Source organism: Camarhynchus parvulus, chromosome 4 (genome assembly GCF_901933205.1).
Source record: "Camarhynchus parvulus chromosome 4, STF_HiC, whole genome shotgun sequence".
Classification (NCBI taxonomy): domain Eukaryota; kingdom Metazoa; phylum Chordata; class Aves; order Passeriformes; family Thraupidae; genus Camarhynchus; species Camarhynchus parvulus.
The window spans coordinates 55,962,899-56,034,641 of NC_044574.1; the positions used below are offsets into that span (position 1 = coordinate 55,962,899).

A 71,743-nucleotide genomic window follows, 5' to 3' on the forward strand; every position below is an offset into this window, starting at 1 on the left:
GCTGTATCTGCAAGCAACCCCTCTGTATTATTGCCTATGCATCTCACAGTGCTCCATGCACTTCAGGGACATGCTGTGTCAGGTCCTAAATACAAGTACTACCTTCCATTAAGATGCTTATTTCTACCTATTTCCTTTCAGAATTATCTTGGATACACTGGTACCTCCATATTACAGGCCTGTCAGCAAAAGTATGACCTGGCTGTTGACATCACCTGTGTTTTCCTGTATGCACAGTATGCAAATCCATACACTGTAAATAATATATATTATAATAATTTATATATGCCCTTCAGACAATTATTCTGGGGGAAAGTGGAGAACACATCTAATGTTTAAGAAACCCAGGGTAAAAGCTGTACATTGGGGAGAAGAACTGACTTTTAGGCATTGTCTGACATAGAAGAGGATTTAGCTAAGATTTAAAAGGTTCTACATCTTGTTATAAAAGAATTTCTTGTTTCAATCTTACATGGGTCAATTTACAACAAGCACCAAATTAACAAATATTATTAAATTCATCCTTTATGCTAAACCAAAGTGTCCTTGTGCCTTAAGTGTTCTGTTCAGTCCGCTTCATTGTGGCTCATGTGCACGAGTCAGCAGTTCATGGCACAAGGGTCACCTTTGGACTTCCCTGCAGAGCTGATAACCCTCATCAGACAGCGTCCAAACTCCTCCAGGATCATGCGCTCTGCTGCAGCTTTGGACTTGCCCGTCTTCTCCGCCTGCTCTGCCTGTGCCAGGAGGCACTCACAGGTTGCATCGGCCACCTCCTTGGTGACAAACGTGAAGGGCAGCCTGAAACAAAGGAACGTCCACTTAGTGTCTGCAAAAACACACAAGGCACCTAACTGCAGGGCTGGCAACTTTTTGGTCCGAGGGCTGATGAGATGTCATCTGTCCCATTGCTTCCAAGAGCCCTGAGATAGTGAATAAGCCTCAGTTAACAGCCAAAGGAACTGGTGGGTCAGAATCCCTACTGTTACAGGAACAAAGTGTTCCATTCACCTGACTGCTCCCCCCTTACACAGACAAAACTCAGAGATGTCAGGGACATTCCTGTCACACACATCAAAAACAACTCAAAGAGGGTGCAGCATTAACTTACTTCCCACCACCACTGCTGAGTGCTGGTGTTGGCCTTGTCAGCAAGTCTGAGATCTGGGAAGATAACTTGGTCTTTGCAGCAGTCTGCTGCTGCACCCTGACCTCTGCAGCATCTGCTAAATGCATCAATGTCTTTCGCTCCGGGCTTTCTTCAAAATTTTTACAGCCAATGCATTTGCATATGGAAGAACACATGATTTTTGCCTGAAAGAAACAAACAAAACATAAGAAACTTGTTGCAAGTTTGACTCCCCTTATGAGAAACCACAACAAAAAGGAGATCTTATTTTAATCTCGTACCAGCTAACCACTAGAGGAAACTCCCAAGTAGTAGTCTTCTCTCTAAATTCTTACCTCAAGTTGCGATGTCCCAGATGTATACTTCAATCAAATCATAGAGCATAAAATGTAAATAAGTGGTTTCCCACTCAGCCCTTTCTTCATCAACCTCCAGTTTCAGGTGTAATTTAGACAGCTGAGTTTTGAGAAAGGGCAGTCTTTCTCTACACTGTCTCTACATCCATAGACTGATCAGTTAGCAGATGAAGTAACAACTCCTGCTTTTGAATTCCACAGACACATTCTATCCCACAGCATCTGTGGGATGCTGCTCCAACTCCTCCTAGGGACTTGGTACAGTAGATTTCTTTAGGATATGGTGCTATTCAGTAAAGAACAAATCCAAGCCCAAGTTCAAAGTTGCTAAATTGTTTAACATTAAAATTACAGAACAGTAGCAACCAATTTTTCCATGTACATGGCTTTCTATGTGCAAACTTATGGGAGAAGAGGTAACATTACAGGAATGGAAACAGAAGAGAAAATATTGTAGCAATACAAGGAAGAGACAAAGCAAAAGAGAGAAGTCACTACACTAAAGGGGAAAAGCTACTATTTTTCAAGTGAGATAATGCTTCATACCTCATAACATTCGCAGTAGTTTTTGAGACATCCCGAGCGCTTACAGTTACATCCTTTGCTGTGCCTCCGATCTGATTCTCCTTCCTTTCCTTTCCCTATTTTGGGCTTGAAGGCTTCAGGGTTTCTGTCCAGGCAGGCCTGTCAATGCAGACCCAAAGGGTCAGTCATTGCATGCAGGGAGCAGAATTTAGAGGTGCAATAAAAGAACTTAAGCCTTGCACATGTGGGAGGAGATCAGGGCATTATACACCCACTCTGCCCCACTCTGGAGCTTCAGAAAAAAGAAACTAAATGACTTTGATCCCAAGGGGCAGGGGAAGAGGCCCCTCACCTTTATTGCTTTTTGCCTATCATTTTCATGGTCCAGGTTGTTATAACAATTTGTACAGTTGCAGTTATTGCAGAATTCACCATTTGCAAAACAGTCACAATACCTGAAACAGAAGATGCAGAAGGCATTTGTAAATATTGATCATTACATTGGTGTGTGAGTATTGACTCCCACACTGCAGTACCAGAAGTTCCTGCTCTGGCACCAATATGGGTAAGGGTCACTCTATGCTCAACTCCACACACACAAGCAGTACCAACTCACTGCAGAGCCAAAATCCTCTAGTGCAAGTCTAGCTGCTGTCTAAAGACACAGGAGGAGCTCAAGGGTGTCCCCTGAGCTCATCACATAGTACAGGTCTCTCAAGCAGCCAGAGAAGCTAATGAGACTTTTCCTGAGAGTGACTTTTGGGTCACCCACATACTGAGGGCCAGTCTGCTGCAGCCACCTCACAGCCAGCTCCTGACCCAGTCAGTCCAAGCCAGGAGCCCCACAGAGCCAAAACAAAAGGCAAGCAATTGGAGTAGGAGTTAACAGGCAAAATAACCCAACAAGGAGCTTTTATTTTGTTAGTTTTGCCCTTGAGCTGGGATGGAAGAATAGAAAAGGGATAACAATTGGTACATCACAGACTTCAAAGCACAGGTAATCAGGGGAAGGATCTGAATGAAGATAAAGCAGACTTTAAAAAGGGACACATATATAGACAAAAAGCAGCAAAACACGGACAAGGAAAGCCAATCATGTTGCCATGCCTCTTATATATCTCTGGTGCCTCCCATCAAAAACAACATCTCACCGATCCACAGACTCACAGATCTAATACATGGCAATACCACATTCATTCCCAGCTCAAACATGGCTTTAGGCCACAACAAACTCCAACATGTTTCAAAGCTTCCAGGACCACCTCCAGCTAATAGCTAAAAACTGCTGGGGGTGTATGGTCATTTTTTGGAGCCTAAACCCATTGCTAAACTGGCTTTCTGTGCCTTGCTCAGCCTAGCACGACATAAACTAGATTAGGGCTGCCCTGGAGCCCACTGCAACCCTTCATCAGGTTGAACTGGATTTTGGAGATTTTTAGCATCTTGAATGGTCCCAGAGACAAACTAAATTCAAAAGCTTTTACAACCTGAAATAGTTCTCCTTTCTTTTTTAAAATTCAGTGGTAGAATAGTCCTGGTTTCCAAAAGAACCAGGGCCAGCATCAATCCAGAGCAAATAACTTCACTGAGTTGACTTCTTAGTAGAATAGGCTATGTGCCTACCTTACATGAGCATTTGGGAAAAAATAAGTTCCCCTCCAGACAAAAAAGGTTTTAATAGTGAGAAAGCACCTGTGCCAGAGAGAATTAACCATCTGCCCTGCACCAATGCCCAGAACAGATAACATCAGTGATTTACAAGAACAGTTTCTTCCTAAGAGTATTCTGAAGGTGCAAATTATTCCCACTGATGACATTCCTCTCCCAGCATTTCTAGGGCACATTCAGGCACCAAAACCTAACCCCTACACCTCTAACATACATTGGGGCAGTGTGAGGTCAGTCATGTATACAAAATATCTGGAAAACAGCTACACATCTTCCTGCTATGCAACAGAGAGGTCTGAGACTAGAAAACATAGGGCACACCTCCCCATACAGAGGTGGGTGCACTACACAAAAAGACACCCAAGCTTAAGAGTTTAAACAAACTTAACTTGGGTTCAGATGCCATTGCATCACTTCCCTTTCAAGTACCACACCCCTGATTTCCTCTTCATTGTCTAGGATTCAGGGAACCACAGATGAATTTCAGTATCTCCTCCCATTCCTGTCCCAGAAATATCAGTAAACTGACTCTGATCAAGGTGAAGAAACTCTCCTCAGCTCCAAATGCTTTTATGTCAAATTCTTACAAATACATGGAAAGGAACAGCACAATATCTCATGAATAAGCAAGAGGTAGACCTATCAGCGAAGAATCACTTGTCTATTCAATCCTTTAATAAAATATACACAGTCCAATTTTTCTGAAGTATTTGATCTAGCATGGTATTACTGATGCACTTCACCAAAGTACAGTAAATTCCCACAAATGATACCATGAGATACCATTTCACTCATGGTACCAACAAGGCAACCAGAGCTGCTGAGTGGAATTGGCTTCACCATGCAATAAGGTACATAATGCAAAATTAGACCATTTTATATGTTATGGTCCATATAGCTCACAGGAGCTGCAAAATGACACAGGCTCTGCAACATCTCCACCAATATCCACCTTAAATCAACATCTAGATATAAAATTTCTGACGTACTTAAAACCTTTATATTATGATACTTGGTGCACGTTTGTGATGTTAAAAATAAGGCTTAAAAGAAAGAAACTGTACCAAGCTATACTTACAATTTCAAACACAGAGACTTAGTACAATTGCAAGGCTTCCTGGGGCGGTTTGCAGACTCAGAAGAAATTATTCTGGGGGGAGAAAAGGGCATTTATATACACACAGTTTTATCAGTTTCTTCCTATTTAAAATTCATGTAAACAGCTCATAATAAAAACTTTAAAAAAGAATCTTTCTATCCCCGTTGCATTAGGTTTTTGGCTGACTGTGTTTAAGTAACTGTTATAAATAGTGCCTTTCCAGCCCAGAAAGAGATAGATTATTTGCTGCAAATTTGGATGCACGCCTGAAGTAGAAATTAGGCTTTAAAGCTAGAGGAAGCATAACTAAAAAACTGGAGTCAGGGAAAACTTCCCCAGAATCCCTTCAAGTGCAGTGGGATCAGATCCAACCAAAATTCACACAACATTATTGTGCCTTTTCTTCTGTTCTACTTGGAATTAAAACAATGCAAGAAAACAAAAAAAAAATACCCCCTCTGGAATAATGGGAAAGCAAGCCAAACCACAGTATTCAGTTTTCAGATAAATTCTGCAGTGGACACAGTCTTTAACTGCTCCTAAGACTTGGATTTTGTGACACTAATCATATCTGATGAGATTTGTTCTATCCCTATCCAGCAATTTCTGCACGTAATACCAGGGAGATTAAATCAAACCCGTTCATTTGAATAGCTGCATCTGGATTTGGGATTAGTTTGCATCAGTTGAGGTTGCAGCAACAAAAAGCAACTTCATGTTCACAATGTCCAGCAAACAGTAACACAAAAGGACTGTGCAGAACAGCTAAGCCTGCTGGATTGGCAAAGGGAAAATAATATATGGTAGCTGTTATTTTCATCCTTAAAGGAAAAATGGAAGACTGAAAAAGCCCAAAGCCTCCTATCAGGATCCATTTTGCTGTTTGGCTGAATTTCTGCATGTGTTAAGCATCTAGCTTATATGTTGTCCAGAACCTCTCTGCAGCAATGTTGAGAAATAGTTGAGGCCTGTAGCTCACAGGTGCTGTTGTAAATAAAAAGAGCAACAGGGAGCTTTCAGGTCAACTTCCTGCTACATGAACTCAAAAAACAGAAAGGAAAACACAGCTTTGATCAAGAGACTGGCTCAAATGTCAGAGAGATCCACACCCTTCAGTCAGAGGTAATAATCACACCACAGCAGACTTGAGAATTCCCCAAACCAAACTCCAAGACCTCATGCTTATTCAAGCAGCCTATTCTACAGGTTTTGGGATTTTTTTCCAGAACTCTTACCCATTAAATGGCAGCCGTGCCTGGGACTGGACACTGGATGTCCCTGTGAAACCAGTGTTGCTTGCTATGGATACATAGGATGACTGTTGGAGCTAACAAAACAAAAAGGTTAATGCCTGACATGAAAGAAATTATAAACAAGAGGATGTATTTAAATTAGCTTTCCAGATATTGCTACAAAAATAACTTGCTTCTAAGAACACTTTTAGACGCTTCTAGAACTTGGACCAGGTGGCAACTTCCTGCCTCCATACTTAGCATAAAAATACTATTTTATATTGTATTTTTTGTTGTCTGTCACAGTGTCTAGATCCATACAGATGACAGGGATAACACACAGAAATGTTCAGACCACAAACAGCTCCTGTTCCTAAAAACATGCTCATTTTCCCCCTAATGCAGCAGAATCACTTCCTGAACAAATTAGTAGCTTCCTCTATATACAAGCCACTTACTATGAAAGTAAGCAAAATGGTTTGCATTCCAACTCCTCTGCATACCTGAACCCACCACTTATTTTTCACATTAAAAAACCAAAATCTCATAAGAACCTGCCAAACAACACTGCTCGGGCTACCTTCTTTAGCATTACGTAGAAGCAGCTGTTTGCTCCTGCTGGGACAGGTTCTGGGGACATATTGGCACATGGCAAGATATAAAGCTACTGAGGCCAGGCAAACGGGGACAAGTTGTGACTGGAACATAAACCTCAGAGGAGAGGTCCAACAGATGCTAGTTTCAAGTATAATTTGCAGAACTAGATGAGAAGGACACAGTAACAATCTTCAGGGTCAAACTACAACTGTGACAAAACCAAAAGGCAACCAGAAACCAGTCTGGTACCAGTAATGCCAGGAGCTATCAGAGTCTTTGTTTCTACAAACTTCAGCTTTCAGCAGAACATTTCATTTATTCTCTTTTCATCCTGGTCAGATCCTGGCAAAGAGCAAAAAACTAATCCCTAGGCCTCAGCTGGGTGACTGGTACCAGCTGCTTCTGACAATGTGCTTAGCATTAACTAACACCATTTTATAATGAAGACAGCCATTCTCTGTGACCAAGCAGGTCACATATATGCACCCTTTCTCCTCATCATCAGGCCCTGAAGGTCCTGTGAACCAAGCAGACAAACCAATAGGATTTCTTCTTCCCCTCACTACAGGTCTCAGGATTCCTGGGCACCAGGCCATGGAAGTCTCAGGCACCCAGACAACCAGGTGGTGGTGACTGTCAGGGAGCAGGGAAGTGTAACAGCACACAGAGCAGTTATAAAATCAAGCTGTTCCAAGTCCTAAGTGACTTGTACTCTTTCATATGATTTTCAAGTCTAGGTTATGATTGCTAAAGTGATGAAGCAAACTGTGTATCAAGATCTGACCCAATATGCAGGGTCTAGGTGATTAGAAATTCCAAGTTGAGATCTAGGTGATTTGAGTAAGTTGGCATTGTAAATTCTGTACACTACTCAAAATTGCACTACACTGATTCTGCTTACAGAAATGCTGTGCTATTATGCTAATAAAAATTCATTTGAGAAAACAAAGCTTTAATTGCAACCAAGATTGAAATTAAAGTGCCATCATCATTCTGCCAAGGATCCCTAAAAGAAACTGTTGCCTCAGTGTCAGGTGGCAGTCACAGAGCAGAAACCTTTAAGAGAAAGGCAGAATATTCCACAAGGGCAACATTTGCATAACCATCTCTGGGAAAGGCCATACCTGTGTGACATACTGAGCTGGAAGGACTGCATAGCCAACATTTCCTGTGCCAGGGGCTGGTGCCAGCACAGTGCCTGGGGGGAGGTTGGTGAGGTTGGGCTGGATCTGTGGCAGTGGAGTGGCTGGCATGATAAGTCTTTGTTGGGGCTGACTGGTAGTGACTATTTGAGAAGTTGAGTTGATTGGTTTGGGCACCACCTGGAGAGAAAAGAGCTCTTTATGAAATCAGTGTTTCAGTCATTCAGTACACACTTTGATTAGTAGAACAGTTCTTTACAGAGCTGGAAGCAGACTTTTTTCTGTCCAGCCAAACCAGTCAGGACTATTACATGACTTAAACCCAACTCACCTGTTTCACAGTCTGTGCTGGCACTATGGGAACGGACATCCGCACGGGGGTCGCGTTCACCACCACGGGCTTCGCTGGGGTCAAGAAACAACACCACATGAATGTGTGTTAGTCACTCCAAATCCACAGTTCAGCCCTTCAGACTGTCACATGTGCATAACACAGAGGTACTTAGCACTGTAACTCACGTCTAGACCCAAGTGTTGCATGCCAACACCTTTGTAAACAGGTCTTTAGCACACATTTCACAGCAAAACACGTTAAAAAACCAGTCAGGGTGCAGACCTCCTCTGGACAATGAATTTCCCTTACATCTCTTTTCCCTTTGAAATCTTTTATTCCATCACCCCCTGGAAAGCATGGACAGAAACCAGCAAAAATACCGGACACTTCCAAAGCAATTTACATGGAAGGATCTTCATGTTACAGGAATCTTGGCAATATGCTTGTGGGCTGTCCTGCCTTCATGCTCTTCATATAGAGAAGATGTGAGAGGCCATAAACCACCCACAAATTTGGTCAACTAGGGAAAAGCAACCTAAAATGCTCCCAGGATTCAAGCCCAACTACAGAGCAATTTGACACAAAGGAGCATTTTCACATACAGACCAGAGGTAGCAGCAGAATATGGAATTCATGGAAGTCTTACCACAAAACCAAGTACATTTGTCAGTCTTCACAGACCTCTGTTATGTATTAATTTTAATCATTACAGAACAAACATGAAAGTAAAACCCAACAGAGGCTTCAGACAATGTCACCAGCAGCACTTACCCTGTTGCAGAGGCTGAGTATTCGTACTGGGATTTTGACTGGCAGATTGGGTTGAACTACTGGCTGTTGTGGCAGTAACGAGTCTGACATAATGGAACTTGCTTCCAGGTACCTGAATCTGCTGAACATTGGGTGCAGTTGCCAAGGGAATAATTGTCTTAAATTGAGATGTACCCACTCCTCCTACAGTAATGGTCTGCACTGCTGATTTCACAGCCTGTTAAGCCAACACAGACAGCACAAAGTTACTTGTACAAAGGCAGAGAGAACATCAATATGTTTATTTCACAATTTGTTAGTGAGCAACTCTAGCATACCATTTGTACCCTTGAGAGGGAAGACAGTTACCCTCTTTTTGCTTTCAAAAGTAGAACAGATGCAAAGAGATTAAATGCCTCTCAACACCTCAGAGCAAAGTCAGTTCCATTTTCAATGCTCTACACTAAACACCAGAGTAAACTAGTATTTATATGAGTAGGGTGACTCAGGCCACTTCACAAGATACAACATCTGCCAAAACTATTTCCAGTGACTACAGAGAATATGGCTCAGTTTGTCTTCCACAATCAAACAACCAAACATAGAAATATTCCTACTATTAAAAGCAGATGGTAAGAACTTGCAGAACAGTATGTCTGGACTGCATCATAATTTATCTGTGTGTGTACAGATATGTCCTGTTAAGACAGTTTGTAATTAATCCACAGAAATCACTGTGCAACCCTTGAGAGGAAAAGGGAACAGAATCCATAGCTGAAGGACATCAGAAAGAGTATAAGCTGAGAAATGAAAGAAGCAAGAACAATGAGGAGTAGCAAAACAAATTCATTAAGAAAAAAGGCAAAATGCTGAAAGAAAGGGAGCTCAGCAGACCTGTGCTACCTTACATCTGGAATTTGCAAAAGTTCATCTTTCCAACTTTTCTCATACTACAAACTAATAACAAGAAAGTTTTATTTCATTTATACACATTCATGAGTCTACTAGTTTGATAACAGCCTCTTTTCCCAGACTTGCTCAGCCTCAAACCTTGATTACTTCCATTTTCTCCTTCCATTTAACTTTTTTTGAGCTCAGCTTTTTATTCTCAGTATCTTTTACTATTGGTATAAAGCATATTGTCCTTGACATCAAGTTTAAATATTACACTTGGTTGTCAGTATGATATGAATTCTTATGAGAACATTTTCCCAGCTGCCCAGCTTTCAGCAACTATATGAATGAAACCTCAGTTTGCACACATTTTACTAGAAAAACAAGCCTGATCTTCTAAAAGGTGTTTTCTTGGGATTTTTTATTTTTCTTAGGACATTTTATACTTTAACAAGCCAGAGCATCAAAATAAGCACTATGTGCAAATATAGTCACAGACATTGTCAAAGGGAGACCAGTTCTCTCTAGCACACAAATGAGCAGCTGCTATCCAAGGACAGCTGGGAAAATCATAAAATTCAAGGGACAGTTCTTCTAAAGGCATGCTCTTGAGCCCAGTGAAGGCAGGTGAAGCCCTTGTGTTGTGTCAGATAGCTTTGCAACAGAACTCCCACAGACATCTCCATTTTCTCACTTAGGGTGCTTGCATTAGAGAAACTTAACCTTTTAAGAACTATTTCAGAAGGCAGTTTTGCCTGGAGAAAAAACCAGTTCAAATCTCTATGGTGTCCATATTCCCGTATCAGCATTCCAATTATTTCTTGTATCAGTAAGATAAGACTGGGAAAATCTGTCTGAGTCTCTGGTCTCATGCTGTACATGTGCGTCCACTCTCTGCTATATCCATACTCTGGATATATTTACACCCATTCACATCCCTTCATGTTTACCACGACAAGAGTACAGATATTGTGATAGAAAAAAATTTACCTAAGATCACAAAAGATGAAAACAGCAAAAACTGTCACTTGTAAGAAAGGTCTGTTTTGTCTTGTGATTCATTAATGCAAAACCATTTATAAAAGCTATTATGGAAAAGCCCATTTTTCTAGAAATGAGACACAGGAAATAAATAATTTCTGGTTCTGTAGGTTTCAGCATAGACCTCTACAGCAGGAATGTGAACTCCACTGCTGCAAACCTCAGAAATACCTGGAAAGCAGCCCTAGGCAGTGGCATAGAAACATTGGCAGAAGAGAGAGAACCATCCGAAGAACTCCTCCTCGTGTCACAGAGTTCTTCATGTGACTTGGGAGATTCAGTACACAGAAACAAGAATTTGCACCAAGTGGGGCTTTCCAGGCTGGAAAGCTACTTTCTAACAGCACAGATTGTATGGGCTTGCACTGGTTTGCACCCCTCAACTGAAGAAGTCAGTATACACTCCTTGGGGCATTACTTCTGCCAGTTCCTAAGCAACACCATCCTAAGAACACCGGTGGACAGACGGCTGCCAAGCCGTGCTCCAACACTGCAGTTCCCAGCAAGCAATGACACAGACACAGCAGAAGACAAAGGAAAGTCAGTCTGTACCTGGGTGGTTGTGTGGTTGACTATAGCCTTCCCAGGGGAGGAGGGTGCTGACTGCTGCACTGTGAGGATCTGCTGTCCTAACGCTACATTCAGTGGGACGCCCACAGTCTTCTGGGGGGAGCTGGGAGGCTGGGAGGCCACTGACACCACTGTTAGCTGCTTGGCAAAACAAAAAGCAGTTTAAACCTCTGTGCAGGATACAGGACCCTGTACATACACATTCCCCTCCTCAGGACAGCACAGCTCTCCACCTGAACAGAACTCTTTCTGTGAACAAGGGTCCTGCATTTAACCACAACTCACACGGGTCCAGCTGTAACAACAAAAAAGAGAGCCCTTAGGAACTTGAAGGCATCACTGGTTTCCAGCACCAACAGGCTCCTGCAGAAATCTAGCACAGCATCTGGGTGGGAGTAAGGGGTTGTTTTCCACTTGTTTTGTTGGATTTTTTCAAAGGAAATTATCCCATTAAAGCCTGAGCATTGTCAAGAGGGATCTTCTAAATAAAGACATCATAATTGGTACAATGACTATTTCATCATAAATAGGAATTTTAAAGAAAAGTTGTTCAAAAGAAAAGAAAATTCTCACCTCACACTACTGATTCACTCAAAGTATAAGAACATCAGTGCTTTCAAATCTACACTGCAGTTTCCCAGAGATCCAGTCTTCTGACCACATTTCTGCAGAGTGCAGTGTTTATAAACACTATATAACCACACCCTTTCCAAGGCTCGTTTTCTACTTTTTGTTCTCATCTTCCTTATGTTTTAAGAAAAATCAGATACTTAGAATTGCTTATCAACAGTAAATTCAAGATGTAACCCTGAAGAGTCTTTTTGCACTCACTCCTAGTTAAAAAAGTAACTTTAGAATAAAACTTAACTTCTTTATGTTGCTTCTCTTACTAATAATTGTCAAACACAAGTCTTTAACTCCATCTGTATAACATTACAACACTGAAGCATAGCCAAACCAAAATAATTCTTTATTCTTAATTTGCTTTTTAGTCATGATATTTTAGTTTGCCTGCACTGTGCATCTTGTCCCTCTGTCTCTCTTTCTTCAGCAATATTCCTCTTCTCAAGACAATTATCAAATCTGAAACACAAGTGTCACCTTGACCTGTGCCAATCTCCAGCTCTGTGCAAAGACCACTGCAAATCTCATTTACTTCACAAGCGATCAGGGAAGACTAAATTGCCTGTGCAGTAGCAGGAATGGTTACTAAGTGCTGACCTATTAATATTATGGAGGTCTCCTCTTGAACAGCCTGTTGATGTTTTATGAAGGCATTAAAAATAGTCCGAGTGCTTGGCTAAGAGGGAACAGCTGCTCTCAGAATCAATGCTTAGGGAATAGCAAAAAATGACAGGAATGGGAAACTATGCAGTAATGCATATCTGCTTAAAACCATAGTAAGGGAACCAGTTGAAAAAAATCTAAATTAGGGCATTACCACAGAGCATTGTGATGCAAAATGGAGACTCTGGAGATATTTTTATGGACTCCGGAGACATGTTTATTATGTCTGGAGAGATAATAAACAGTTTGTAGCAAAGATACAGAGAGCTCCATTCAGACCACTGTGCGGGAGGGATAGAAGGCTGCAGCCAGAACAGGTCCTTACCTTATTGGGGGATTTGAGTGGTGAGATAGCTATTTTATTCGGTGTCTGTTGGGCTGTTGTACTCAAAGATGATCCAATGACTCCACTCTCAGAGATGGTTATTGTCTTTGGTGGTGTCCCTGGAGCAGACTGTGAAAAAACCCTACCTATAAACAATGAAGATACCATCAGCTCCAGTTATCCCTGGTCACAGTCACTTTTAAAGCAAAGTTTTCCCTGCCATTTGTGCAATTTATCCCTACTTCTGAGAGCGTATGACCTGACAGGAAGGACACTGGCACTCTTTAATTTAGATTCAGCAACAAAGAAGAAAATAATTGCTGCTGTTACAAAGAAAAAGACAGTTTGCTCAGGCTTTAAAAAAGAGCCAAAATGCACATTGAGCTTTCTGTGCCATTCAGCTGACAATTGTTGACAGCCAGGACAGCATCCAGGGGAGCAGAGCCCTCCAGTACACCTGCACCACATACACCCCACCCAGCCAGCTGGCAGCTTCCTGGGAAAGCCCTGGGCGGCTGCCAGTGCACAGAAAAACTGAGCATTGGTGGGGGACTACTTCCTTTGAAACCTCAGCCATCAAACACCAGCTGAGTTACAGTGACCAAGAAAAAGACGTTTGGTCTGTCTACAATCAGCTCTGAGGTTTTTGGGTTTTTTCTTTTCTCTGTTGATGGTTGCCTCTTTCACTGCCTAACAGTTTTTAGTCACACTACCACCCATGTTTTCATGTGTGTGTCATATACTCTCTCTCTTTTTACAATGCCAAAGAGTAAACATCAAAAACAGTAGCTCCACACCATGACATCAGTTTCAGGAATATTGCAAACTCCCAGAATGGAAAACTAGATCTTTTTTTCCATACTTCCTAAGTTTCTTTCCAAAGAATGCTTGACCACTGAGCTTTCCTCTGCTCCACTTTGGTTCAGACTCATTTCTGTCATAGCTTCTGTCACCCATTCTCTTGTACTACATTTATAAAAATAAGAAACAAACAAATACCAGCATAACTTTTCCATCCAAAATCAACTGGTGGCATAACAATTAAAGTCAACTGGAACTAACAAGAAAAAGCACTATCCTCATGGCAAGCTGATTTCCTCTGAAGTCTGTGTGCTCTAAAATCACCACTTCAGTGCAGTCTAACTAACAGCACAGATAGCTGCCAGAAGCTGCTAAAGCCACATGCAACCTGAAGAATGTCAGTCTGGGGGGAATTTCACCATCTAGAGGTTTCAATCCTTTGAGTTATTTTCTTGGTGACAGTTTTCCTCTTCTCACTACATCTCCTCCTCGGCATCAGCTTCCAAAGAGAATCTGGTAGCTTATACTGACAAGTCTTTCAAGATTACAGCTTCCACTTCAGCTTGCAGGAATTTCCAGGCAATTAAAAATATTGATCAGATTCATGAAAACGTACATAAAAAATCAAAACACAAACGTTACACCTTCTCTAAAGTGATGCCAGCTTTGAGAAGCTGGCAAGCTGTGCTGGCTGATTGAAATGGTGAGGGAAAAACCAATATTTAAAGATTTCCCTCTCAATTAATGAAGCAACTTTACCTCCCCCAGTGATAGTTTTAGTGATGGCTCAGGCACAGATGATTTTTCAAAATACTGATTTAAAAACTGCAAGTAATTTTTAATGTTTTTGGGTTGGGTTTTTTGTTTGGTTGGATTGTTTTTTAAACACAAAACCAACTTAATTCAAGTATTTATAAACATAGCAATCTTCTTACAGGTCTATATTACAAGTCAAATTCTTACAGGGAATTTGAGAAAGGGGACAAACTGGAGAGTGGGACGGGGAATTCCTCTTTCACCTGAAACACATCAGGCTGCAGGCAGCCTGCCAACTCAAGAAAAAGATTATGTTCCAGCTCTGTGCCATTTGCTGGCATCTCTCAGTGTTCTGAATACAGGAGACAGTTGCATCCTTCTTAAAAACAGCTCAAGTCCCAGTGCTGTAAAGACTTGACAAATTTGTTTAAATACCTGGGAGAGATTTTAGGCCTACTTGGACTGATAAATCTGTAAGCAGTTAGACATCCTTCAAAGCTCTAACGACAAATCCAGCTTCCTACATTTGTCTTTTTCAGAAAAATCAGATGCCTAATATGTTTAGCAACAGATACACTGCCATTATAAACAAGGTATTACACTGTGGTTTTTTCTTTAATTTCGTTGGTGCTTTTGCTGTTGTTCTGTTGTCTGCTGTGGTCACTTCAGCTTTTCTTTTTTATAAGGATATATAGAGTTGTTTTCCAAAGGGAAAGACCATTTGTTATTTGCCTTAATTACTTTCCTAGACACTTCTGTGATGGTTATTTTTGAAGTAGGTGAGCAACTTAACAAAAACAACACAGCTTTATTCACTTTCTTCATTCAAACACTTTTTCTGTTACTTGCATGTATTATATTTAAGTCCAACTCTAAGCAGATTAAAGTAATACAGAAGCATGTGTCTCCCTTTCCTCCTGTGTATTTATAAAATGTGTCTGAAAATACTTTCTGTTCATCAAGTAATCTTTTCTGTGGCTCTGGGATATTTTTTTCTCCTCCCCAAAATCCATGAAGTAAAAGTATCTTGCAGTAAAAGCAACTCTGCAATTACCAAGATTATTCTAAATGAGCATAAAGGTACCAACAACTGCATTTATCTGCTTCTACCAAAAAAGTTTTCTGATTTTTTTTTCAATTGCTTGAGGTACTTTGACAGAAACTACAGTAAAAGTGTTGAGACAGAAGAATTTCTACAATTACCATTTCTTTGAAAAGCCTTTAAAAAAATGGCAAAGCAAAACAAGTCAAAGTAGTACAACCTGCAATGACTGGTGACACTTGAGTGGTCTGCCCTGTAACAGCTTTGCTATTGATTGGTTTTGCAAATATCAGCTTGGTGATCACCGGGCCAGAAGTTGGGGTTCGAGTCTTCTTCGCAATCTAAAAGATGGAGGAAAAAAGATCTAAAGTAACTTGAGCATTTTGGATCTAAATTATTGTATTGTTAAGTACATTAAAAAATAAAAAGGGCAATACTTGCACACATAATTAGAAGAATAACTGTATATCTTGCATTTCATCTCCACTTCTCCTTATGGAAAAAACTAGGAGATTATCCTTGACACTTCAGAATGCCAGCTGCCAAAGTAGGATAGCCAAATCCCTCTCAGCTTTTTCAGAAGATAGCTCTCTGTGCAAAATCTCATCTTCAAGATGCTGAAATTATTTCTTATGTGTGGTTGGTCTACATAAAAATGTCAAAATTAAATGCACAACTCTCAGTTTTCAAAGCTTTAAACGAAGTCACTTCTTTTCCAGCCAACCAGGACAAAACTTGTCCCCAGTGATTTAAATATGACCACTACTGCTCTGAAACATCTCTTGACCATTTTGACATAGCAGCACACTTGTTTTGCAAATGGGGAAAATGTTTTTCTGCAACAGTTCCCAAAGCACATGGATCATCAGTGCCTGTAAGTTTTGAGTACTCACTAGCCAAGAACAAATCAGTTGGCCACCTCCAGGTATAAGGGGATCTATTTTCTTATTGCAATCCAGTCTCCGAAAACACAGCTGGACCAAGAACATGTACAGCAATTCAATGACAGATCACTTCAGCTTGAGATCTTCATAAGCAGGAGTATATAGTCTTAAAAGTTTTAAAGAAGATTTTTCTCCCCTTCCACACTGTGAGAAGTTAATTACCAGTTGCATTTTTTTATACATTGGCACCCAGCTAGTGAATAGTTCAATTTGGAGGCTGACTTTTTCCAAAGACTTTTAACCTGCTGACTGCAGGGGCTGCCTGTGGATGTGGCCTGAGTCTATGTGAGCAGGCTGGAAGGCTGTATGCTCACATTTCCTGAAGCCCTTACATCTGCCCACCCCACAGGTGAGGCACATCCTGCCTCTCCCTCCACCACATCCCGTGGGCACCAGCCTTCAACTCCAGCAATATCAGAGAAGCACCACATTAACATTCACGTGGGGAGCCACCTCTCAAGGGCACAGAGCCACCTTTCTTACTCAAGCAGCTAAATCAGAAATCTTCCTGATGTGATACAGAGCTGACAGCTACTTTCGACAGCCTGAGACAGTTACAAATGCTCAAATGAAGCAACTGAGTAGGCTGGAAGTTATGGTTTCCTCCACAAAACCCTATCTATAGAATTTGTTGCCTGAAAACACCTTTTTTACAACCACGTAAGGCAAAAACATACAAAGTATTCAGCAGCACATAACAAATTCCTCAGTTGCTCCACAAAAAGCACACATGAGGCTGCCCCAGCTCCCAGCAGCACAGTCATGGCACAGCCAGGGAAGCTGGAACTCCCTCTGCTATGGCATTGGAGCCCTCCAGGCTGCTGTGGAAAGCCAAGGGCACCTCTGTGTGCCCAAGGTACACCTGGCCAGGGAAGCCAGCAAGGAGCAGCTCTGACACCAGGCACCACCAGAGAATGGATCTCATTTAAAGGACGCCACATGCTGCTCCACAGGAACCTACAAGTGCTCCTCAGAGGAAACCTCCATCTCAGAACAAATATGCTGCTCCTCAGGCACAGTAGGTGATTTATGGGGCATATACAATTGTCAAGGCTTTAAAATGAAACAGAGGAGAAATAAACCTGTTCTTTTTGGAAATACATTAACTAAAACTTTGAAACATAAGTTGTTTGAAGAAGGAAGCTTCATTCACAGCCCTGCTCACAAATTTAACTCAAAGCCATTTTTAAATTTCAATGATTCAATTATCTTAGCACATATACAGCTGATAGATGAGCAGGCATTTTATCTGTAATTTTTTTTCTCAGCTTGGACACGCTTTAATTTAGGATCAATTCTACGCCTTTCATCTGCTTGATTTGAGATTTCTGTTTTAAATTAACCTTACCTTGCCATAAGGTATTATTGCAACTCGATTGTTATTGCTTTTTTTCTGAAGTGAGAGCTAAGTCTGGCTCAGAACATGATGAGCACTCAGCAGGAACAGCCAGCTCTATAACACAGTTGTTTCCCACTAACAGTCAATAAATGTGCTTAAATGACTTACATGAATGTGTGTAAAATACTACTGACCATTAACACAAAGTATTTCAGAAAAAAACTTAAAAATTCTAAAATAACAGGTCAACACATGTAGCCCTGCTTCCCTCATACTCAACTTGCAGTATCCTCCTCAAATAAATTCTGCCCTGCTTTTTAGGTGAACTGTTTGTCTACAAAGAGGGAGGTCTAATAAACAAGTGAATCCCCTCAGGGCTTAGGAAACAGCAAGACAAATGTGGTTGGTTATAAATGAGGAACAGCACCCTTGGCCCTACCTGCTGCCAAGCAAGCATTTCTGAGGTTTATGGCACTGGATAACCCCAGCCACCAGGGAGAAGCTTCTTGGCACCACTGGGAAACTCGCTGCCCATTTCAGTAAAGACTGGAGAAGCCAGAGGAAATAATCAAGATGCCCCTTTGATACTTCAGAATGGACAAGTTCTCTGGAGCACTCTGCCATAGCCTGTACTGATCACAAGGAGCTTAGCATTATCCCCCTGCCCATGTAAACTAAGCATGCCCTCTGCAAGTTACTTTAAGTTAGACTGCAAATATATTCCCTGGAGCAACAAGCTCTTCTGTAGCAATGTTATTATATTTAGGAGCACACACCAGCCTTCCTTCCCCTACAGAAGGCAAGAGATTTCCCTGCAGGCAGCTTGACTTCAAGGGTCAAGTTCAGTCTTCCTAAACACTCTTCACTAAAGATGAACTAGCAAGTTCATACATGGCTGGACTTTGTGTTCAGACTCTGTTCTATTCATACAGGCACACTCATAACTCACATTTACTGCTGGATATCCACAGTCAGCTACCACAAAGGAGCTATAAATCCACTCCCTAAATGACCTGTTGGGAGCCTGTCCATCTACCCACTCTCTGTGTCATTTATATTTGGCATAGCATGAAAAATCAGGGACTCTAGAAATAGAAAAGAACACTTTAACTTCAGAGATGAAGAAACTGAGCTAGGAATGGGAGTTTGAGGTTAGGGAGTGCACAAGGTCCCTTTTCAATTATGAAATAAAGCCACAGCAGCTGCCTTGCCATGGTAGCAACTATGCTATGGACACTGTTAAAACCAGAGCCAGTTACCACACAAAACAAGCACAAGGCAGACTTAACAGCAGCCATGGTGATATGTCTGGACATCTGGCTCAGAGTCATGTGCAAGGCCAAATTCCTGCTTCATAAACCTGGACTAAAGCAGCAGAGCAGCAGGCACACCACCACCTTTATGGCCATAGGCAGGCAGGAGCCACAGGCTGAAAGCAGATGTACTTGCCCAGCAGTTTTTTCCCACATATTTGTGGCACCAGTTTCAGCTAAATCAGGACAAGCTGCTGTAAGGACAGTAATTAACCTCTGGATATAGATGAGGCCAAAGGCCCTGCCACACTTAACACCTCACAGTCTCATACATCCAGAACTGTAAGCAGAGGAGGAGTCAAATTCCAATAAACATTTTGCTGAACCCTACCAATTATGCCTCGGGTGCTGAGACTTCAACTATCACAATTAGATTACAAGATTAGATTAGATGTCAAGGCAATTGAGTTTCTCTAACGATATACAAAGCCTTTATGGTAGTGACCACAAGAACTGATAAGAGCTCTTTGTCATCTAATCTGCACCAGTTCATTCTCAGCACCAAGTCAGTCTTGTGCTGCCCTCCATCTGAAATAGCTGATTCACAAGAGATAAATTACAGGAGACTCATGGGGAGTCAGGGAGGCATTCACAGCCTCCTTTTCCACTCATTGAAAGATTAAGGGGCTCGTTCAGGGCGATGGGGTAAAAGAATCACTTCATTTTCTAAGACAGGGACTCGAGGTGTGAGTTACCTCCCTTGTCATTCAGGGTAGAGTAGAGCCAGACTTCTCTCACCCAGCCTCATGTCACTCTGACACTTCAGAAATTTTCTGCAGGGAAAAGCATTGTCTATGAAGTGCTAACGTGATAATTTCCCCTGCAGTATCAGGTGCTAACCTTGTCTTCTTGCTTTTCATTTCTACTTCTTCCTCGCCTTGTGGACAAAAAGGAATGCCAAGTGCTAACAATTCAATCTGTTTTGCAAAGGGAACCAATGGCTTAACAAAAAGAAACCACAACAAAACAAATTGACCCAAACTGCAATTAACTAGATTTAAAAACGGATGCAAGTCCATTAGTAAGAGCTTCTGCTAAGGAAAAGTGTGGAATTCCCAATGGCAAACTGAAGGGGTTGATGGCAAAGCCACTGATTTCAGTCACTGACAGCACAAATCATCTCATGCAAGGAAAAACCACATCACAGCTATGTCGTTTTCCCCAGTTTCCTGTACCTGTCACTTGGCAGTGAATAATGAAGCCAAATAACAGGAACTGATCCACTCTTAAATGTTTCTACGACTGCTGAGCAGAGACTTTCTTAAAAACTATAGTGCCAATCATTTATGTTTCAAATGGTCATTATTAAATATGTTTCCAGGTATGATGTAGCAACAAAAAGTAGTAGGAATTGGTGAAGGAATCATCTGCAACTTTAAAGAAAATATTCAGAATTGATCTTATTCACCTGCCATGAAACACTAATCAAGGAACATTTGGCTAATAAAGTTCTTTAAACTTTGTCATTTTTATGTGCAGCTGATTATTTTTAACAGCATACTTAAGAGTTTAATTTCTCATTTTATTTAGACAGTAAAATAAATATTTTTCCATCATACCCTGCATTGAGTTCTACTTGTCCTTCACTTTAAGAAGTCTTATTTTTTATTATTTCTGCCTCACTGCAGAAAGGAAGAAGGAAGTCACTCACATTTATTCTGCCACATAACAGATGAGAATCAGACCCTTTGGGTCATAACCCAAGTCTTTTCAACACATTTTCAGATCCAAGCAGATTCTCTGTGGTTTCAAATATCTCAAGATCCATGCCAGAGATTGGGAACAAAACCTTGAATGTTCAGCTTTAGATAACTAGATTTGAGGCAGACAAGATACACCCTTCTGTTCTTTTTTGGATGCTAGAAGTTTTTTCAGAGAGTTTGTTTAAATAAACTGAATGTAATAGGCAGAAGTTACTCTTCCATAAAGGAGTGTATGCTTTGAATAAACAACAACAGGCACATAAAGTTGAATTCACTCTTCCTGAAAGTATGTAGAATTTATTTTTATAAAATGAAAATAATGAGAAAATTATCTTCAATCTACTGAATAGTTCACTTTCTCTGAGGCAAACCCTAAGTTTCTAGACAGTAGCTAGAGGCAAACAGCATAAAATGGCAAACACATCCACAGATGAAAGCATGGGCTAAGAGCAGCATTGTATTTTTTAAATACAAAGAATAAATGCAAAGGTTGAAAGCAACAGTGTGTCAATCAGTGCAGGAAACAGACAACAATTGCAGCAACAGAACTGGTTTGAAGATGTTTCATCAGCATAACTCATTTTACCTGTACTGTTTTTACTTGCTGGGACTGCAAGACAGAGGGCTGGGCCGCAGTGTTTATCAGCTGACTCCCCTGCGTCAAAGCTGAGACACCCACAACAGGTTTCACTTCCGACCGACCTCCAATGACAACTTTGATCTGCTGGCCTTGTACCTTGGAGTCTCCAGCCTGGGCTTGGGACACGGCCTTCTGCGACTGCGGGAGCTGGCTGTGGGGTAATGCTAAAACAATAGGCTGGCCAGACTTGCCCAAAGTTGTTACAATCAGCTTTTGCCCGTCTGGTTTAATACTCTGACTGCCTATTTTAATATCAGTGGCCTTGTTCAGAATAATCTGATTAGCTGAGATAGTGACAGGGGTCTGAGCACCAAGTTTATGGAGGCCACCTGGAAAGGCAGGCTTTACAGCTGCATTCACATCAGGGCTTGGGGTTGTGGTGGTGGTCAGTGCTGCATCTCCCGAGTGGCTGCTGGGTGCAGGAACCGATTCCGTGGTGACTGTGGCTGTGGTCGTGGCTGAGGAGTCGCTGGTGGTGCTTATGTTCACTATTTCTTCCAGTTCTGTTTCCATGGGAATGGACTCTCCTCCCATGGGCGACGACACGATAACAGCCTCGATGCTGTCGTCCTCCACCAGAGTTATGCCGGTGTCCATGATTTCCTCAGGGAGCAAGCTGTTCACTTCTGCTGAAACCACCTCCATTTTAGTAGCTGTGGCAGTGATGGCCGGAGCAGGTACTGCAATATTTTAAAAAGTTATTGGCTTCCAGAAAATACATATTTTCAAAGCTTTATGAATAATATTACCAAAGAAGAAAATACAGTCGATTTTTTTCAGACTGAAAGTATTGTGCATGCACAGGAGGGTTATCATGGGAAAAAAACCTGTCATCAAAATGTAACACACCAAGCTGAATTTAGTCTCAGTAATAACTTACATCAAACCTTTACAATATTATTCGCTGAAGTAAAATAAAGGCATTACCAGTCCACTCTTCACACCAAAGTACACAAAGAAGCAGTGTTTCCCCTCTGAAAATATGGGCACAGACATTTAAACTCACCAAAGTGTAAAGCAAGAGTTAAACAGCTTTAAAGAAATCTAATAGATGATGATGTATTTTCATACATGCCAACATTGATTACCAGGTTATCTTGCTCAAGAGACTTGTTATCCGTACCAGACGTAACATTCTCGCCAAATTTTTATTTTGGAAATCTCAGAAAAACAAATGACTGTTTAGTGATGGACTTAAACAACCTCAAAAGGTCAATCAACAGCCACCTATCATAAGATCAAGCCAAAGCCCTGCCACTCACAAGATGAAGAGATAATCCCTTGATGCTGGCTATGAAAAGAAGAGCTCAGAAATTTTTTTACTTCAATAATCACCAGAGTATATAACACACAAATTCATGATTGATTTGAAAGATGTTCTAAACACAAAACAAATAACACACCATATGAAAAATAAAAGGAATTTTTAAGAGCACCCAAATTATATATTAAACGAACCCCTGCAGTGAGATTCAAAACCAGAGTCACTTCCACTTGAGAAACCTTACAGACATTGCTGGAAATGGCCACACTGTACCATTCCCCTAAAGCTGTATCAGTGTCAAGAGTCTGAAAACAGATCAGCTCCCTAAGGCATTTTCTGCACTTGCTGACGCCATGAGCACACTTGGGCCTCGGATGGGTGAGCACACCAGTGGGTCTGCCTACATGCTCCTGAGTACTAATTATAAGCTCAAGGGGACAAAATCCTTGCAAATTCTGTTTCCTACTTGCTAGGGAAAGCAGAGCTGAGTTTTAATACTAATTCATGAGGAAGCATGCCAGTGAAAACATTGACCAAATGCAGGGGGTGACATGATTTCCTCTGGAGTTGTTGTGGGCCCGTTTTGTAGAGCAGCTAACTACAGAACAGCTGCATTTCACCCACAAGGTGGAAGGACTGGGGGAAAAAGCCCTGCTAGAATTACATGGTTTCCATGCTGAGCTCCAGAGACTATGCTGGAGCAGTCCTGGCCTCCCTGATTGCCAAGGGTGCCACTCTGATGCCCCTCACCTCAGAGTGCCAGCCAGACCAAGCTGCCCTGACACTCAAGAAGCCTGAGCTCTGAAAGAACTGCACTGACAGTCAAACTCACAGCTCACTTACTGGCAGGCATTTAAAGATACAAAGTTATCTGATGTCACTGCCAGAAATACCTCCAGTGGAAAGCATTTGTCCCCCAGTAATGCCTGCAGAGTGATGCCAGCCCTGGTAAGCAGCCCTAGACAAAACAGCCACCTCTGAGGGACACATTAGTAAGAGGATCATATTGCTGCCTTAAAGTCAAATAGGTTAACTGCACAGATGATTACTCAAAAGTAGACTGTTTTTGAAGACAGCACGTGTTAAGGTCACTAGGTCTTCTTCTGAGCTGTATCACTTGACTGTAACCTCAGCAACTTGCAAAGGCTTGTGGCTCAGATAGTAAAACTTCAAACTATTTCAGACACAAAAAAAATAAACCTCAAACCAAAGCATCATCCTGTTCTATACTGATATGCACAAAGGGCTTGGATCCAGAAGTTGACTCCTAGCGTCAAGCACAATCCATGCAATGATTGCCTCCAAGTTTGAAAAGGAGAGAATCATCTAAATTAGACAGTGGGGAAACCACCTCACTCTGTAATCATAAATAGTTTTAAATAATTTGCTTTTGGGTTCCATTTGTACACATTTTTCCCAAGAAAGGCCATTCTTACCATCTTTTAACAGTATGATCATAAAATCTTAAATATATCTAAGTAGTTTTATAGTTCATCAGTTATGTGCATTCTTTATCCTTACCATTTGGTTATGTTACAAAGTGTTAAGTGCTTATTAAATACCTATATCTAGCTGAAAGCATATTGATATTAAAATACATGAAGTCAAGCTTTTAAACAGCATTTTGAGTCCAAACTAACCACTGCAAGTCAGAATGCAGAAGAAAAAGAAATATATCACATCTAGTCTGGAATCAGAAACTGACAAGTGAAAAGGAAAGAAACATTACTCATAGTTACTGTATGAGCAACTTATGGCAATCACATAGGAAGATTTTGCAGTTATCAGGTAATTTTAAACTTAGCTTCCATTATTTTAAACTTATTCCATTATTCCAAATTCAGGCTAGTGTGTTCAACAACAGCAAAGAAGAACCATAACACAACCCACTGGCTCCATTCCTTCACTGCAGGTTGGACATGACTGGAATAGATACTTGAAAGGCAACAGTGAAAATTTCATCCTGGCTGTACCAGAGACTGCTGTCAAAGGCAACTTCAACATCCCTGCAGATTTTTACTTGGTATCTAGCCAGGATTTCTCAACAGTTCAGCTGTTTATTTTTTATTAATGCTTTTATACAGTTTCCCTTTTTCCAGCTGCTCTACTAAAGCGATTACCAACAGTAAAAACACGCCAAACTCTTTTAAGATCCTAAGAGCCTTGAGATTGTCAAGAAAGGGTAGCAAATAGTTTTAACTATTTAAACCCTTGAAAGTTTCCTTCACTTCAGCAGCTATGTTTTGAATACTGAATAATGCACAAGCTCTAACTACAACCCCTTGAAAACATGCATCACTACGTGTTTTCTTAAAGCCTGAAGGAAAAAAACCCAATCTAGACTAAGCAATTGTTTAAGCCTCAGACTGGGAAACTCAGCAAATATCCTAGGTTCAGATTACCAAACAGATAATTTTAGCCTAAAAATAATGGCCATACAATTAAATAAAAGTTCACCGAAAAATTCACATAATGAAGATTTGTAAACACAGCAAGCTCAGAACACCCAACCAGCCAAACACATAAAAAAAAAGTTAGAAGCTAAAGCATACTGTCAGCAAAGTCCTGGACCAACAACTCTGAAAAGTGCTAGGTACAGTAAGGAGAAGGAAGCGAACAAACTCTCAGCTTGAGCAAAACACCAGTGATCATCTTACTCATAAAACAGATTCCTATTATTGATATTCAGGAAGAAATATATATACATATATGATGGTGTAAAGGATAAAGAGGATTTGTAAGGAAGAATATAAAGAGGATCAGGATTGTAGGCAAAAATACAGAATAGTGTCTGACAGATATCTGTGATTTTTATCTTTTTTCTCCATCACTAGCATGTCACTGCAAAATCTCTAAGAAACTGCTAAAAGTAATGAGATCAATCATATCAACATCTTTGTTGATAAAATACCAGAACAGCCACACTAAACAGGGAAAAAAAAAAAAGTCACTATAATTAAGCACAGTGATGTACAAAGAAGTAAACAAAATGCAAGACATAAAAACGTCTTGTACTTTACAATAACTGCATTTTATTACATGCAGAAACATCTCCATTCCACTAAGAATAGCCAACCTTCCTGCCTGCAACCATGAGCAGTTTGAGTAGGGTGAAAGGTTACAAAACCACCAGCAAGGCTATGTACTGCAACCAAAACACACATTTATAAATTCAGATTATACAGAAACAAGGCTGCTGAGACCAGCTTTACACCAACTCCTGGAAAGGTGATGCATGTTAGCAAGGCCACGACAACAGAGCAGAGGGCCAAGGCACTCATCACCACTTGTAGCTGCTGGCCTGGGGGTGCTCAGCCATGGGAACACTCTGGTATAACCTGACAGATCCAGGAACACTGGCCAGACCTGCCTTGAGTCACCGGCAATGCTCATTTTTCAACCAAATTCCCAAGTGTCACTTTCACCAGAACATAAGGAAACCAAATCAGTAACAGCTTTTATATGAACACCTCTTGAAGTACAAAACAAACCCACAGCGTCCAAAATCAAAAGCCTCATAAATGCAACACATCTAACGTACCCCTGAAGGAGCAGGGATTCTCTTGGGACCAGTAGGAAAATGCTAAGGGAAACTAAGTATCATTGCCAGATACAGCAGTATCTGTTAGTAGTTCCTTAAAGCTGGGACAGATACACTTGAGAGTAGCACCCTCAAGAGCCAGCAAGAGCAAATATTTGCAATTTCTGAGCTAAAACCGTGCAAAAACCCTTAAAAAGAAGTATGAAGAAGAACAATGAAGCCTGCCCTCAAGAAAGGGGAGAATGAGGCTGAAAACCTGAGTCAGATGAATGGCAGAAAAGTAAGGGTGGACAACCTAACAAGTAATTGTTCACTGCAAGTACAGTGGACTCTAATGAAAATTACTATAAAAGAATGTAGGATCAACAGCTAGTCAGTACAAAAGGGGTAACATTTAAATTTTCCATAGCTGAGACAAAAATGTGCCAACACCATCTCTTCTTTTTCCAATCAAGGTGCAGCAGAGGACCGCCAGCAGGCTATGGCTCACATGTGAGGATTTTAAAACTCAAAAATCCCACATTACATGGTTACATTGCTAAAATTGGCATATTTAAACCTTAACTGGCAAAGGTTTAAAAACACAATATATTTCGTTCCTAAGTCCATTCATTAGAACAAAGGCAAGAACATGAGGAAAAAGGGGAAATACAGAATAGATCCTTGATGATTTAAATGAGAAGCATGAGATGCTGCCAACCACATTTCAGTTGCTTAAAGGCTTTTCAAATTTTTCAGCTTCTGCTTATCTGCTCTCTCCAATCCTGGCAGATATTTAAACTCCTGAAGGCTACTGAGCTGAAGAAATCAGATTTTTTGGGACCTTAATACTTAGAGACTAAGCAATTTGAAATGCCCGGCCCTCAAGGGCCAGCGCTTAGACCTTTCTGCCAGAGCAGGGACAGGTAGCAGACCTGTCTGCAAAAGGTGTGCCCAGGTGTTATCTCCTGCAGCATGCGGTAGGAAAGAGTTGGATGGTGGGTTCCAAGCACAACCCACAGCCAAAGTGCCAAAAATTCCCCCACCAGCACACCCAGAAGGGACAGGGGAAATAATGCTGAAGAATGGAGGCTTGCAGCAGCAAGGACTGGCAGGAGGAAGAGACTTCTCCCAAAGGCTGAGGTGTCCCTGCCAAACTGCTTCACTGCTCTGCAGACTGAAGAGGAAACACCCATGACAGCAGGGAAGATGCTGGAGCTAAGGCAGCCCCAGGTACCCCCCTTTGCCACCAGCAGGGGTTTGGGGGCTCACACCATGGGAGTCACTTCAGAAACCTGGTCTGTGAGGGACTGGGGGATCCACCTGACAGAGAAAGGAAAGAGATCTTCGTTCATAGGTTTGTCTGGATGGTGAGGAGGGTTTTAAATTAAAGGCATCAGAAGAGGGAAGCCAAGGGCTGTGATCTGGAGCAGAGTCTGGTTAGAGGCCTGTAGCCAGCAGTGTTCTCCAAGGGGTCAGTACTGGGTCTGCTCCTGCTGAACTTGTTAAATTATCTGGATGAAGGGACAGAGTGCATCCTCAGCATGTTTGTGGATGATTCAAAACTGGGAGGCGTGGCTAATACACCAAGAAGTTGTGCTACAATTCAGTGAGACTTGGACAGAGGGAAACCTAATGAAATTCATCAGGAGTCAGTGCAGGGTCCTACACCTGGTGAGGAATAATCCCACACACCAGTACAAGCTGGGGGCTGACCTGCTGGAAAGCAGCTCTGTGGAGAAGGACCTAGGAGTTCCAGGGCAGAAGTTCCATGCATGTCAGCAGTGTGTGCCCCTCTGGCCAAGAAGGCCAGTGGTGTCCTGGGGTGAGTCAGGAACAGTGGGGTCACTATCTAGAACTGCTGCACTGAGGGGCTGCAGAGTGCCCTTTTCTGCAGAAACCCACCTAGACACAAACATGCAGCCTGCCCTAGCTTCTGTTAGACTAAATGATCTCTAGGACTCTCTTCCAACCCCAACCATTCCCTGATTCTGTGAGCAGCTCGAAGCTGCAACAATTTAAGTACAATCCAGTGGAAACACTGTTTTGCAGTAGCAATTCATTCACCCACTTTTCTTCGTCTTCCTAATCTTCCAGTTCTTGGGATGGAGGGGAATAAAAGCATGTTGCAATAATTCAACCATAGAACAGTTACTAAGCTCTCCATGCTGCTATAATTAACAGATAACAGTACAAAATATTGACAAGGATACTTAAAACACAATGAGTACCCACTCCTGCCCAAAAACCCCAATACACACAGGAAGAAAGAGATTATGTTCTTTGCAGACATGCTGTAAAGAAAAAAAAATCAAAGTTTTCAAAAATATTCATGTCTTACTGTCTTCAAAATAGAAAAGTTTTACAAAACTGCATCTTCTTCCTTCACCACAACAGCTGCTACAAATTCACTTTAAGACTCAGCTATCTTGTGACCTATAGCTGTTTTCTTCACATCAAAACTATTTCTCACATAGAAGGAATCTCAGCATGCTACCACTGAAATTCAATTATACACCAAGTACAAAAGCAATTTTTACAATTAAACTAACAAGGACCTTAGAAACAGTACATAACCAAAAATCCCCATGAGTCAGAGCCTTTCAGGCAAAATTGAAGGTGGAAAGAAAAAGGACAAAAGCTTTAACTAAGTTTTCAACAAAAGCAGCATGTCATACAAATGGCAAATGGTTGAATTATGTTACATGTACAAGTGGGTGCATTGTTTCCTAGAAAACCAGCATTTCAAAACACTGGGATATCTTGTTCTGGATTGGACAACCCCCTATCCACCACAAGAAAATACTACATTGCCCAAAGGTACTACCTATTACAAAAGAAGATTATTAAGGAAGAACATTCCAGCTGTTGAGAGGTACTGAGCAGTATTACTGAACAAAACACAACAAAACTCCAAGCACTCACTCAGAGTCATTAGTTAAAGTCTTAAACACTGCTTGTTTACCACACACCTCACTCACAGCAACTTTCCAGGAAAGTACTGGAAATAACATTCCAGGCAGCAGAATACTTCAAAGCAGTTCAGATTGCCTTCTGTAATGTTCTACTTTCAAGCAGAGCTTTAGGCAAACTAAAAATAAAATAGAAACTAGAAATAAGAACATTCCCCTTCACCCTTCCCTTGGTTTGCATGCCAAGGTTTTAGTCATTTTCAAAACATGCCATAGCACAAAGCTGAAACACAGAACTGCACAGGTGCTACAACCACCAAATACATTCTGAAGGTGTTCACTACAGTGAACAATCCAAATTCTGGGTTTGTGGATTTTAGGGCCTTTACATTTAATCAAGTGCTTCTAACCTTATGTTCCATATAAACTTTGTGGTGAGACCAAAAGTAGAAACCATTAAAATAACTTCATGTAATTTAATTTTTTGCCGTGTTCAGTAGGCCACTAGTAAGGCATTACAAATCTAAAGTTACATTGAATAAATATGTAGCGAACTTAGCTTGACTGATAAAAAAACCAAAAACCAAACACACCTGAAATGTGAGGAGTACTTATCACTAGGCCCAAAAAAGCAGATTTTTGTCTTCTATATACAGCTTGAAATAAAGGTCTTACTTTCTAAACTCCAGACACCCCTTCAATGTGAGGCTACAGAAGAATTCAGAAGACACAGCAATATCACACCAAGAACACTCTAAACAACAAGTGTGAAAACTACCACCATAGGCTTGATATCGAGTTCCCCACAGACTTTTAGCAGGTGTTATCATATTGCACACCCTTAAGATCAGGCTTGCTGCCAGCAATTTCAGCAAGAGTACATTTTAGAGCTGTATTTATGAACAAGAGTTCATCACAACAGAATTGTAACCTGCTAGTTTTACTGAGATTTCTAGCTGGAAAGCACAATGATGATCTAAGTGCATCTCACCTATACTACACTAGCACTGCCCAGTTAGGTACAATGCATGAAGTTCATTCTAACTGAAACAAACCCTCCACATGACACTGATTTCAGTGAAGTATTTAATTTCAAAATAAAACAGCTAAAATGGCACAGAAAATTTTGCCCTAAAAGCTTAATTCCTTATGTGTCATATGCAATCACGATCCTTTTCAAAGTTAGAACACCACAGAGATGAAAACCAGAGAAAAACCTTAAAACAAAAAAGTGCCATGCTTTAAAGGTAGTGCTGTCAAGATTTGAACAGCAGTGAAAGCTGCTACGGCCACTACTGCTTTTTAAACTTATCTAGGTTGGCTTTCTCCATTTTTGACTCAAGTGGAGCATTGAAACAAAAAACACAGATAGCCCAAACAGTTACTTTGCAGGGATTTGCAGGAAAACATGCTTCTAGCCGCAATCTCAGCAGTTATACCAGCTTTAAACATGACAGCACTCCACAAGTCCAGAATACATTCACTTGCAGAAGGGCTCAGCTGAAGATAAATGTTCACCGGCAGGAAACCAGGACTGCATTCAGACTCCCTCGTTCAGAAAAACCACTATTAACACTTCCTTCCCACTTCAGTCTCTAGATAAAGCACCTCTGTATTCCTTTTGGGAAAACTTACTTACACAACTATGACTGTGCAATAGCTGACTGACCTTTGTGGAATGAAATTCCACATTAAGATTTTGAGTTGAGATCAATTCAACAGGAGAAACAGGAATTTCTGTGGAATCTTCATCCCTGCTCCAGTACTATGTGGGTCCCTTCAAATGCAAGCTGCTCAGACCTCTGAAGTCTCATGTGTTGTAACATGACAAGTTGAAGAGTTTCTGAAACACAAACTCCTAAGTTTCATTAGCTGTAGGTAAGAAAGCCAACAGCTTTGGATAAGCACTTCAAAAACTTACAGACAGTACTAGCCAGAAAGAAACATTTCAGTGACTAGGACTACACTGTATCTCTTACAACTTTGGTTTCAATATGTGAAAGTGACATGGCAAGATATGGACACTGTATCTCACGCTACCCCTGGAGAAGCTTTATTCCACGCACCATGCCAAGGAAGAAGAGTTCTTTGGACGCACTCTCTATACTGCTCACTGGGAAGGCTATTCCAGTGCCCAATCGCTCTCTGGGGGAGAAACCTTTTCCTAATACCCAACCTAAACAAGCAGCAGGACTTGAGAAAAGGTCCAAATCTGTCCTTACAGGGTACCTTCTAAATTGGATTTTCATGCCAAATATGCTCAACCACCCATTGGACAAGTCACCACTACACTGCCTGAGTTGAGACAGATCCAGAATGTTCATCTCCTTCTCAGAATTACTAAGTGAAGAAACAACAGTATGCAAAGCCTTAACTGTATTTTTCTATGGAAAAAACTTCTTTGGCTTTTTTTTAATGTAGCAAGATCCAGCTCTTTATTACATCTAAAACCAATTTGCGTATACAAAAGAAGCTTTTTCCAACTTTTTTTTTTTTTGACAGCTCTTGCCAGTTCATAATGTTGAGGACTGGAGATGAACAGTGATTAACATATGACAGGACAGTGGAGCTGACCTGCAGCCTGGCAGGTTCTCTGTGTGACTCAGCTGCCCTGGTTCATCACTGCACAGTGAACAGCACCACACACCCACAAAGAGCTGGACACACCTGAACCACAGGCTGTCACTGTAAATTCACCCACAATCCAGCTCAGGACACACACCCAAAGAGCTCGGCGTCAAACTGCGGAGTCCACTGAAACCAAGCCAGGAGCAGAAATAGAACTTGAAAATAACTATGGGATGTCTTTCTGCAAAATTCCATAGCATCTGCATTTATCAATGTCATTAAGAATTTTTGTTAAGAATCCAGGACATCCACCTTGTCAAAACCTTTTATTCAACCTATTTCTTTTTGCTGACATAACACCAAAACTCACCTTCCTGTTCAATAAAGAATGAGCTCTTATTTTTCCCAGTCATTCCAGTAGCAATGGTAAAAATTCACAAGTAGCCTCCCTCTTGCCTATTTTCTGCTTCTCTCTCGGGGAAATCCACTTTTTTTTTTTTTTGTCCACAAGAAACAGGAGTGACAAACCTTGCCAATATCAAGTGCAAAACTGACTACAGCCTTGCTGGTCATTGCAGTGTAGCCAGGTCACACTACTGGCACCAAAACTAATCTCTGCAAATGGAAAAACACCCACTGGTCATTTAATGGTCCAGGCATTCTCACAGCAAAGAGAAAACATATTTTAAGAAAAGATCAGTGCATAACAGCACAAGGTTCATAGTTCCCAGAGATTCATAGTTTCCAGAGATTCTTGACTGCTTGCTAGTGCAAAGGACTTAGAACACCTACCTATGCAAAGTTGAATCGAGTCGCACTTTAGAAAGTGAAGGTCACTTGTTTGCTTAAGTTGATTTCAAGGGGAAAACAAATAAATCTTCGAGAAACAAATCCTTTTATTGGGTCATTTTATAAGCAAAACAAACTAAAGAACAGGCTAGGTAATCTCCTTATTTGCTGTGTTCTCTCATCCCTTTTTGACAAATACAAACAAGCACATTAACTATTACAGACAACTGAAATTCACAAAGAATGACACAAAAAAATAGGAAATGTAGTTCTTAAGAAACTATTGACATCAGACATGCTTTCATTCATTTGTAAGAAAAGCCTCCACAGAAGTATATGTATAATCAAAACTCACCCTGCTCTGCTGACATATTGTCAAATGAAAGAGCACAACTGTACATAGGTGATCTGCGGTACTACATTTCTCCTAATTAACTTCAATTTTGCTATTTTTTCCAATAATGGGTAAAATAGTGTCATTCATTTCAGGCATTCCCCATTTTCTTACTCTCTCTGACACTGTTTTATCTCTAAAACTGAAAAGTTTTTTTGTCATAAAGCAAAGAATTACAAAAGCACTCAGCACTGTGTTTTTTCAACAGAGAGGCTTTTGTTTAAGCTTACTGCGCTAGAGATGCTTTAACAAAATGCGTGTCATGAAACCAGAAAAAGATGAATCCATGAGGAAGCTATGATTAACAAGGGTAAGTGGAAAAATTAATCATCTAAGACTGCAAACTCACCATGTTTGCATATGTAATAGCAGAGTGAAAGCAAATAGCTTTAACCCAGTAACAAAATAGGTATGTGGAACATAGACAAAATAATTTCCATTTTCTTTCCCAGTCTCCACATAAGACAAGTCATGGAGGCAGTTTGTCTGCATACCTCCCAGAGGACCATGGCTCTAGGTTTATCAAATACAATACCAATGGCAAACCATAGCAAGGAAAAAAACTCAACCTCACTCCATATCACATGCTGAATACATAACCAGTGTAAGTATCCTGTCTTTTTTCCAACAGTTACAAGGAATACTTAGGAAAATACCAGGTGTTCTTCTACCACAAATTAACCATCTATAGTCACAAAACAGTTCCCAAGGCAACCACAATTCCCTCAACCAATGCACACCATTCCCTCCCCATTACTCTACACTCTGCCAAGTGACTGCTCGCTGCCTGAGACACCACACAAACAACTGTATGCAGCAGATCAGAAGAATGGGCAAGGTACACAAATTAGCAACTCCTGTGTGTTTAAACTGACACTTGTCAAGTGATATGTACATGAGAATTTTATATTACACAGTTGAGGGTTTTGGGTTTGTTCCATTTCTTTTCCATGGGAAGATTGCTTAAGTTCATGATTCCACTGCCATATTTATAATAGAGGTGTTAGCTGATTTCTTTTTAAGACTGGCAAAGAAAAAAACCAACAAACCAACTTGTCCACATACCAGTTATGAAGATCCTTCTTCCCTTGGCAAGTTCTGAGTAATTTATGCTTCTACTATAATTTTAAAAGTAAAAGCAAAAGCTAAAAAACCTTATATGTCAACAAACTGATCATTATACACTAATAAAACAAGCACCTGCTACAGCTTCCTAGGATTTAGTGTGAGCAATATCCTAGCAATACCTTTATTGCATGGTTATTTCAAACAGCATTTGTGACTTAGTGTGTACATGAGCAGCAGCATTACTTTCCCATATTTCAATTCCCTGTGCGTATTAAACCAGAACTACTGCTGAAGGTCTCCTGTCCACCTTTGGTATCTGCCTGCTTGTTTCCATCCATTTTCCCTCCTCGTGCTAGCAAACATCTGTATAACTGCAAGGGCAGCCCAGATGAAGGAGCCAGGCAGGAGCAAAGCCATGCAAAACCAACTGTAGGTTGTCACAAACCCATTTTCTCCATGCCACTGACACTGGTGTCCAACCCAGGAAGAAAACTAATCCACAAAGTAGTAAACAAATTCTGGTGAGTCAGTGTGCTGAGACAGCTCTGTTCAAAGTCTATGAGCACCAGAGCAGCACCAAGGGATCACACCTGAAAGACTTTTCACAGGAACAATAGTTTCACCCAAGGAAGAAAGACTGCTTGAGTCTGCAACAGAAACTGCTGTTACTCCAAAGGAACAGAAATGCCAAAATAGTCAGTCCCTAAAGATCGGGAGTCAGATGTACCTAGAACTCACACAACAGATCAAAGCAGAGCCCGACACTAAGGGCATGCCCCTCATGTGGGCAGCAACACATCCAATAGCAGAAGGATGCTTCTGAAGGGGAGTGATGCCCAAATTAAGGAGCTACCAATCTACATCCAGATCTGGAACATGGGAATCTCTCACTTCGTGTAGCTTTGCACCCCATGACTAATCAAGGGATTATTCTGTTAGTCTCCCTCTTTCTTGTGCAAGAACATTCTCTTCCAGACTTCTAATGTTGTCAGGTGAGCCAGCCTAGTCACAGGCTGTACTGAAAGCCACATGCTGCTTATCAGCTTTCTGAGCAACTGAGGAAACCAAGCTATTCAAATATAAGGCCTGGCAAAATACAAACCTTTGAAAAAGGAACACAGGAAACATTTTCCATTTCTCTTTGGAAGCTCCTGAAACTAAGAATAATAATTAAAAACCTGAAGAATCCTGAGTTTATCTCCTAGGCACTTGATATGAAGGTGCCCACCACACCCTAGCACTGCTGTAGTGCAGAACCTCTGTAGGACATTAGATGTGCTTCTCACAGCATGTGAGTGTTACCTCTATAGCACCTATACAGAATGAAAGCACAGTCACAGCAAGTGACAGATAAGGAACTACAGTTTGTTGCTGAAGCAGAAACTAAAACACAACACCCCCAATCTACCTTAGTTCCCCCTGAAAACATTTTTCAAACAAGTGTAAGGGAAAATAACCTGAGGGGCTCTGACAGTTTTTCCAAATCTAAAATAAAGGACATTGCAGTGTATGAGATAACAACATCTCTAAGGCTGAATTCTGACAGTACTCTTGATCATTACCCTTCTTATGCACCTATAGTTAGCAGATAGTCCACCTGAAAGCATTTAAAACTTCTCAAGAATTCTGACAGAAGGGTTCAGAGCATTCAGTTACAAACAATCTGAGTGTGGACATCAAAGTATAAGCAAACCAAACATCAGCAGATAGTTCTTGATACATAAGCTGAACAAGCAGCCTTGCATAACAAATTGCTGAAGCTTACCCCATCACAATGAGCATGAAGTACTTTTTTATCCTGTTAGGGAGGCTGGGCTGGGTTTTCAAACACACTCTCCAAGCCAGCCTGTAAAATTGTTTGGCCTACAGAGCAATACAATCACACACATCTCTCTCTGGGTTGGTGAACTCTGTATAAGCCATGTAACTCAATGACACATATGTAAACTGGATGTCTTGACAAATAATAATCTAAAAAGAAAAAAGTTAAGTCTAATGCATTTTATTTTACAAAAAGATTCCACTGACAGAAAAAATATATTCAGCTGATAACCCACTATTCTTCTTGCCTCCAATAAGCCAAAAGCTATTGTGAAGAAGATAACCACATACTCAATGATTCAGTAACCTGCTATTGCCAGTTTCATGTAAACATTGCAAAGAACACTTCAAATTATTTCTCCATATTCAGTATTCCCTACAGTAAATGTAATATATTTCAAGGAACTGTTCAGAAGGATGAAACTAACGAAAGGTGATTGAAATATCTGTCCTTTCCTCACCTGGCATCTTAAGTCTGAGAGCTTTCCTCCTGATTACAGTATATTCCAGTGGGCAGTTTCATGTGCTCTCAATGCCACAGGGCTTTCCAGAACCCAAATCCTCAATATCAAGCATTACATAACATAATAGTACATAACATAATACTACATTACGTACTTCAAAGTCAAGGCCACAAATAATTAAAAACATTCTGAATACTGATATACTGCATAACAAAAAAGATGGTAACAAGAAAAGCTGGGACTATCCCAAAAGATGGTCTGGCTACATTCACAGAATCGTTAAGTTGGAAAGGCACCCCTGGAAATGATCCAGTCCTACTTCCCTGACAAGGCCATTTGGAGCAGGTGACACAGGACCATGGTCAGGTGAGTTTCAAATGTCTCCAGAGAGGGAGACTCCACAACCTCCCAGGGCAGCTGTTCCAGTGCTCTGCCACCCTCAACATAAAGTTCTTCCTCATGCTGAGGTGAAGCTTCTTGCATTTTTACTTATGGCCATTTATCCATATCCTGTTGCTCAGCACCACCAAAAACTCTGCCTCCATCCTCTTGGCACCCAGTTCTGAGATATTTATATGCGTTAATGACATCAGTCTTCTATTCTCTAGACTAAACAAGCACAGCTCCCACAGTCTCTCTCCATACAAGAGATGCTCCAAAGCCCTCATCATTTGTGTGGCCTCCACTGGACCCTCTCCAGTAGCTCCTTATTTTTCTCGTACTGCGGAGGCCAGAGGCGGACACATTGCCTGGGAGCTGGGGTTGTCCCCAGCCGGGCAGCGCGCTTAGGCCACAGGTGCGCCCTGGTACGGGCTGAGCTGAGCAAGCACCGCACCCGCTCCGCGGGCACAGCCAGAGCGAGCATCCCGCTGACACCGCCGCGGCCGTGCCCGGCGCGGCCCCGCCGGCTCCCCGAGAGCGACCCGCTCTTCCCGACCGGCGCATGCCGCCGAGCAGCCCGGGCCCCGGAGCCGCCCGACTCGCTGTCCCCGGGCCGGGCAGCCGGGCCCAGCCAGCTCCGGGCCCGGCGCGCCGAGCCCCGGCGGCCGCGGGCCCCGCGCGGTGCGGCCAGCGCGGCCGCTCCCCCGCGCCGGCTCTCACCTGGCGGGGGCGGCCCGGGCCCGTCGGCGCCGCCGGCCGCCGCCGTATTTCGAAAGATCCGCCATTTTCAGCCCGTCACCGCCGCTCCCGCCCCCGCCGCACCTGCCCCCGCCGCCCCGCCCCGGCGCCGCCCCCGAGCCGCGAACCCCAACCCCTTCCGCACCGGCGGCTCCCGCGCAGACCCCGCTCCGAGGGAGAGCCTGGCCGCGCCGGGGGGCCACCGTGACCCCGCCGCTCCGCCGCGGCTCCGGGCGCAGCTGACCCCGGCAAACGGCGGGGAGGGGACGCACCGGACGGGCAGCCCCGCGGCGGAGGGGCGGCCGGGACCGACTGTCCGCGCTATCCCGGGGAGGCCGGCGGGGCCAGCCGGGAGACCGGCCCGCCGCGGGGAGAGCGCCCAGCGGGGCCGGGCCTGTTCTTTCCCGGCGGGAGGCGGCTGTCAGCCGTGCCCGCGCCCCCTTCCCTGTCCTCCCGCCGCCGCTTTCCCGCCCCTCGCACTCACCGGGCGGGCGGGCGCTCTTCTCCTTCCTCCGCTAGCGACGCCTCTGGCCGGTGCCGGCGCCCCCCGGTGCCGCTCCCGGCGGCCGCGGCGGCGGCGGCCGCACCCGCGCCGATCCCGCCGCCGCGTTTGTTCAAAATCACGCGCCCCGCGCCATTCCCCCGCCGCATCCCATAATACCGCGCCGCCCTGGCAACCGCCGGCGCAGCGCCCCACGCTTCCGGGACCGCCCCGCCCCGCCGTCCGCTTCCGGGGCCGCGCGCGGCGCCACCCGCGGAGGAGGAGGGAGGAGGAGGAGGCGGCGGCGGTCCGGCCGTATCCCACTCGCAGTGTAATTCCCGTGGGATAACCCCGTGGGATATTTCCCCCCAAACCGCCCGCGGGGTCGGCCCGCCCGAGCCCCCCCCCAGCGCCGTCTGCGCGCGCTCCCCCGTCACGTGACCCCCGCCTTCTCCGCCGGCGCGCGCGGCTCCATGGTGGGAGGAGGCGGCTCCCAAGATGGCGGCGGGCGCGGTGAGGCAGGACCTGGCGCAGCTGATGAACTCCAGCGGCTCCCACAAGGACCTGGCCGGAAAGTGAGTTGCCGCCGCCGCCTCCCCGCGTTGGGGCGAGGGGTGCGAGCCGCTCGCGGGGTGCAGGGTGAGGGTGCGCCGTGCACTGCGAGGGCGGGTCGTGCCCAGCGGCCGCGTTTCTTCGAATAAAAAGGAGACAGAAAGGTTTCCCTTCACGGCTGTGTATTTTTTTTCGTTCACGGGCATGTCCGCTCGGCCCCCTCAGGGCCCCCCTGCTGCCCCTGCATGTGCCACAACGAGAGGCCGGGGAGTTTGTTTTCCTCTGCTGCCGTGGATGTACCAGCGACTCTCCTGTTATTGTTAAGAATTATTGCCATTTTATTATTGCCATTTTGTTATTGCTATTGTCATTAGGTGCGTGTTTTGGGTAGCAGCCCTGAGGGGTTGAGCTTCTCGTGGCGCGGTGTGTCACGGAGGTTTTCGCTCCGGGAGTCCCGTCAGATGCGGATCTGTCACCGGGAATTCTTTGGCTCCCTGGCCACTTGCTTGTGTTCTAGCGGGGCTGTGTCACTTTTAGGGTTTTCTTGTAAAACCTTGGAAACTTTCCCCTTAAAATGTGGCTTCCACGCTGAAGTAGTACTTCATTAGTATCACACACTCTGAGGAAATGTTTCATTAACTTGCTGAAACAAGAAAAGAGAACCTGCTATTTTTTTGCAGGAATAAGCACTTGAAAACACATGGAGTACAGGTGTCAAGTGGCTGTAGCATAATATTTATCACTACACTATTTCTCAGTGACATTGAATGTGGCATTTTGAATGTTTGACTACCTTGATTAATCTGAATCTATGAGCAATATAGTTTTCATTACTTCTTCTATGCGCTATCCTGGGCGTTTGATTATTATTATTTTAAAATTTTTTTTTATTATTATTAACTTCCAAAGTTGCAAATATGTTCTTAGATAACAAAATGACTGGGCTCTGTTACCTGAGAATGTAGTCCTGGGATTTAAGAAGAGCCAGGTACCAATTCCAGGTGAGTGTTTATTACAATTGGGAACAAACTGGAGAATTGCCACCTCAAGGTATAGAAAATATGAGCAAAAATAGGGCTCTGACATAAAAAGTACTCAGAGAAGCACAAGTTCTTAGTGAAAAAATGTGTGATTTTTAATCTTTTTAAAATTTATTTCTGGACAGGTACCGTCAAATATTGGAAAAAGCCATTCAGCTGTCGGGTGTGGAGCAGCTTGAAGCTCTCAAAGCTTTTGTAGAAGCAAGTAAGTGCATAAGTGGTGTAAGTGGTTGTACAGTGAGTGAGAGCCAGAGGTCTGTAGGGTTGTGTATTTGTTAGCTCTACATGAGACTGTGTAAATGCAATATATTTGTGTCCTGTTGGAGCTCAGACACGACAGGAAGAGGAGCCCTCATCAGCACATTCGGAAGTGAAGAGGGAATGGATTTGTAAGCTTTGTGGTTATTACAGCTTTCCAACCTGTCAGCAGTGGAAGGTGAAAACAAAGCTGTCTCTGTTGAGTGCTGAAGTTGGTACTGGATGCCAAGTGGTGTTTAAACTGACAGCCTCCTTCGCCCATTTGTAAAATTGCCAAGAAATGGTTAGGGTTTTTTTTTTTGTGTGTTGTACTGGGTGTTTGGAACATCTCTGTAAATTATATCTCCTATAATGTTTTTAAAGTTGAGAATAAGGTTAGTGAGATTTAGCCCAAACAGGTACTTTGTCCAAGATATCTCAGCAACTGAGAACTATAAATCAAGGTGAAAAATTCATTTATCTGTCAGGGGTTAGAACTCTGGTGACCTCTAGTGTAAATGGTTTCTGAAAGAATAGAAAAACCCACTTTTATAAAAAAAGAAAAAAAAAATCCCCTTCATTTGCATTGTTTTTAAAATTTAAATATTCAAATTTAATGTAAAAGCAAATTATCAGCTGTAGTGAAGGCACTGAAAAATACTGCATCCATTCTGTGTTTTTCTTCTGTGCACCTCTGAACCAGTGGTGAATGAGAATGTCAGTCTGGTGATCTCACGACAGCTGCTGACAGATTTCTGTACACATCTTCCAAGTCTGCCTGACAGCACAGCTAAAGAAATTTACCACTTCACCTTGGAAAAGATACAGCCCAGAGTTATTTCATTTGAAGAACAGGTGAGAGATCAATGATGAGATGGATTTTGGCTTGTGGGTTTGGTTTTAGTTTTTCCCCTCCTTATCTGCTGACTATTTCAAACCTTTCAAAAAGCTGCTCAAAACAGGTATTTCTACTTAGAGTCCAGTTTTTCAGTCCTGTACATGGAAACCTGAGCTAAATGCAGAGAGCTCTTAGGACTGTACAAAGATTACAGACTGTCACTTCATCATGATGATGGACATGTAATTCCTCTGCTTCCAGTAATTGGCTTGTTCCAATCAAAGAGTCCTTGAGCTGCTGGAGATATCTGGAGAGACAGACTGCTACTCACTGCCTTTTACCTGAGTAGTAGAACAGACAGGTGGTGTGAAGAGCATGCACCTTGAAAAATAGCTTTTTTTTCAAAAGAAATCAATTTTCTGTGTGACTAAATTATTTTAGCCATAATCATTTTACCAGGAAAAAAATAATTCTTGAAATTTTACTCTGCTTAACTGCTGAATATGCTGCTCTGCTTTTTCAGTTCAATTCTGTGTTTTGTTGCACAAATGCACAGTATCATCTGAGAGTTCTTAGAGAAGCTGTTTATATAAAAAGCCCTTAGGATCTAGTATAGAAGTGGAAAATCAAGGTAGTTTCTGCAATGTTTTTTATTTGCTTCTCTTTATCTTTTTTTAAACAGTTTTTACTCTGAGCTAAACAGGGTTGCATGTATGTCATCATGATTATGCATAAATTAAACCAAATACATCAGATGATTTATTTTCTTTTACCCACACTTCCAGCTAAAAACCCAGGTTGTAAGCACTGATACTTTACCTGCTGACAGCTGCTCTCCAAAGCAGAAGATTCTCATGAGGATCTAATCACAGATCACCTCATTCCTACCTCACAGGCACGATATGAGATGTAACTGCAAGAAATGGCTTGTGACTCTTGGTGCACCAGTTCTTGCAAGATTTGTTTCATCTTTTTAAAAGCTCTATAAATGATGGCTACTTTTGCTGTTGATTTTATTGTTCTTCAGGTGGCTTCAATAAGGCAACATCTTGCATCAATCTATGAGAAAGAAGAAGACTGGAGAAATGCAGCACAAGTGTTGGTGGGGATCCCTTTGGAAACGGGGCAAAAGTATGTGACACCCAGTTCTGTGGTGTTAGCTGTACCTGCTCTCTCTGTACTGAACTAGACCAGCAAGTGAGAATATTGGGGTTTGCTGCACCAGAAGTTACCCACTATTAATTAGTCTTGTTAATAAACAAGTATTTTAAATAGTATTTTGCAGAATTGTTTCTAAGGTTATTGGAAGGTGGCAGTGTTTCAATGTGTCCACCTTCTCAGTTTAAAAAGACATGGTTTGTAACTGGATTTAGATATTAACAAATGCAGTTGGGGATTCTTTTGTGTGTTTGTGAGGTGGGGTTTGTTTTAGTTTGATTTGTTTGGGTTTTTTGGTGTAGAACCCTTGCAGTTAGTTTTCTCTGGCAGTCCTTCCCTCTTTCTCATTGTGCACATAGAAGGAATTGCTGTAGGTTTTGCCTGCTTAGCACCTATTTGTTGCCCTGCAAGGTTGATTCTTAACTCGAGTGGCTCACCACTGGTGGCAAACTTCCAGTCCACAGAAAACAGATTATGTGAGTGTACATTTGTGTCTTGGTGGGCAGCATTATTTCTGCTGGTGTTTGCAGGAGCCAGTTCTGCGTTGGCATTTATCTCAAATTCCCTTACTCTGTACAGAAAGCACTAATTTGGCAGTGGGGAAAAAGAAAGCAGGGTAAAGCAAACGATACCAAATGCTTAAGAAGCATAAGAAATGTTAAAGCAGCTAAGGGCACAGGTAGTTCTGGAGCAACTCTGAGCACTTGCTTTTTTCTTTCTTCTATAGGCAGTACAATGTAGATTATAAACTTGAGACCTACCTGAAAATTGCCAGGCTGTATCTGGAGGATGATGACCCAGTTCAAGCAGAAGCTTACATCAACCGAGCTTCCCTGCTCCAGAATGAATCAACTAATGAACAGCTGCAAATCCATTATAAGGTTGTCTAACCTGCTTTATTGCTTTCTCTTTCTAAAGGGAGACAATTCCACATTAAGATGTTTTAATGCAATGCCATTAAAACTTTCATCATGAGAAAAGAGACAAAGGGAAAAGCAATATGGTTTTGGGAGCTTGAGAGACAGACACATCTCAGCAGTTATTAAACAACTCATTCCTTATCATTTGGAGATGAGTGTGTAATGGTTCCTTAAATGCCAGCTTTACTGATGGAAAATAAAAGTAGGCTAAAAAGCATCTGAAATATTGTTGAAAATATTGCTTCTACCTTTGTCTATAAATCTAAGCAAAGGAAAAAATTACATCCAACATTAGAGACAGTAGTAGTCCTCCCACCCCTCACTAATTAAATAAGTTCCATACATAAAAGTAGCTTAAAGCCTTAAGTAGTAAATTAACTGCTGACATTGCTGCTTTTTTGTGGGTTTACTTTGTACATAGTTCATACACAAATTTCTCAAACCATTTTAGTAAGTGATGAGCAATGAGTACAGTGTAACAGAATTGGTCAAGTGTGGTGGTGTTTAAAATTCTGTGACACAAAGCAGATGTGCCAGGAGCAGTAACTCAGCATCTGGTGGTTTTGGTTTGTTGGATTTCCCTTTTCTTTTTTCCTCATCCCATATTACGTTCTGAAGTGTGCACTCAGTTGAAAGTGTAAATATTTTCTGTGAATCTTAGAAAAGCACAGAGGAAGGAAGAAATATCAGGTGGTGTTCCTGTGCTGAAAGGGAAAAGCAAATACTTGAAACATAAATTGCTAAGTGGTAGCTGTCAGTGCCAGTAATGAAGGGGAAACTCACACAAGTACAGTATCAGCTGTACAATATTTCAATTACTTAGGCTCAATACTTGGCTTTTCAATATTTGCAATGTTTAACATGTGAGCGGTGGTGGGAAATGTCCTTTCAATTGATTTCCCTGATACTTCAGCAAGGACTTGTCAAGTCAAGCTAATTCTTTGAAGGCACACATTTCCCTAGGAAGCAGAAGTGCAATATTTATGGAAGCTAGCACTTGACAGTGTGCAGTTTTTACATACCTGTATTATGCAGCCTCCTCTGCTGCATTTCTTTTCCTGAGCTATCCTTCCTTTCTAGGTTTGCTATGCTCGGGTGCTCGACTACAGAAGGAAGTTCATTGAGGCTGCCCAGAGATACAACGAGCTGTCCTACAAGAGCATAGTCCATGAGACTGAGCGCCTGGAGGCACTGAAACATGCACTGCATTGTACTATTTTGGCATCAGCAGGTAAAATACACCTTACCTTTTTGTGTAAAAGGTATTTTCCCTGGAGCAAGTCAGTTTGTGTATTACTTGTATTACTAAGATTTGGTGAGGAATCCAAAGTTGTGAACACGATGTCAGAATTACGTGGTGGCAGAATGTTAGCTCAGAGTTGGATTAGTTCAGTGTCTTTGCCTTGGAACTGACCACAGCCAAATTCCTTCTTCAGTAGAGCTTTGTTGGCTGTTATTTGCATGCATTGGGGGAAAAAAGGTAACTTCCTGCTGTTTACCTCTAAGTACTCAGTGTTTTGGTGGTCAGTTATGAGAATTCCTCTTGACTTTCCTAGGACAACAGCGTTCCCGCATGCTTGCTACTCTCTTCAAGGATGAGAGATGCCAGCAGCTTGCAGCCTATGGGATCTTGGAGAAAATGTATCTGGACAGAATTATCCGTGGAAATCAACTGCAAGAGTTTGCAGCCATGCTAATGCCTCACCAGAAAGCGACTACAGCTGATGGTACACACTTCTCTAAAACCTTGTAATGCTAGGTGTTCATCCATGGGAGTTAAACTTCCCCAGTCAGTCAAGAAGGATCATGGAAAAGAATTTATTACTGTAATATCGTCATTTGAGAAATGTTTCTCAGCATGTATAGTTAGATAGTAAAGCTTCTTAATGGCAAATCAGAAAGATGAACTATATTTAAGGTTTTGAAACACTTGTCTGGAAGATAACTTGTCACATTTTTTTTCCATGTCCATGTCCAGTCCTCTTCACTGACAACTTCCCAGTGTTTCTAATGGAGTCTCTGTCCTCCTGAGCTTCTCAGGCACTGTTGAGAGTAGAAACCCATGACATGCATGCAGCCATAAATGGTCTGTACTGATGATACACTTATTGGAACTGCTTCCTGACATAGTGAGGGGATGGGTTGGACCTCACGTCTCTGCTGACGTGACACGAAGTCCTGAATATCTGAACAGTCTGAAAAAATGTCAAGTAATGATTTACTTGGTATCCTAAACACACTGATTACAGTTTTCTAGACTGGAAGAATATAAAAGTGGAAAAATACATAAGCATGACACACCTCTGAATCAAGAAAATCTTCCTAGTGAAACATAATTGTTGATTAAGGAAAAATAAGTAACCATGTACTTGCAGAAGTGAAAACTGGGTTAAAGGTACTTGCTAGCAATATGGTGCATTCCTTCCCTTGGTGACTTTGTTGTTTATTTATAACCTGTACTGTTTGTCCTTAAAGAATGCAGGTTAGCTGGTGCTTAATAATGTGTTTATCTTCAGCTAGAGGTTAAGGGGCAAATGAGTTTTATTGTTGAAAACTGTTCAGTCAAGGGGAGAGACATCAGATAAGGATTTATCACAAGCAGTGTAAGAGAGAGGTTAATTGTACCCCTAAGAGCCATAATGAACAATAAGAAAACCCCCAATGGTCTTTCCATTTGTCAGGCTAGGATCACAGGAGGTCAAGCTCCCTCAATTCAGACAGTAAGTCTTGTAGCAAGGGCTCCACTTGCTTACTCTAGAAATTAAATAAAGGGTTTATCTGTTTTAAAATCAGCCACGTGCCATCCATTTGTTTCTGTCTGCTGTCTCTGCACAGCTTAACAGGGGTGCAAGGCAGATGCATCTGGACCTTCTGCACATGTAACACTTCAGAAAAAAAAAGAGAAGTGTTTTTTCATTTGCTCTACTGTATAAACCAGTCTTTCAATCTTACAGTAATGTTTTGGGTTTGTTTTTTTTTTTCCTTCATCTAACCCTAAAGGTTCCAGTATTCTGGACAGAGCTGTTATTGAACACAACTTACTATCTGCAAGCAAACTTTACAACAACATTACCTTTGAGGAGCTTGGAGCATTACTAGAGATCCCTGCAGCCAAGGTATCCATTTCCTACCTTTTTCTATTTTTTTTAAACAAGGAACATGAATGGCATGAGAAAACATCTCTGATAAATATTAGGAAAACTAGTTAAATATTAGGGAATAATTAAACATTCTGTGTTACAAGGAAGGTTAAGTATCCAGCACATCTTATTGAGAGTGGGAGTAGCACAATCTGGAATGAACAACAGTGGAGTTAGATGCCACTGATAGTTTGTCTAATCAGTTAATGAGTGCTGTCTGTAGGTTCCTTCCCCCCTGTGTGTGGGCTTGGTTATAAACCATAAGACGGTTAAGTGTGAATAATTTCTAACTCCTCTGAGAATGGACTAAGTTTCTGACATCTTTCCTTGTTGTTGTAGGCAGAGAAGATCGCTTCTCAGATGATAACTGAGGGTCGCATGAACGGGTTTATTGATCAGATTGATGGAATTGTTCACTTTGAGAGTAAGTGCAACCACAGTATAATTTCTTTTTTTAGCACCTTTCAGAGTGAGTTTTTTGCGGTGGTCCCTGCCAGGACAAGGAAATTAGGTTTATTAATAATCCCTTCTGCCTGAAGGGAGCTTGCTTATCCGGCAGTAGCCAGGAGGTGGCAGAGCGGGCCACAAAAGACAACCTTGACACTTCACCTGCTCCCTGCAGAGGGCTTTGCATCCTCTTACCCACAGGAAAGAGTGAATTTATTCCATCAGTCTCCTTCTAGGAACAGATGTACCAGGAAGTTCTCTGTTCCACTCTGCTTCAGCACAGGAGTTAGGCTTGTAACAGGCAGCCAAAATAATTGCAGCCTTTGAGTACAGAAGTGATCCTGGTGTGACTGTAAGGAAGGCTTCCTTCCTCTGTGAGCTCAGTGAGGGCAGTAGCAAAAGGAAGGGTTGCAGTTGACAAGGCAAGGGAATTGCTAAGACTTACTTTGTTCAGTATTGGTTGTTTTTTCTTTTCTTTTCAGCCCGTGAAGCTTTGCCAACTTGGGACAAGCAGATTCAGTCCCTGTGTTTCCAGGTGAACAACCTGCTGGAGAAGATCAGTCAGACAGCCCCGGAGTGGACAGCGCAGGCCATGGAGGCACAGATGGCTCAGTGACCGTGCCCCGCTGTCCCAGCAGAGGTGTCACCTGCCTGCTGTGCCGGCAGGGGGAGCTGGGCAGGACTGGGAAACAAACAAACACCGTCTTCACTTCCCCATCTTCTGCTTTCACCTTGGCTTAGGACACAGCTAGCTGATCCCATGTTTGGTGTGACAGGCTCCCAGTTCTCTGAGCTTAGCTCGATGCTCTTGCTGCCTCTGCCTTGCACTCTGCTCTGTGGTTTTCATTTTAAAAAAGCTGTAATGTCTGCGGCAAGCTTTGGGTTTGGTTTATTTAATTTTATTTTTTTTCCACTGTATTGCTATAGCTTTGTAGCCCGTTACTTCCTATGGTGCGTGTTCTGCTGTGAAAATAGAAGCACCATGTTTCTTTTAGTTGTAATTATTCTAATAAAGGCTGAGATAAGCCACTTGGTTTAAGTGTTGTAAGGACCTGTGGTTTTGGGTTTTTTGGTTTTGTTTTCATATTTTTCTTAAACAGTAACTTGAAATAAAACAGATTTTTGTAATTGCATTTTCAGCTCCTGAAAATGTTAAATGAAAACCTTTTTTTTTCTTTTTTTGCTTATGAAATGCAAGTCAAGGTGTCATGTGATAAGCAGGACTAACTTGAAATGCTTATGCACAGCAATGAAGTATGAAAGCGCCCCTTCTGATGTTTATCAGTCTGGAGTTGGGCACTCTTTACCCATCCTTGTGCTTTGCCAGGTACACACATTTAAAAAACATGGCAAATATTTGGGTCTTCAGAGGCTTCTATGCTTGGTTATCTCCAGTCTGTTGGAAACTCCATCCACTCAATTATCCACTCAGTTGCATATCTAGCTCCATACCTTGGATCCATCATATTTTTCAGTTCTTTAACAGCTTATGAAAAAAACCAAGTTGGCTGATGAGGCCAACATCCCTGAAGAAAGGAATTAATAAGTTTCAGGATGTCAAGCACAGCAGAAACTAATTGCTATTAAATCAATATCTTTTAAACAGGAATGAGCAGCATGCACACTTGCTATACTTACATTTGTCATTGTTTGTGAAGAAGTGCCTCTTTTTGAGGTGTGTTGACACTACTGCTCACTAATAAACTGTCTGGTGAGTGTAGACCCAATTGTGATGTTCTTCTGTGCTGTGCAGGTGCTGCACATCTTAGTACAACAGCAAAAGTAAGAGCAAAGTGGTGACATAAGTGCTGAGAGTAGGCTGAAGGGTATTTTGACCACCAATTTCCAAGAGAGAGTTACAAGTCCAATTACTTGTAACTTGTTTGACGTGGTACTGGCTGAGAATTTTCTCTCCCTTCAAGAGAAATGCTGACACAGTCACTATTAGTTTGGAGCCTGTTTTTCTTTTAGTTTGTGCTCTGACTTCTGTACAGAGCCCTTCTCCTGGGGCATGCTCTTTGCAGATGGAGGTGTGCCATGTATGCCATTCATATACATTCCCATTTAGGTTATTTGCTGCTTCAGTCTGGAGAAGGAGAATTTTAAAGGAGAATCCAGTCCTAAAAAGCCATATCAGTGTGTGTTCACAGCTGTTTTGTGGACCTTTTCTCCTGTGGGCCAGGACTGACTTCTGGAAAGCAGTAAACAGTTCTACTGAACGTTTCTGAAAGGACAGACCTGAAGTGGCCAACTCAAGCCTCAAAACCAAGATGACCTTGGGTGATGCATATTTCAAGCCACAGACTGATTTATCTGATGAGCCCAACATAGCCCAGATCTAGCCTGGGACTGCTGTGGTGAGCCAGGGACAGGGGAGGGAAGCAGAGCCACTTCCAGCAAGGATGAACACACAAGGGACAGAACCTGTAGCCTTGACACATGCAGCATTTGGGGTATGTCATGCAACAGGAATGCTGTGGAAAGAGAGTGTAATTTTCATATCAGCAGGGAAGATCTAATTTATTAAAGTACAGCTACCTGCAGAAACTGCTGTAATCCATTGCCCAGCCCACTCTAGAGGCATTACAGAAACCTGGAAAGGCAATGGCTTGGAACACCTGCTCCATATGTTATATATGTGCACAGAACTTGAAGAGTGGAGAAAGTATGCTCAGTGCTATCAGTCCACCCTCTGGAGATACAGGTACATGATATGCAACCTGGACATGGAAGTGTTAATGAACATTTCCTCACAAAAATCCAAATAGGAACATAAATGGGAGGGGCTATACACTGTCTTACTCTGTTCTTATTCTGCAGTTAACAGTTTTAGGTAAGGAAAACTGGATCCACCATTCTCACATCAGATGAGTAGTTAAATGATCCACCAGTTGATCAACAAGTGACTTTCGAGAATCCTTCGTGATTTTATATTGATAATCATTACCACTCCATGGCAATCTTGTTGGCCTTAATTCTGTTATGTTTATTGCTTGTAAGGGCAGTGGTTCAATATCTTGAAAGTTTTCTTTTTATTTCTTTTTCCTTAAAGTAAAATGCTGATTAAAACAGAAGTGAATGCTCAATTAAAACAGAGGGTTGATGAGGTATACACATAGTGCTGGTGGCTGCAGGCTGTGCCCTGGGTGGGGGGAATGCCAGGAGCCCCCAGCAAGGAGCTGTGACCGTGCCAAGGAGTGACTGGTCACCCTGAGACACAGCAGGAGCTGAGGAACAGCAAAAAGAACCCAGACTAAATATCACCACTGGAACGGACACACAGACTGTGAAAGTGTAAATGACTGTGAAAGTGCAAATATCTGTGAAAGTATATATATATTTTTATATATATATATATATATACTGTGAAAGTACAATCCTTTGTTCAAGTTTGCTTGTTGGAAGCACAACTCCAGCTGTTATGGTGTTGCTGCACCAACATTAAATTAATAAATAAAGTATAATACGGTATAATACTGTATATTATAATATTATAATACTGTATATTATAATATTACAATATATAAATGGTAATTAATTTTAGAATAATATAAATTATATTATAATACAATACTGTATATTATAATATACTGTATATACTATACAATACTGTATATTATAAAGTATAATAAATAAAGTGTAATAAAGTATAATACTGTTATTACACTTTCACAGTATATATAGTATATATATAAATATATAGACCAGATCTTTGAGGATCCAGAGAGTGGGACACGGCTATGGGGAAGCTGGGTTCCAGCCAGGGGGGAAGCTGTGTGAGTGTGCCCAAGCGGGCCCCCCCGGCTCCCTGGAACCGCGAAAGGGCTTCGTCCCAGCGGTGACAGCCCCGGGCGGGGCAGTGCGGCTGCCAGAGCCGGTCCGACAGGGATGTTTGCGGATATTTCCTTACCAAACGTGAGTTCAGAGCAGTGCCACCCCCCCGAGCCCGTTCCCCACCGCTGACGCTCCTGCTCCAGCCGGGATCCGGAGGCGGCAGCTCCCCGCTAGATGGAGAGCCGAGCGCACCGAGCCACGGGCGGCCCCAGCGCCTGGAACAGCAGCACGGATATCCCCGGGTTTGCTCTGTGATTAAACTCTGCTCATCCGTAGCGAGCACAGGGACAGCAAATGAATTGGCCTCTAGATTTGTGAGCCTTTAGCTGCATTCAGAGCAGGTTACAAAGCTTGTTTCCACATGCAGGGCTGAGGTTGTACTTCTTGACTTCAACTAACTGTCCCCTGGTAAGACAGTTTTCCCTTCACCCAAACTTAAAATGACAAAAAGAGAAATTTGCTCAGAGTAAGGGAGTAAAAATTACCACAGGGCCTCACAGGATGATCAAAATAATACATTGCAAAAGATAATCCAAAAGCAAAGTAAAGGAGTTTACCAGACTAAGAACATCAGGCTGTAAAGCAGGGGGTCAGCCTAGGTTCATAGTGAGTGCACAGCATTCATTTTGTTGCAACAGTGTAAACTGGAAATTATGACTTTTTTGGGAAGGAATGCCACCCAGGGGCACACCTTGACAGGCTTCAGAGTTGGGGCTGGGTGAGCTGTGAACCTCAAGTTCAGCAAGGCCTGGGCAAGATGCTGCAGGCAGGTTGAGCACAAACACAGGCTGGGCAGAGAATGCACTGAGAGCAGCCTGAGGACAAGGACTTGGGGGTGTTCATGGATAAGCAGCTCAATATGACCTGGCAATGCGTGCCCACAGCTTTCTGCCTCCAGAGCAGCGTGGCCAGGAGGGACAGGGAGGAGATTCTGCCCCTCTGCTCGCTCTGGTGGGACCCCACTTAGAACGCTGTGTCCAGTCCTGGGGTAGCCCAGGGTACTGGTTTTACCCCAAGTAAAGCTATTGGCTTTAAATTGAAAGAGAGCAGGCTTAGACTGGATATTAGGAAGAAATTCCTTAGTGTGAGGGTAGTAAGACAGTGGCACAGGTTGCTTGCCCAGAGAGGTTATGGATGTCCCATCCCTAGAAGTGTTCAAGGCCAGCTTAGAAGGGGCTTTGAGCAGCCTGTTCTAGGAGCAGGTGTTCCTGCCTGTGGCAGGGGGGTTGGAACTAGATCAGTTACCAATTGCAATTGGTACATTTTCACAGCATAGCATGTGTGGATTGTTTGGGGCAAGGATTGAGGAAAACACGTGTTATCAGTTACCTCACATCTTTGGGTGAGTCCCAGCACAACTATATTTTTGTTGGCTTTCAAATGCTGCAATCATGGTTCTAGCTTCCATATTTCAGGGTATATGATGCTCCCACTATTGCCTGTATGATGCTTTGTTTCTGGGTACAAAACACTTCCCAGCTGCTGTGCTTTTGCCTTCAAAAGCAAACAAACAGCCACTATCATTGCACACCTGATCACCATTAAAGCCTCATGTGACAATTGGCACTGATTGTTTCAGAGGGTTTTTAAGGACCAGGAAGGACAGACACTCATTTCTCCAGCATGGTTTGTGTAGCTGGTCTCTGCTAGGTATGAAGAGTCCCAAGGTACTGCACTGACCATAAAATTAGAGGAAAATAGTAAGGTATGTGAAGTATTTTATTACTATTTTGCATGGTCCAAGTCCATTAGCAGCTACAATACTCTGTTCTGAGGAATGAGGAATAGTCACTTTCTCCAGTTTCTACTGCCTTGCCTTGTACATTTGTGTTGGATGTGGCATTTTGTTGTGACTCCGCATAGCTTGTGGCATTATAGACAGCATTGTGACTAGGTTTGGGCCCTTTGAATTAGCATGCTTATTATCTGAAAATAGATAATTGTCATGATGTGTTTCTACTTTTCAGTAATGGATAAAACCAGAGAGGAGTAGTCAGAGAAGTTCAAATTATCATAGTCTTTGTAAAATGTCTTGTTACTTCAATGTGCTCCCAGCCTGTGCTATTTCCATTGTTGTCTTCTTTTTGAAGGGCTGGAAATCCAGATCTGCCTTTGTAAGCCTCCTTTCCCAGCAGCTTGTCAATAGCTTTGATCTGTGGGGTTTTGCTAATGGAGCTCAATACCTGCTCCCCTCACCTGAGGGCATCTTCTGTGATCTGATGCTTTTTCCTTCCATGCAGAATAAAGATTACCAGCCAGGGGAGGATTAGCAGAGAGGGCAAGATTATGAATTCCCTGGAGGCTGTTGGGGAATTCAGGATGCACATCCAGCCAGTGGGGCTAGTACAGTATGTATGACCTAAGAAGGTGTATTTGTATTGTAGAGGGAACTGCAAACCCAAGGCAGGATCATAAGGATTTTCTGTTGTCGCTTGCAAAAGTTGCTGCAGCTTTCACAGTGAAAAAAAATCTACTCCAGATTTACACTGAAATTTTATGTGTGGTTTTCAGCGGGAATTTGTCTTTGTATTGTAAGTGCTGCTTCTCCTTTTTGTGCCAGATGTGAAGAGATAAACAGATGGGAGTTGATCACTGGACTAGGAGTTCACGTTAGTTTAGGGCTCATCCACAGGTTGGCTATTCTGTCAGCATTCCTAGGGAAAATATGTCAAAACAGAAATGTGATTCACTCAGTAAAGAACTACAGGATGGGAATGTGTTAGTGCAGGTCAATGTGGCTCAAAGGGGAACAGATGCTGCCAAACAAGCTAAGTAGGGTTGGAAAAAGTAATTGTGCAGGGGACAAGAGGTACCCAACTTCACAGGTGCTTGTGATTTGCAAGAATTATCCTATCAGCTCTGAACAGCTCAGAGTTAACAAACTGATGTCATTCTGGCTGTTGATTAAGGAATCCTTATCAGCTGGGAGTTTTTGTTAGAGGCAGCCTCAATTAAGCGGTTTTATTTGCTGTCTGCAAGCAAATAGCTGATAGAATGATGGTTGTGGGTGCTGTGCTACAGTGAAGGCAGGCAGGGTGGAAGGGAGACATTAATGCAAAATAGAAATGGCTGCATGCAAATTAGACACAGGTGTGTCAGTATTTCATTGCCTTTTGTGCTGCATATTTGTACTGGGTGAAGCCATTAAGAGAAATAAACCTGAAATATTTGTGTGTGTTTTTAAAACTGTATTAAAACATATGGACAATACAGTAAAGTGTGGTCAGACTGATTTTAAAAAAGGTGAATTTTTTTAGGGAGGACTTGAGGAATTTAGGCTGTTGAGTTCGCTTAGAAGTCCCTGGAGTGGCTGACTATCCATTTTCTTCCATGCAAAGCATATCCACAGAACAGAGATGCAGTAACAAATGGGGAAAAAGTGAAAATATGCAGCTGTAATGAGAAAACAAAGCAGCAGTTCCTCAGAGCAGGAATTAAGCTCTGGAAATAGCTGTCAAAAGGCAAGGGTAGATTTCCACTGTTTTGCTGTCTTGAAATCCAGAATGGCTGCCCGGCTGGAAAGTGGCTTGGTCAGTTAATACTGGCTGGGTTTAGTCAAAGGCAACAGTGCAATTTAAGGGTCTGTCTGACCTATAGGGGGTCAGACACCAGGACCTAATGGTCTGTTCAAGCCTTAAGCTTTTTTAATCTGAGAAGTGATTTGAAGGTGAAAAGGCTTGTACTGTACCCAATTCTGCACAGCAGCCATGCTGTAGCCTTTAATTGTTTTCATCCTGTGATGCTTGTATCTGAGGCAGAACTGCATCAGAAATTTATGGCCAGACAGCAAAGCAATCAAATGCCTCAAATAATAACTGCACCAACTTCTGGGTCTGAGTGGAAGGTTACATTCTGTTTTCCAATAAGGTAATCACATTTCATCTGACAGTTTGACTTTAACTCATGCAATACATATTTAAATTCCTTGGTCAGAAAGTGAGATGCTAGAGGATATATTGCCACATGTGAGGCACTCTGTTGTTGCTGTTGCTTGCCTTAGTCAAGTCAGGAAAACATTTTTCAGGGAGTTATCAAACGTGGGTGAAAAGCTGATAACAGTTGTGCCTTGCCCTCTAGTGAGAGACACTAGGGCTGATGAGAGACCCAGCTGGATCCTTGGGGAGAATCAAAGGGCAGGTGGATGATTTTCAAATCTGTCTGCCCTACCTTGCAGGGGGGTACCTTGCTCTCTCTGTGAGCAGAGTGGTGGGGTTGTACAGAAATGCCTTCTGCTGTCAGCTGGAGCCTGTGCATTGGCTCTTTCTGAGCACGATTTATAGACTGCTGCTGGTCATGAAATCCCAGCAGCACACTGCCTCCTGGCATCAATGTGGGCAGCCTTTGGGAGACAGATGGGTAAAAGACCTCTAAAGGACACAGATTGGATTATCAGTTGTAGTGCTCCATCACACGCTGGACTCTTGCATAATTTTTAATTGAAAAAAGATGACTGACAATTCAATTATGTGTCCTGTAGTGCAGGCATTCAATTTCATAGCCAGTAGTTCCTCTTCTCTCTGCCCAAGGACAGATCTGGTTTTACCCTGATCTCAGTTTTGTTGCCTTGTGCCCATTAATCTCATTGCCAAGCTGTTGCATGCACCAGCCTGTGCAGAGGAATCCAACTGGAAGCTGCAGCTGGAAGAGGAGGTAGGGCAGAAAACCCCCTTGTATCAAAGGGTTTCTTACAAGCCCACCTGTGCTGACAGCAGGCATTGGGGATGTTTAGGTGTGTTTGTGCATGTTGTGGGAGCTGGGAACAAAGCCATGTGCTCATTACTGATGAATTATTTTTGTTCCAGTGTCTCAGAGAGTGATACCAGCTGCTGCTACCTGCTCCTGAGGGTCTAAAACAATTCTGGTAGTTAAGAGAAGATGGTTAAAGATGTTCCATGTGCTCCTCCAAGCTTGTTCTTTCCCATACTTGTAGAGCTGTCAGGCATTTTCTTCCATTGTTGACATTCTGCAATTGTTCTGGCTGCTATCAGCACTGATTGTGATATTAACTTGCACTAAAATAGGAGAGAATCTGTGCAAATGGTTGGCTTTTCTTTCTCACCCATAGCTGCCAATCAATTCTTAGGCTGCTGGGCCTAGAACAAATCACTCCATTCTCACAGAATGAAATATGTTCCACCTTGGTGGGAAGCCCTTTGCACTTAGCTGGATTGATTTTCCCAAGAGCACCATGGAGCCAGTTTAGGATTTCCACAAGTTAGATTCAGCTCAGGGAAGGGAATCTGTTGCCTCACATTTTAAGGGCTTCAGGAATGAAACACTGATTCTACCTCACAGAAAATGTAACTAGGTTGTTAGTTTGGGGTGTCCAGCAGCTGTTTTGTGTGCTAGGTGCAGTTATAAACCTGTCCTGTGTCTTTCATGTGGCTGGGACATGGCCCTGGAGGGGTTAGAGTTACAGCCCTGGCAGCCCAGCGTGCCCCATTCTCCAGTGGAACATCTGTAAAGATGTCCCAAAGTGCTACAGATGTGCAAGAGTCACATTAACAGCGATTGTTAATCAGTCATTAACAGTGATTGTTTCTAGGGGGGAGTCCCTGAGAAGGAGACCCCAGCTTGAGTTAGCAGGACTGTGCTTGTCAAAGCTGATGTTGCATGGAAAGGGGGCACATTTTGACAGGAATTCCACAGAAATAAGCTGACATGGGCCTGATTCTGAGCAGGTGAGAGATCTCTGAATGAAATTGGCTCACAAGGCTAATGCATGTGCAGCAGAAGGGAGTTAGGAAACCCAAGTGAAAATATCCTGATAGTACAAATGGTCACTGTAAAAATGGCACCAGTTTTACTACCTAGAATATTTTCTGAGCTATACCCCATTAAAAAGTTACCCTTTAAACAGTTTATTTGTTTTGGGGGCATGTCTTGAGGAATCAATGATGTGTTATTGTTTCAGTTTGTGATAAGGGCTTTTCTTTATTGCCTTGCATGGGGTATGTTTTATTCATGTTTTCCACACAGTTGGTTTTTTGTTCCCTGGAAATGGCTGCTGTGCACGGTGAGCTGGAGGGCTGCTGCATCTCCACACCTGTGAGGGTGAAATGGCTGGGTGGTTTCCCTTAAAGAGCAGCTGAGCCCCACAGTGGAAGTTTCCACTGCGAGGACCCAGCAAGCTGCCCTGGCCCTTGCTCAGTCCATCACACAGTGCTCCTGTGGCACCTGGGAGTGGAGGGCAAGAGAGGAAGCTGTGCCAGTCCCTGCTACTTTGGGTTTTGCCTTGTGACAGTCAGGTGGCAAAAAGCAGATTGCACTTTCAGACTGATGTTTTCCCCCAGTGTCTGTGCCATAGGCAAATCCCTGCTATGCACTGAGGACCAGCTGGGTAAAACAGGCTGTGCTGGATTCTGGGGTTTGTGCCTAACCTGTCATGGGCTTCTGGCTCACCTCAATTCAGCTTTGAATTCATCTCTTTTAACTGTCCTATGTCATGAGTGGTTTTTGTGTGTGGCTAATTAGGGATTTCTCTGGAATGTACAAGCCACTGTCTCCATGTGTGCTGGTTTTGGCTGGGGTAGAGTTGATTTTCTCCACAGTAGCAGGCGTGGGGCTGTGTTTTGGATTTGTGCTGAACACACTGTTGATAACACAGGCATGTTTTGGTTACTGCTGAGCAGGGCTTGTACAATATCAAGGCCTTTTCTGCTTCTTGTGCTGCCTGCCAGTGAGGATGCTGGGGGTGTGCAAGGGTTTGGGAGGGGACACACAGCCAGGAAAACTGACCCCAGCTGACCCAGGGGATATTCCAGACCATATGGCATCATGCTTAGCACAACAACCTGGGGGAAGATGTCTCCTGGACATCCCTCCTCTTGAACACTTTCTTTGTGTTTTACAATACTGAACAATCAGTTTGCTGCCATGAAACCTGAGTACTAGCAGCAGAACATTTCATAGAACATTCTCAGACACTTGCTGCTTTGTCACATGGATCATTCTTGATGTGCTCTGCAGCTGGTCTCCTTTGCTGCTCCCAATCTGTGCTGAACCATTTTAAGCTCCTAAGGACACCCAGTGATTCAAAGTGGTGTCATAGTTTATTTCCAGTATTAGCACAGAGAGAGCATCATTTCACTGCACACAGGAGCCTCCTGTCTTGTGCATTAGGGACTGTCAGTAAAAGCCATGGGGCTGCTGAGCTGAGACTACAAGATCCTTTCTTAAACACAGTAATGAAGAATTTTTCTTGAAAACCTAATTTCTCCTCTATCAGAGTTCTTGATGGTGGTTTGTTTCAAAAATAAAAGCTACCTCACCTGAATTAGGGTTCCCAAGCACGGGAAAGTCACACATGAGGTGTCCCAAATGAGCTTAGTGTGGCCTGCAATGTGGTCAAGGAGCAAGGATGCTTCTCACAGAGCATTGCCTGTTGCTCTGTGTCCATAACTAATCCTCCAGTCTCCTCCAGCTGAGAAACACATAACATGTGAGCCAGGGATTATTTTTGTTAGATCAAAAATGCTCTGCAGGGATTTCCCCACCACTGGAGGGCAAACTGTTCAATTTTGTCCATGTTGGTACCTTCTGCTAACACCTGAGAGGAAGGCTTGAGAGAAGGCTCAACCTGAGTGGTTTTGTTCCAATATCTGGAGGTGGGAATTAGTCTTTGCTCTTCCACTGATTTCCCTTTTAGGGGAAAGAATAAGTAGCAGTGTATTACGAAGATCTGGAGAAGGACAGGAGAAATTGCAAAGGGCAGGAGAAATTGGAAAATGCAGTCAAGATTATGTAAAAGTTTAGGATCCCTTGGGGGCTGAATTTTTCAGGCTCACTGGGTTTGGAGATGATTCTTGGGAGCAGTAGCCTGAAGCTGTGATGGGAGGCCACACAAAGCCTTTGCCAGTCCTGGCAAATGAGTGTCACAGTATTTCTCAAGGGGAAAATGCACTCTAGTCCAACAGTCTGCTAATGTCAGGGGTTCAGATAAGGGAGGACATGGACCAGAGCCCTGTACCTTTAATTTACAAACAAGCTAATAGGAGCCCACCTAGATCAAGGTTTCTGAGAAGCAGAGAGGACAGCCAAATGTGAGTTGTCCCAAACCACCTCAGTGTGGCTTGCAGGGTGGTCAGGGAGCAAGGATGCCTCTCATACAGCATTACCCACGGCGCTGTGTGCATAATTAATCATCCAGTCTCCTAAAGGTGAGAAACCCAGAGACAAGTGTGCACCTTTTGGGATGTGTGGGACACCTTTTGCCCAGGAGAGTGTTGGTTATCCTGCTTGCCTATGGAGGGAGCCATCCTGCCTGGGATGTTTTGTGCTTACACCACCTTTAGACAGCAGTCATTGGATAGGAGAAATGATATTCAGGGCACTGTCCCTCATACCATAACAGCCACATGACCCCAAGGGTTAACCCTTCCTCTGACAGTGATCCAGGCCATGCCAATTGGATAACCTCTGGTTTGGAGATTGAAATGAGCACAGATTGCTCACATGAATGGAAAATGTAGTGTTGATGGTAACAGACCAGTGTAACTAACATGTGACAGTATAAAAGGGCAAAAAAGATGGTTTATACATGTCAGGACAGGGCTAATGGGACAAAAAAAAAGTTATTTCTTCTTGTATATGTTTCTGGGTATGATTTTCTGGGGTTGTCCTTGGCTCCTGTCTGCAGTAAACACTTTACTGAGAAAGCAGAGCCACTGGTACTCAGTGACTCCCAAGACCATGATTTAATGCAATTAGGTTTTGCTAAGGACAATTGGTCTTTCCTTATTATTTAAATATCTTTCCCCCTCCCTTCCATTTTAGGAGATATAATTTGTCAGCAGCACTGACAGTGTCAGAATTCCTGGGAAGTCCTGGTTTGCAAGGGGTATCTTTGCAAGGGATATCTTTGAGGTAGAGATACAGAAAATGTACAAAACTTAGCCTGAAGCAAGGGCTTGTTTTCAGCTGAACCCTTCCCAGCAGCTCCTTGTCACGGGCAAGGTGGAAGACATAGGGCAGACTGGTGCCTGGCTGTGAGCTGAGCTCCCCTGGGATTGTGGCACAGCAGTAACACAAATATTGTCACACAGTAACAATAGGAAATCATCTTCTCTATCTGGTGTAATACAGACTTTCCTGTAGTCATGGAGTAGCAAGTAACAGACAGGGCTTAGGGCTGTTGTAAAGAAGATGGTGATTGCTTATCTTGGGATTAAGTTTTCTTTTCCTTGCAGAAACTATCTCAAAGCTTGTAGCTGGAGAAACTGTTGTGTTACCCTTCAAAGTGTGCCACAGTTAGCATTGCTTATGACTGAGGAAAGTAGGATGCTGTTGTTCTGTCTGTGATGGAGTGGGAGCCACAAAAAAGGGGACAAGAACATGCAGAGACTATTCCCTTTTCTCTTGCATCTTCCATCAAGTGTACAGGCTTAATCATGTAGCTATTGGAAATACATGGAATTGGCATTCCAGCCAAGGATATATAGAATGATCCAGTGAGCTTTCAACATCTATGCTGCAGAAATGGGGTGGCTGGAGCAGGGAAGTGAACTGAGGAGAGCAGGAAATGAGCCAGATATTAGGGATTTGTCTGAAGTTCTGTGAGTTTGAGGGTAGAATTTGTGTTGGCAGGGTGCATTCTTGAGACACACATCAGCAGCTTTGCCTGGATATCCCACCCAGTACAAACCACTGTGTTTACAGAGCTCAGTGGTGTTGGGGCTATCCCTGGGATTTTAACTGTGAAATTTGTGCTGTTAGCACCTCACTGGTTCTGAGCACAGGGATCCTGCAGACAGGTTGGAATGAAGGAATCCAAACAAGGTAAAGGCTATTTCTCAATGAAATGGTAGTAATGAAGTCAGGTCTCTACTGTTCTTCTGTTTACCCAAATGCCATTTATTTCCATGTTTTCCCAACTTGCCTGTGTGAAAGCTGAGTAGGGACTGTCTCTGCTCCTTAAAACTGCTACAAATCTGTTAGACTGTACACATAATGAATCTAAATAAACGTTTAGGTAAAATATATAACACAGCTGCTAGGCAGTTTATTTTCACCAGTGGAAAGACTATATTTCAAGAGAGTGGTGAAATGTCAAGTGAATTATGGGGTTTGTCTTCTTACTTGTAAAAATAAATTGTGTATTCTATAATCTGAACCAGACTAGGTTTTAATTATGCACTGTTTTGCTTTGATTTACTAGGCAGGTTATCTAGAGGCCAAAACACTAGCAGATATATTGTAGTAAGTCTGGAATGACTTAAAGGGCAAACATTAGACTGAGTAATTCATTTTGAACAAGCTACCATAGTTTTTTTTTGCTAGGCTTTCTTTCATCTTTTTCCTCCAAGCTTAACTCTTTCGTTGATTACGGTAACTTAACTTCTGCTTATAATTTGGTTGTTAATTATCAACCCTGTTGGTCCTGCATATAGTTTATCCCCATAGGGGTCTGGAGAAATAGATGTAATTGAACTTGTCTATGTAGGACTTTAATTGACTGCTTTTTCTTGTGGAGAGCTGAGTCTGGAAAGATAAGCCACAGGCACTGGTGTTCCAGTGAAACATGTGCAGCACACCATGGGAAATGCTCACTGAAGTCTCATGTTACCGGTAGCAACACTGATGTCTAATCTCCCTAGATATATGATATTCCAGCCAGGCTCCAGAGATTTTCCCCTCTGGTTTTTGTATCATGCTTGAATTTTATGTTCAAATCAAATGCCAGAAGTTTCTGCAAAGTGGGGTGGGTTTTGAGCTGGACAAGCACTTCTTATCAGTGGATGGAGTGCTTGTGATGAACGATTGGGTTTGACATTCTCCTGCACGTTGCTCATGGATTCTGGCAGCACATTGAGAGATGCTGTCAGTGGGATTGCAATGTTACAGTAACAACTCAGCCCTTAAAATGCCAATGGAAATGATTAGTCTGGATTAGTAAAGATAAGAGCTGAGAAATGCTGAATGTAACAATAACCTGTTAACATCCCCAATCTGGACATCAAATCTACCAGATTTGATGAAATCCATTAAATAAAAGGGTGTAAAAACTGATATTAGACCAGAATCTCTGTGTAAATAATCCAGTAAATTTACCTAGTGTGAAGTAAAACAACAGCAGCATGGGGATCGTCTGGGCTGACGTCTTGGAAGGGTTTTTGACAGCAGATGTTTCAAACAAAAGCAAGGAGATGCTAACCTTCACTAGAAAGCATTTTAGAGAAAATGTTACATCAATAACTGGGCAGCAGTGGATCAAACTGCAGACAGGCCAACTGTTCCAAGTTAGTAAGCATGGATACTGTGCTGGAAGGATGACTGCTGTTTTCATATCAAATGATGCTCTAGCCTGGCCCTGCTTCCTTCTGGGATCTTAAGTATTTTTAGCCTGTGTGATGCTTCAGGTAACTCAGCTGTAAAATGGACATATGGGCATTCAACTTGTGTGCTGGAAGTACAAGTGGTTTCTTGATGTGTGATCGGGTGCTGCAAAGCAAACTGGTATTTGCAGTGGGATGGGGTTTGTTCACTTGTATTTGTAAGATTAGTTACCTAAGTTAGATTTTTGACTTGCTTTTTGACTTCTCTTAGATCAGTACAAAGTTTATTAAAAGGCATCAGATTTATCTGAAGAATTATGTAAGTAGAGTGCAAATTACTCAGGAGTAGTGCCCTGTACCCTAAGTGCTCCCAAAGTATTTAGTGCCCATTGCTAGTTGTCTGCAGCGCTGGAACAGAACAGATCTGCCTCACACCAGACCAATGACTGTGGTTTTTAAATTACATCAGGGAAGAAAATTTGGCCCTACTCTTCAAATAACCTTTTTCTATGTCACAGTCAAATTTCCCCATTTTAAAGGAACTCCATAACCAGCAAAACTGGGTGGAACTCTTCATTCACCCACTTTGCCCAACAGTGAGTGCTGAATGTATGTACTGACCCTGCAATAAACCCTACCAGAGCCTGTCCTTACCAGCCCAAAGCAAAGGCCATGCTTTTTTCATTTACTCCTGTAGTTAGCATGCACTGGTGAGCTAGACAAATTGCTAAAATTCTTTGCAGAGCTGGTGCTGAACTTGATTATTTTTTAGCAGTAAGTTTTTAATTACCTTGTCACTTAGACCAAATTTGCCGACAGGCTTTGGTGAGCCTGTGCACTGCAGTACAGCTACTGAATGTAGCACAACATGGCTGGTGTGCTTTATCTTGCAGGTCTGTGAGAGGGGATTTTATTCTTTCTATTAATATCAAGTTGGAACCTTAGAAGCATGCATTTAGAAATTTTTTCTCTTGTTAAAAAGCAATCTGTTAAAGAGAACTCTACTGGTTGAGAAACACCTTATACCATCAAGAAGCAATGCTGTGTTCACTGCCTCTTAATGTCACAGGAGCTTCCTATATTTTTTGTTGTTGTTTTTGTGGGTTTTTTGGGTTTTTTTTGCTGTTGTCGTGGATGCTTGCTGTTAGAACCACATGATCACCTGCTGTTTAGGCAAATTGCAGATAGGTATAGGAGGAATGGTTGCACTTCTCAGAAAAGGAGGAGATAGCAACAGGGTAGCTAGTTAAAGTGATGATGTCAAGTAAAAGGGAGGACTAATGAAAGATACTGAAAGCTGAATTGTAGAGAAATATTTATGGAAAATAGGGGGAGAGAAATACAGCCTTGTGCTGCATTTGCCCTCTGCCTGATGACTAAAAAATTATCTGTGGTATTTTCTGGGTCCTCCACTGGAGGACGAAGGAATGAGTCTGACTCCATGTTCTTAGGAGGCTAATTTATTATTTTATTTTACTATATTATATTAAAGAATGCTATACTAAAGCCATTTGAAAGAATAGAGAAGGGATACAGACAGAAGGCTAAAAGATAATAATGAAAAGCTTGTGACTCTCTCCAGAGCCCTGACACAGCCTGACCATGATTGGTAATTAAGTAAAAACAATTCACATTAAACCAATGAAATATGCAGCTGTTGGTAAACAGTGTCCAAATCACATTCCAAAGCACCAAAACACAGGAGAAGCAAATGAGATAAGCATTGTTTTCCTTTTTCTCTGAGGCTTATCAGCTTCCCAGGAGAAGAATCCTGGGCAAGGGGATTTTTCCAGAAAATATGATGGTGACAATTATCTGCTGTTGTCTGTGTGGTACTACCTGCCAGTGGCCTGACGATCACAATTTGTTACTTGGCAATCTATTTCTCACAGAATTTCTTCTCCTGAAGTAAAACTGAGTGAATATTTATATCTGTCTGCATCATACATTTATTTTCTTGCTGTGAGCAAGTATCTAAGGCAAACCTGTAACCTGTGTCCAAGCACAGCAATTAAACAGGAAAAAGTAGAAAGTCATTCTGTAGAGAGCCATCTTGGAAAGAAGCAGTGGATTTCTAGCTTGTAAATTCTTCAGCAGTGGATAGGAGGCTGCAATTTGCACTTCCTTTTTTTGCTTCACATGACTCTGTACCCACTCTGTTTCCTGGGCATAATTGGATCCAGTAAAAAAATGACATAAGGTTTTCACAGTAAAGGGCATTACTTGACTGAGGTTTTGCACTTGCTTAACTTTAAAGGTCAGTGAAGTTTCTCTGGGTCACAGCAGAATCAGATGCTTCACAGTACCCAGCCTGGGTTTGCTCTTTGCTTGACACTGAATATGAGAGAGTAAAGCAGGCAGTGAGCACAAGGGCTAATTCTGTGCTTCTGGAGAAACTCAGTGTGTTGCAGGAATTTGGGAGGTCAGGTGGCATGATGGCATCTGTTTCTTTTAGATCTGAAATCAAGGAGTCCATAAGTCAGAGGAAACGAAAGTATTCTGCCTGCTCATCAAGACTGACATTTCAAATTTGCATATTCAAATGTAGCCATTGAAATTCTCCATTTTGTGGTCATGGTTTCAGAGACTGAAATATTTAACATCTGTTAACATGAATGCAGCTTAAGCATTTGCACAGCTGGGGATCATGCCATTTATGAAACTTGGGTGTAACCTTGAAGAAAAGCTGATAATTTCCACTTAGTTGCATTAAAAATAAGTCCTGTTTTCAACGCTCGTAGTGTTTTTCTAAATAAATTTTGCTGGTTGTTGGAGTGTGGCTGCTCTTTGTACCCTTTCATAAACGACTTACATGCCACCAAAGACACCTATTAACCTGCATTTGATGGAATTACCAAATAAAGTTTAAAAAGCTGTACTATAGAGATTGATATCTATGTAGGCTGGTTGATTCATGTTCTGGTTTACTTGAACACTCTTGGAGACTAGAAATGTGGTGGTACTTGTGGCTTATCTGAATAAGATTATCAGGGCTTTCCAGCAATTACTTCCAGCTGTTTCAAAGATAAGTGTGAGAAATGGAAAGCTGTGGAGAAGGGCTGGATGCAGATATGCAAACTCTTCAGCCCCTGTTTAATAAATACTAAGTGTGAATGTAAACAGTGCTGCTTTGAGGGTATGTAACAAGCATTTTGGGGATGGTGCTGTGTAGCAAATATACTGAGTGCAGGCAGGGAGAAGATTAATTATATCTGTAAGAGCAGTAATTGCAGTATCAGGAAAAAAGTAGTTCTAGCACTTCGTATTAGTGAGATTTCCTGAGTCTGTTAATGTATGGTAGAATGACACAAAGAATCCAATTTCTCATTTGCTGCTACAGTTCCTGAGGGTAGAAAAACTTGTTTTTTTTTTTGCAAGTAATACTTTCCTATCTAAAGGAATACATTGAGCTGGGTCCTTCAGTGCCCTGTTTCGATCCCTGTTTTGATAGATAGGAGACAAACCACAGATATTACCAGAAATGAAATTAAGTGAAAATGAGCACCACTTAAACAACCAGGCACTGCATCTTAAACTGTAGAGGGATGTCTAAGGATTGTGCAGTCTCCTGTGTCTATGGTTTTATGCTATGCAAGAGTTAGAGGTGTGAAGTCCCAACTTGACTGCTGCTGGGGCCCCTGGAGGCAGGGAGCAGAGTTATTCCAGCTGAGCATCTGCTACATAGCTGAAAAAGCAAAGAAAAAGTGCTGTTCATGCATTTGCTGATATTGATTATTATTGATCTAGCAGCATCCAGTGCCTCAATAACTCAGTGGCATGAAACAGGTAAATTAATGACACATTATTTACAGGCACATCTTGCCAGTGGCCAAATGCAAATCACCCCTGGTCTTTTAGCCCCTTCAAAAGCTGGGCAAGTAATTCTCTCAATCTCCTGATTATCTCAGGAAATTTTCCAGAGCTGCCCAAGTTGCAGTAGAAGCTGCTCCCAATCTTTCCTCACCTGGAAAGAAGGTAAGGGCAAGGACATGTAGTCCAAGATCAGCTGATGTTCAACAGGCAGGTGTCAGGCTCATCTCACCTTCCATTGGTTTTTTCTTGTGTCTAACTGTATGTGAATATTCCTGTCAATATTCTTAATCTTAAGGATATAATTTTTTTTATTGGTAAACAGGACAACATTCATCAAGGTTTTTACAAGAGAGGATAAGAGTTTGGTCTTTAACCAGAAACTTAGCCCCATTAGTTGGTGTTTTCAGCTGTGCAAAGAGTTCTAGGACAGAACCAAAATGGTTGTAGTACAAGTTGCAAATTTCCTTTGAAAGGGAATAAATGTTCTATAAAAATGGGGTTTTTTTCACAATAGATGAAAACCCAAAACAACAAACCCAGAAGGTTCAGAATAAATACATATTATTGATCACTAATAGCTAAGTTTTACCTACCTGTATGCTCATGTGCTAAATTACAAATGCTTTCACTAATAACTTAGCAGTAGAGACTTAAAATACCTCCTCTGCAGTCAGTCAAGTTCATAAAATGTGGTAAGCAGAGAAAGTTCTTAGTTCTTGGTTAAATTAAATGAAAAACATTTGATGTCTAACAGGGTCATGGCTAGAGTCTATGCTTCAAATTATTTTTTTAACTTGTTTGTTCTGCTTGACTGAGATGCCTGAAGCACAATTATGGTTTCCCACATTAAAGTGAAAGCTCTGAGCAGCCTTTCTAGTGGTGATTTTCTGTGTGATGCTATAGTATAACAAAAAGATGATCCAGTCTGTAATATCATTTGCAGTTCTGATGCAATTTCAGCTGTAAGCTATGGATCATAACTTGCCATGGCCTTAATGTCCACTGTACTGATCCTAGGAAATACTGATCAGTATTTTCCCCTCCCCTTCCCCAACAAGGCACCCAAACAAATATTTGTGCTTCCCTTTGCTCTCCTAGAACACAAGGTAATTTCTGGGGTTTAAATGTCTGTAAGGACAGGTATGAATACATGGGTTTTCCATCAGAATGATATATCTGCTTCCACTGGAGTGGTCAGGTGCTCTAATAAATTTTCATCTCTGCAAGGAGAGAGTTAGAAAGCTACTACATCATTGCCCCATTTTGAAAAGCAGCTGAAGAACAGCAAATAAAGTGTTTTCACACTCTTTCACAGAATGATTTGGGTTGAAAGGGACCATAAAGATCTCATTCCTACACATTTAGTGGTGGATGAAATGAATAATAAAGCATTCATATAATGGGCAGTCCTCAAGGATTGTGCATGATTTCTCCTGCAGGATCCATGGATCCTGTGCTAGTAGCTCAGCTGAACTACAGTCAGAAGGGAAAGGAGAAAGTGTTATTCATGAGAAGGACTTAGGGCTGCTCACTGCTGGGGGCAGGTGAGTCAGATGATTTTGGCAATTCAAGGTGTTTGCAAAGAGAACAGACAAGAAAGAGTATATTTTAGAAGGGAACAGTCACAGAGTTCAAGTTCCTGCTAGGACAAATTTGTATTGTTCTGTTAATATAAATCATTCCTTAAGAGGCCTTGGGAATGCAGGCAGGAAAAAATGTTGACACCTTTAGGATATTTGCCCAGGGTTTTTTCCTCAGAGGCTCTACCTTATGATACTGATAAGGGAAAATCTTTCAAAGTGGAAAATGACCTTGCAGTTAAACCAACTTTGACTTTTGTTACTCACTCAGTTCTGTGTTGCAGGGTTTAGTATTTTTGAAAGTTCTTTTGGAAAGATCAACTGTACTACTTATGTAAGCTTTCTTTTGTCCTGTTCAGCTATTCCTTCTGCTTGGAGGAACATGTCATTTTCTCACTAAGTGCTGTCAGGGACACACTTCAAGGGCTGCATTGTTCATAAAGGAGTTTAATCAGTTTGGAACAAGACATCTATGAAGCAGGATTATATCCAACAGGAAGAGAGGAAAAGAAGTGTCCTGTGTGTTCACAGCAATGCTCTGTGTGTGTCAGTTTTGCTGTTGGCATAATTGTGTGTGGGACAGGGCTCCAGAGATGTGAGTTAATTTGACACACTCATAGCTTAGGAGAGATTATTTTCCATGGAAATAGTGCTTCAAACCTAAGGTTTTTCCTTTCAGCATGATCAGGAAAGGAACCTTCTCAGATGGTTGACACATATGAAGCATTTCTCTGAGATTGTGTGGTCTGGTGACAGTGCCAGCTCTGCTACTGCCCAGCCATGTCACAGACACATTTTATGAAAAATCCTTTTGCTAGGATTTTTTCTCCTGAGAAGCTGAGAGGCCTCAGGAACAAAATGTAAACAATAATTATCTGCTGCTGTGGAATGCAACAGGTGGATCTGTGATTGGTCTCATGTAGTTGTTTCTAATTAATGGCCAATCACAGTCCAGCTGTCTCGGACTCTGTCTGAGACAGAAGCTTTTGTTATCTTTCTTTTGCTGTTCTTAGCTAGCCTTCTGATTAAATCCTTTCTTCTATTCTTTTAGTATAGTTATAATATAATATATATCATAGAATAATAAATCAAGCCTTCTGAAACATGGAGTCAGATCCTTGTCTCTTCCCTCACCCTAGGACCCCTGTGAACACGGTCACGCAGCCACATCACCCAAAGGAAGTTGTGGGCCAGGCCTGTCTCAGCTCTGCTACCTGGAAAATAGGGAGAGCCACTCCCTGCCTTCTCTAATCCTTTCTGCCCTGGTCCCCCCCATGCTAGGAGGAGGAGAGGTTCTCCAGCCCCTCTGGGAATGCTAAGGGAGTGAGTAAGCAGCTGTGTCCTACTCAACTGCCAGCTTGGGTAAAACCACAACATTTCCACATCTGTGGGGGAGAACATGGCATAAATAGGAGCAAGAAAAAGAATTTTTTCTTCAGCCCCACAAATGTTGTTGTCACAATCCTCGCTTGAAAGTGCCATCTGTGGAAACATGCAGATCTGTGCTCAGGTTAAGGTTCTGGCCTTTCAAAGTAAAGGTTATCACTAAGTCTGTTTTGGCCTGAGGAGAAGCTTTCTCCTGGAAACAGGAGAATACACATTTTTCTGTGCAGCAGGCTACAATCACTTGTGGAGACAATAAAGGCTTTGCTGTGGTGCTAAAGCAAATCTGAAGCTTCAAATTATTTCCTTTCAGAGTTGGTATCTATTATTCATCTCAGTGCAGCAGTTCTGAAATCAGAGATGTGCTCAGGGAGCTCCTGGCTTTGACTCAAGAAATAATAAAAGAGTGGAAGAATAAAAAGAATGCTTTCTACAATATATGGAGCAATGGCACTTTGAGATGCTTCAGCAGACTTCTGTACCTTGAGTGCAGCCTTTTATGTTACCTCTGGCTGCACTCACTTATCTGCAGCCTCTCCCTCTTTGTCCTGGTTTGCTATTCTTCTCTTTGAAAGGACTTATATATATAATTTTTTTTTTTTTTCCCTGTATGAATTGTCTGCAATCCACTTCAAGGGCTTATTGATCTTGATGGAGTTTACTTGCTTTGGAACAAGCCTCTGATGAGGCACGATCTTAAGGTGCTTCCTACACTTTATGGTCTATAGATCGTATTCTTTAATCTGCTTCCTTGGTAAACTTGCTGTGGCCAGGTTTTCCCCAGTCTCAGCTTGCTCCTACATCTCCAGTGAAGTGTGAGGATGCAGTGAACCCCATCTCTGTCAAAGGTGACAGGAGAGCAAGGCTTGTTTTAAAAGGAGTCATGCCAAGTTCCCCAAGATGTGTGAGTTTTGGAAACTATGCAAAAATGCCTCTTGCCTCTCAGCACTGTGCCAGTAATAAGCTCAAGTTTAAGCTTTTTTTTTTTTCTGCTAAAGAATATAGAAAGACAAGTTCCTTCTCATCTGTTGCTTCTTGGTGAATTTTCCAGAGATTCCTCCAACTTCACAATTAAGAGAAAGCTATCAGAGATTTAAAGAAATGTGACATGCAGTGGCAGATCCCAAACTTGGAGTCACGCAATTTCTTGTTAGAAGGAAAACAGGTTTTGCAGTAAATATTCAGAGGCCAGAACATCCCAAATGGAGACCTCAGAGCTGCAGTTCAAAGTCATGCTCTGGCTGGGCTGTGGCAAAGGGATGGGCTGAGAGGGGTGATGGCAATGGAGCAGCTGAAGACAATTTCACATCACAGAGCTAAATGAGGACAATGTGGCCCCTTGGGAAGAGCTCTGTGGCTGCTTTGCTCACAGTGAACATGTATTTTGTATGTTCAATGTTGGTATTAAACTTCTTTTGGAAGATAGAATCAAATAATAGATGTGTATGACAAACAGATAGTTTACAGGTAGCTAAGCAGGAGATAATAACAATATTATTCTGTGTCAGTATTTCCATGGCCTCGCTATGTCTGGTGTTGATGAGCAGTCTGCTAAGCTGTGTCCTAATTTCAATTTTACAATTGACTAAGCAGTTACTAGGGATATTTTATTAATCAGAATTTCCTTATACCAATACATAAGATGCATGTATAGCAGTGAAGCACAGATAACTGTGGACATGCTGACTAACCTTGCAACAATTCCATCAGCTGAAGATCCTGCTAAAACTTTTGCTCTTTGGAAATAACAAAGTTTGCCTCTTTGAGGTGAAAACAATCAGTTCTCTGTGGTTTGCAGTGGATGACTCATTGGTGACAAGTGAAGAAGGCATGTGCAAATGTGTGCTCTGCTGTGTGGCACTGCTGTGATCTTATCTGATATGTGATGTGCCCAAGTGGCACATGCTGGATGGAAAAAGCTGGTGCTGTTAGAGATGAGCTCATCCTTTTCTTTCACATCTTGTTGTTGAGAGAGAATATTCGGTGTTTTTTCTCGTCTGCAGCTTTTCTTTCCTTCCATCACTTTACAAATTGAAGAAGACTAGCAGATACTTGAAAAATGTCTTTTCAATATTTCTGCTTCCTAAATACTTGAGTTTTTATTGTTTACTTTTTCACTGTTCAGTTGGAATTCAGTAATTTCTACACTGTTCTTAAAATTCAATTTCTCTGGTTAAGCAGAACTGAGCTTTGAGGAGAAACTTTAATGTTAGCCTACAACTCCCTGAAAGCAGGCTCTAGCAAGGAGGGGCTCAGTCATTTGTCCCAAGTAACAAGTGACAGGATGAGAGGAAGTGGCCTCAAGCTGCACCAGAGGGGGTTTAGATCAGATATTGGGAAAAATGTCTTTGCTGAAAGGGGGGTCAGGCATTGGAACAGGCTGCCCAGGAAGTGGTGGAGTTACAGACATTTATGTTGATGTTGTAGCTAGAAAGATGCAAGTTATTAACTGTGCTTTTTACAGTAAACACAGCTGACTTCATAGTTAAATTACAGATTATTTCATTGATGAAAAATGCAGCTATTGTCTAGTTCACATAGCAAGGGGCAAGTGTTTAGTGCCTTCTTGTTTTTCACACAGCAGGATGTCAAGTTACATGAAAGATGCCCAGTGAGAGACTGCAAGTCCCATTGAGCTCTGAGAGGTTTCATGTGTGCCTTTCATGAATGGCAGTGAGAGATCCAGCACAATGCTGCAATTCCACATGTGGTGGTGTTCACAGGAGTCCCAGGATGAGGGAAGAGATGAGAATCTTGTCTCCATGTTTCAGAAGGCTGATTTCTTATTTTATGATATATATTATATTAAAAGAAAATGATATATTAAATCTATACTAAAAGAATAGAAGAAAGGATTTCATCAGAAGGCTTGAAAGGAATAAAAAGGAATGATAATAAAATCTTGTGACTGCTCATAGCCTCGACACAGGTGGCTGTCATTGGTCATCAAGTAAAAACAACTCACATGGACCAATCAAAGATGCACCTGTTGCATTCCACAGCAGCAGATAATGATTGTTTTTCTTTTCCTCTGAAGATAATGACTGCTTTTCTTTTCTGCTGAGAAGCTTCTCAGGAGAAAAAATCCTAGCACAAGATTTTTCAGAAAATGTCTGTGACATTTTCACCCTTTTTATTTTAAATTAAATTCAAAAGAAATGTGTTTGTGAATTCTTCTGCTTGGCCCATGCAGAAGAGAGAACAAACACTTCTCAAGAGGTTTATCTGTTGCCAATCAAAAACCTCAATCAAGTGCTGATGTGGAATGATCAAGGAAATTCTTCACCTGTAGAACATCAAATCCTATCATATCTCTAAAACAAGCTTACAATACAAGAAAATGCAAAAACAATGCAAAGAAAGTTCATTGCTTCAAGCCCAAACAGCTGAGTTTCAGGAGGAAGTCCATTGACTGGAGATGTTCCTCTTTGACATCTCTGGAAGTCCCTTTTGGTCCTGAAACAGGCTTGCAGAATCCTGAAACCAAGAATTGCTAAAGAAAATCCATCAACAATTATCAAAAATCCATTGACAGTTTTCAAACAGTTTTGAGAAAATTTCTGGAATGCCCTGGCCACAGCCCTTAATTGAACCACTTGGGCTGAGGCTAACTTTCGGCTTTTCAATGCTTTTGAGCTGCT

General features: G+C 42.2%; 2 protein-coding genes across 3 annotated transcripts; one reads left to right on the plus strand and one right to left on the minus strand.

Moving 5' to 3' along the window:
- Positions 1-437: 437 nt before the first annotated feature.
- LIN54 (lin-54 DREAM MuvB core complex component) lies at positions 438-38,086 on the minus strand. 2 transcript variants are annotated; one of them, XM_030947337.1, is made up of 14 exons: positions 37,891-38,086; positions 21,434-22,167; positions 15,769-15,889; positions 12,950-13,095; positions 11,320-11,475; positions 8,854-9,070; positions 8,080-8,153; positions 7,731-7,928; positions 6,013-6,104; positions 4,757-4,828; positions 2,363-2,465; positions 2,032-2,169; positions 1,112-1,314; positions 438-801 (listed from the first exon to the last, which is right to left on the minus strand). In XM_030947337.1, the coding sequence occupies exons 2-14, from the start codon at positions 22,130-22,132 to the stop codon at positions 600-602; spliced, it is 2,421 nt and encodes an 806-aa protein (XP_030803197.1). In that variant the 5' UTR covers positions 22,133-22,167; positions 37,891-38,086; the 3' UTR covers positions 438-599. The 2 variants fall into 2 exon arrangements, with proteins under 2 accessions (XP_030803197.1, XP_030803198.1); XM_030947338.1 differs by lacking the exon at positions 37,891-38,086 and adding an exon at positions 37,389-37,481.
- Positions 38,087-38,256: 170 nt separating this feature from the next.
- Positions 38,257-47,258, plus strand: COPS4 (COP9 signalosome subunit 4). The gene is made up of 10 exons (XM_030947916.1): positions 38,257-38,462; positions 39,605-39,684; positions 40,420-40,571; positions 41,582-41,685; positions 42,440-42,593; positions 43,713-43,863; positions 44,189-44,359; positions 45,633-45,748; positions 46,112-46,196; positions 46,702-47,258. Exons 1-10 carry the CDS (start codon positions 38,386-38,388, stop codon positions 46,833-46,835), a joined length of 1,224 nt encoding a protein of 407 aa, XP_030803776.1. The 5' UTR covers positions 38,257-38,385; the 3' UTR covers positions 46,836-47,258.
- The last annotated feature ends 24,485 nt before the right edge of the window (positions 47,259-71,743 follow it).

Excerpts from the sequence above, each read along its gene's own strand:
- LIN54 (XM_030947337.1), bottom strand. The coding sequence starts at position 22,132 with ATGGAGGTGGTTTCAGCAGAAGTGAACAGCTTGCTCCCTGAGGAAATC. Across the intron at positions 8,154-8,853 it reads TACTCAGCCTCTGCAACAGG|CGAAGCCCGTGGTGGTGAAC; the intron begins GTAAGTGCTGCT and ends TCTTGACCCCAG. Across the intron at positions 7,929-8,079 it reads CAGCACAGACTGTGAAACAG|GTGGTGCCCAAACCAATCAA; the intron begins GTGAGTTGGGTT and ends TTTTCTCTCCAG.
- COPS4 (XM_030947916.1), top strand. The coding sequence starts at position 38,386 with ATGGCGGCGGGCGCGGTGAGGCAGGACCTGGCGCAGCTGATGAACTCC. Across the intron at positions 38,463-39,604 it reads CACAAGGACCTGGCCGGAAA|GTACCGTCAAATATTGGAAA; the intron begins GTGAGTTGCCGC and ends ATTTCTGGACAG. Across the intron at positions 44,360-45,632 it reads GAAAGCGACTACAGCTGATG|GTTCCAGTATTCTGGACAGA; the intron begins GTACACACTTCT and ends CTAACCCTAAAG.